Source organism: Sprattus sprattus (assembly GCF_963457725.1).
Source record: "Sprattus sprattus genome assembly, chromosome: 3".
NCBI lineage: Eukaryota > Metazoa > Chordata > Actinopteri > Clupeiformes > Clupeidae > Sprattus > Sprattus sprattus.
Window position 1 is genome coordinate 45,900,945 of NC_137922.1, and position 72,089 is coordinate 45,973,033.

At 41.2% G+C, this 72,089-nt stretch overlaps 5 protein-coding genes across 6 annotated transcripts; all 5 read left to right on the forward strand.

Annotated features, from left to right (window-relative positions):
- Positions 1-6,899: 6,899 nt before the first annotated feature.
- LOC308362807 (interferon-inducible GTPase 5-like) lies at positions 6,900-8,030 on the forward strand (the record flags this gene model as incomplete). Its single annotated transcript, XM_080835531.1, has 1 exon — positions 6,900-8,030. One exon carries the CDS (start codon positions 6,900-6,902, stop codon positions 8,028-8,030), a length of 1,131 nt encoding a protein of 376 aa, XP_080691657.1.
- A 2,658-nt stretch (positions 8,031-10,688) lies between these two features.
- LOC308362808 (interferon-inducible GTPase 5-like) lies at positions 10,689-11,840 on the forward strand (the record flags this gene model as incomplete). The annotated part of the gene is made up of 1 exon (XM_080835532.1): positions 10,689-11,840. One exon carries the CDS (start codon positions 10,689-10,691, stop codon positions 11,838-11,840), a length of 1,152 nt encoding a protein of 383 aa, XP_080691658.1.
- A 6,838-nt stretch (positions 11,841-18,678) lies between these two features.
- Positions 18,679-19,416, forward strand: LOC308362809 (interferon-inducible GTPase 1-like; the record flags this gene model as incomplete). Its single annotated transcript, XM_080835533.1, has 1 exon — positions 18,679-19,416. The coding sequence occupies one exon, from the start codon at positions 18,679-18,681 to the stop codon at positions 19,414-19,416; it is 738 nt and encodes a 245-aa protein (XP_080691659.1).
- Positions 19,417-37,268: 17,852 nt separating this feature from the next.
- LOC308362810 (galactose-specific lectin nattectin-like) lies at positions 37,269-39,206 on the forward strand (the record flags this gene model as incomplete). Its single annotated transcript, XM_080835534.1, has 4 exons — positions 37,269-37,458; positions 37,623-37,705; positions 38,735-38,869; positions 39,057-39,206. The coding sequence occupies 4 exons, from the start codon at positions 37,269-37,271 to the stop codon at positions 39,204-39,206; spliced, it is 558 nt and encodes a 185-aa protein (XP_080691660.1).
- A 5,453-nt stretch (positions 39,207-44,659) lies between these two features.
- Positions 44,660-47,690, forward strand: LOC308361581 (ladderlectin-like). 2 transcript variants are annotated; one of them, XM_080833972.1, is made up of 7 exons: positions 44,660-44,823; positions 45,232-45,317; positions 45,404-45,445; positions 45,623-45,708; positions 45,901-46,035; positions 46,216-46,324; positions 46,597-47,690. In XM_080833972.1, exons 2-7 carry the CDS (start codon positions 45,266-45,268, stop codon positions 46,659-46,661), a joined length of 489 nt encoding a protein of 162 aa, XP_080690098.1. In that variant the 5' UTR covers positions 44,660-44,823; positions 45,232-45,265; the 3' UTR covers positions 46,662-47,690. The 2 variants fall into 2 exon arrangements, with proteins under 2 accessions (XP_080690098.1, XP_080690099.1); XM_080833973.1 differs by having other exon boundaries at positions 45,410-45,445.
- Positions 47,691-72,089: the final 24,399 nt, after the last annotated feature.

Genomic DNA, 72,089 nt, shown 5'->3' on the forward strand with positions numbered 1-72,089 from the left:
TCCGATCAATTAAACAACATCAACACAACTGAACTGAAAGCATGCAGCCGCAGCGGACTGTCTTGATTCCCCATTGCCCTACCTTAAAACTGTATGCGTCGTGTCTTGGCCGCAGCAAATCTTGCGATTATGTCACTGTAATCCACTTGTCTTGCCGTGCGGTTTTCGATGGACAACACAGCCAACCCAGACAGTCTAGTAGTGGATGCGCCAACATCTGTCTCAGGGCCCGTATCCTCTGCCGTTTGTCTACTAGGCCTACTCAGCCAAGATGTATAAATTCGCATTTTCTGCCTCCTTTTTTGTACCTTCGCTCCTCCGTTTACTTTCCTTTCTCTTTAGCGAACCGGATTTGTGTCCCGACATTTTAGCCTACTAAAGGCGGCTGCTTGCTTCAGGTTGGGGTTAATTGTTGCGCAAAAACTCAGTGCAGTTCATGCTCCCAAAGGTTGCGCGTGTTGTCATTTGCTTGGCAGATAGAAAGCTGTTTCCCTAACAGAAAGTCTGAAGCTTGAAGTTCTTTTCAAACCTTTGCTTGGGTAGCACTGTTAAACTGAGCAGACATGCAGACTACATTTTAGTAGTCTCATCACGTAACATTCGTTTTCTAAAAACAATCACATAGTATTGCATGTTTTACTGTGGTAGAAAATACGTTAGCTTAATGCAAACGTATATGGGAAATCCTATAGACACCGTGCTAGGTATAAGCATCAATTAATTCACGTTAATGTTTTTGTATGAGCCTGACATTTGCTCTGCAGATAGATAACAGCTTCCCTAACAGAAAGTCTGAAGCTTGAAGTTCTTTTCAAACCTTTACTTGGGAAGCACTTCTTAAACTGAGTAGACATGCAGAATATTTTAGTAACCTCATCTCGTAACATTCGTTGATAGAATGCAGGCTGCGAGGCTCGCGTCTAACTAACCAGCCTGCGTCGCGATTTTCCCACGGGGGGAGGGGGGTGTGATACATGTGTTTTGATACATTTTAAAAAAAATAAATCGCTAACAGCCAATAGGGAGATTGCGTTGACTTGGGTCAACTTGTGCTGTTAGAGACACACTCGGTATATCAGAAAGGATCAAAGAGAACGGGCCCCCCTCTACACGGGCCCGGGTGCAATTGCTCCCGTTGCTACCCCTTCAGAACCGGGCCTGCCCAAGTGTATTGTCAAATATGGCAAATTGACTTACTCATAGCCAGTTGTTCCCTCAGGAAGTCCCTCTCAAATAGTCATGTCTTTCAGCATCTCCTGCTGCCAGTCCAATTTCTGCCTGGCCATCTCCAGCTCATGGCGCAGTCTAGTTGACGTCAATTGGGCATTAGGAGCGAGTGTGGTCCTAGCTAAACATTTGGGGGAAAGAATACAACTTTTCAATAAAAATGTTCACACCGCTAATTTCCAATAATGAAGGTTAATCATATGCAAATTCAGCGAGAAGGGAAATAGTTTTGTTAGTCTAAGGTTACTAGCTACGTAGTGTAACAGGTGGAACCAACCATAGGAAAAAGTTATATTAAATGAAATGTATTATTTAATTAAAGCTTCAAACAATTATTTCACACTGAAACACTTTCCACCGTGTTCATGACAATATTCTTAACACAGATACCTGTCCTACTCACCGGTGAGTTCTTCTAACTGAAACAAAAGGCACAATAACCAGAACACAAAATATCATTGCCCCGTACCAACATGCACTAAATCCACTGTGTGTTAATAACACTAGCAACATACATTCATAAATGCAATAAACTTATATACATAAATGCAACAAAAGAACGTTTTGTCCATTAAACACATTACACAATCAAAATTCTATGTTTTTCACATTCACTATGCTGTTCGTTGCACTGTTCTGTTCAACGTTTAGTTCAAAATGGTTGAGCCACGGTCATCAAAGTATATGGAAATGTTCCCAAGATGCAGATTACCGTCCCGGACACTTTGCAGCTCAGTGACGATGTGGAGTCACATGTGGGAGGGTATTACTTACCACAACATCAATCAGTAGCGTGGGAGAGGGAGAGAAGGAGAGAGAGAGAGCAAGCGAGCAAGTGTGCTCCACGCACATCAGGCTAATCACACAAGGCTAGCTGTCCTCGTTCGTTGGCGTGGTGTAGTCTCAGATGTTGGCGACGAGCTAGTTTCTAAATATTAAATAATACACTTTGCTAGCTAGCGAGGACATTCCGCCTCACACTACAACGTGCTATACTTCTTAGCAGTAACACCGGGCGATCTTCAGAGCTGGTGATGCAAATTCTTGCTTCCTCCACACGGCCACTCTACCGTAGTTCATCCGTAACACGGACACTAACAGACCTAACAAACTTGGAGTTAAACTTGCAATTAACTGACTTATCCTACCGTCACTCTTTCTCAATCACATGTGAGCTATCCGGGCGCCGCCATCTTCTCTCTTAACATTCTCCGTCTGCCCCTTGTCCCGCCCTCTCCGCTCTCTCCATTGGCCAGTGCACCAACTTTCCAGTCACTGATTGGCTGGACCTATGGTCAAGTTCTGTGGTGCTATTGGGTGTGGAACAGAGATTGATATCCCAAAGTTATCGCAGGGGCCAATGGAGAGAGCGGAGAGGGCGGGACAAGGGGCAAACGGAGAATGTTAAGAGAGAAGATGGCGGCGCCCGGATAGCTCACATGTGATTGAGAAAGAGTGACGGTAGGATAAGTCAGTTAATTGCAAGTTTAGCTCGAAGTTTGTTAGGTCTGTTAGTGTCCGTGTTACGGATGTTACGGATGAACTACGGTAGAGTGGCCGTGTGGAGGAAGCAAGAATTTACATCACCAGCTCTGAAGATCGCCCGGTGTTACTGCTAAGAAGTGTAGCACGTTGTAGTGTGAGGCGGAATGTCCTCGCTAGCTAGCAAAGTGTATTAATATTTAGAAACTAGCTCGTCGCCAACATCTGAGACTACACCACGCCAACGAACGAGGACAGCTAGCCTTGTGTGATTAGCCTGATGTGCGTGGAGCACACTTGCTCGCTTGCTCTCTCTCTCTCCTTCCCTCCCTCTCCCACGCTACTGATTGATGTTGTGGTAAGTAATACCCTCCCACATGTGACTCCACATCGTCACTGAGCTGCAAAGTGTCCGGGACGGTAATATGCATCTTGGGAACATTTCCATACACTTTGATGACCGTGGCTCAACCATTTTGAACTAAACGTTGAACAGAACAGTGCAACGAACAGCATAGTGAATGTGAAAAACATAGAATTTTGATTGTGTAATGTGTTTAATGGACAAAACGTTCTTTTGTTGCATTTATGTATATAAGTTTATTGCATTTATGAATGTATGTTGCTAGTGTTATTAACACACAGTGGATTTAGTGCATGTTGGTACGGGGCAATGATATTTTGTGTTCTGGTTATTGTGCCTTTTGTTTCAGTTAGAAGAACTCACCGGTGAGTAGGACAGGTATCTGTGTTAAGAATATTGTCATGAACACGGTGGAAAGTGTTTCAGTGTGAAATAATTGTTTGAAGCTTTAATTAAATAATACATTTCATTTAATATAACTTTTTCCTATGGTTGGTTCCACCTGTTACACTACGTAGCTAGTAACCTTAGACTAAAAAAACTATTTCCCTTCTCGCTGAATTTGCATATGATTAACCTTCATTATTGGAAATTAGCGGTGTGAACATTTTTATTGAAAAGTTGTATTCTTTCCCCCAAATGTTTAGCTAGGACCACACTCGCTCCTAATGCCCAATTGACGTCAACTAGACTGCGCCATGAGCTGGAGATGGCCAGGCAGAAATTGGACTGGCAGCAGGAGATGCTGAAAGACATGACTATTTGAGAGGGACTTCCTGAGGGAACAACTGGCTATGAGTAAGTCAATTTGCCATATTTGACAATACACTTGGGAACTTGAAACCTTTTCGTGCCAGCCCATACGTGCCCTCATGGTCTAATACCACGTGCTTATAATCTCTAATGCTAAGTACATAAAGTTAACATTGTGTTGCCGTATGCGTTACTGATGATGTAAGTGCATAATGTTATTTTCCTGCTAGCAATGCTCTCTTCGTGTTTTTGTTGATTGACACTAGTGGTTTCATACTAGTCATTTCCTCACGTACGTTTGCATCGACCTGTTCTAGCCTGTCTCCTACACTGTACCACGGAGATCCACGTGTTCGGATCGTGTTGGTAGCTACAGTTTAGACTCCCAGGCAATGCACGTATTTTCCATTTGTGGTCTTAGAGCGCCATTTTGTGGTATATTTATGTAACTGCATTGTAATTATGATATTTTTAATACAGTTATTAATAAAACAAAAAACAGTAACAGGATGATTTTGAACTCAGAAAACTATCTTCCAAAGACCATCACACTTACTAGTGTGCCACCCACATGCCTATATTTTCCACTAATCATCCTCTGTCATTGTCTGTTTGTAGCAGCAAGAAAAAAGGACAAGGGCAGTCCACCAGAGGCGAAGAAAAGTCAGTCGCAGAAAACCGACTCAAGCGATTCATCCAAGTCAGGGCCTGATTCCTCCGACGCGTCATCCGACTCTTCTTCCGACTCTTCCTCCACGGAGGAGCTCTCTAGTTTTACACAGAGGTGTAAGGATGCCATAGAGGGGGACGAAAGCATTGTAACCAAATTAAAAGCATATGAAGAGTCTGGCAAACTTTTGGCAGTAAATAAAAAAAAAACTAGCTGATCCCCTTATTTAAAGTTCCATTGTTGCTGTTGTGTTTGGCATATTAGAATGCATATTTAAATGTGAATTTATTGTTAGTGTAGTTTTTTTAAATAAATGTTTTCCAATTTCACTTCATTCCCTCGATGCTGTGTTGTGTGTTTTTGCCATTGATATGTTTAACAACCTAATGTTTGAGGTCATTTTTGGAGTTGTTGCTGCAGAAGTGTTGACTAATGGTATGTCCCTCAGTAACAGGCCATTTGTAAATGCTTATAAAGTATAGAGAGTCTCAACTTTATATCAACCCATGCATAACACTTTACTAATGATAAGTAAATGGTTTCTATAGTGTATGTTCCTCAGTAACAGGCCTTTTGTAAATGCTTATAAAGTATAGACAGTGCCAACTTTATATTAACCCATGCAAAACACTTTACTAATGGTAAGTCAATGGTTTCTATAGTATGTTCCTCAGTTACTGGCCATTTGTAAATGCTTATAAAGTATAGACAGTGCCAACTTTATATTAACCCATGCAAAACACTTTACTAATGGTAAGTCAATGGTTTCTATAGTATGTTCCTCAGTTACTGGCCATTTGTAAATGCTTATAAAGTATAGACAGTGCCCACTTCATATCAACCCATGCAAAACACGTTACTAATGGTAAGTAAATGGTTTCTAAAAACCTATATTAAGCATAAACTAAGGTGTTACATGTGCTCACATATATTATTTCACGTACGAATTGGACGATAGCTTATGCATGACAAAGATTATTCATGATGACTCATAAATGGTGAGCAGACCATCAGCACATACCTTATAAAGGATATTATGAAGCATTACTAACTCATTGAAACTTGCTTGCTTAATCATTTGTAAATTATTTACAAAATGTGAGCAGACCATTATTATATACCTTATTGATGATCTTATAACTAATTAGAAAATGGTTTGAAAAATGTTCATACACACATGACTACTTGTTTACAAATAGCTTACTAATGTCCTTATAAATGATCTTTTAGATCGTTAGAAAATCATTTGAAACATGTTCATAAATACATCTGTCCTCATTTCAAAACAGCTTACTCATGTCCTTATATATGATATTATAGATCATTAGAAAATCATTTGAAAAATGTTTGTAAATACATTAATACTCATTTATAAATCGCTAACTAATGTCCTTATAAAAAACTCTTATAGATCATTAGAAAACAGGATCATAAATACATTACTACTCATTTACAAATACATTACTAAGGTTTGTAAAAGTTGGGGTAACGATTTGTAAATGATAAACAAACTATGAACAAATGCTTCATAAATGGTTTATTACGGAGGGTTATTATAAAGTGTTACCCATTCACTTGACACCATTGAACATGGAGGTTTTTAAAAATGTCTTCAGAAAAAGTTTGAAAGGAAGGCATTCATTTACAATACTAGCAAAAGGTGTAATTTACATTTTTACTTCCACTCAACACCCATCAACACCTTGACAGAAACACTGTTGAATATTCCACCCCAATTTGAAATCCACCTTTATTGGATTTGTTTAATAACCTGAAACTCAGTTCACTCAGACACTGATACTTCACTCACAGGTGTGTCCAGACATAACTTCTGTACTGAAGACAACTTTCCCTGACAACAAACAGGATTTGCTGAAGTCTTGACCACGTAAGTTTAACCCTGCTTTCAAACCACACTTTCATTATTTTGCATATTAAAATGATGTAAGGTTTAATTGTTTCAAACTGAACTTATGTAAACACAGATTAAACTAGTGTGTGTACATAGTCAGTATGAATAAAATCATTAATTTGGTAACTGGATTTTCAAGATTTCCAAAGTTCAAGTTTTCCAAAATTATTTAAAAAAATAAACACCACACAAACAGTGTTCATGCAATATCAATGTAAACACATATATTTCAGCTACAGCACCCAGATGTTTTTTCAATACAAACTAACTGCAACTTATTTCAAGCTGCTTTAATTAGGCATGAGACTCAGACTCAGAGCTGTAATCATGATAACCTGAGTCATCGACAACATCAGAGATTTCACTGTTAAAAAAAAGAGTAATTATGCTATAGAGATATGCTATATGCTATTATGCTATGAAGAAAGTTTCTTTGCAAAAACAGAACATGAGCTAATATAAGACGTTAACTTCCTTTTTCCTTTTAGATCATGGATAATCAAGAGGAATATCAACAGAATGATTCTGGTGAAATGACCTTGGAATGGGCCAGGGAAGAAGTTGATAGGTTAGATCATGTCACCCTCAACATTGCTGTGACAGGGGAGAGTGGGTCAGGAAAGTCAGCCTTCGTTAATGCCTTCAGAGGTCTTCAAGATACTGATGAAGGAGCTGCAGAAACTGGAGTCACAGAAACCACCATGGAGCCCACCATGTACCCCCACCCAACCATGCCCAATGTGAAGATCTGGGACCTGCCAGGCATAGGGAGCCCAATGTTCAAAGCAGAAACCTACATGAAAGATGTCAAATACCCAAATTATGACTTCTTTATCATTGTAAGTGCATCCAGATTCAAGGAGAATGACGCCATATTGGCAAAGGAAATCATGAAAAAGAAGAAGAATTTCTACTTTGTTCGCACAAAGACTGATACTGATGTATCACAAGAAGAGAGAAAGGGAGTAGGAGAGGAGCAAACACTTCAGAAAATACGGAAAAACTGTCTGGAAAATTTGAGAACATTGGGACCCCCTCCTGTCTTCCTAATTACATCTAATAAACTGGAAAGGTTTGACTTCCCGGAACTGGTAAATACTCTGGAGAGAGACCTTCCATATCACAAGAGAGATGCTCTGGTTATGAGTTTGCCTGTTCATTCCAAGGAGTTTCTTGACAAGAAATACAGTAGATTCAAGAAAACAGCATGGGTTCTGGCCACCGCATCAGCTGGCATAACGGTAATCCCAGTACCAGGTCTGTCACTAGCATTTGATGTTGCCATGGTAGTGTCTTTCTTAACTAAATGCTACTATTCATTTGGTCTAAATGATGGAACCCTTCAAAAGTTATCAGAGAGAGTAAACAAGCCAATACTGGCAAAGGCTAGAGAATCAGCACTTGTCATGGCGATTGCTGAAGAATCATCACTTGCAGCAAAAGCGGCAGCAAGACTTGGGGCAGCAGGTGTTGTTGAGGCGCTGTGCATCCTTGTGCCTGGTCCTGGAAACATTGCAGCAGCTGGGATATCGTTTGCTACCACACAATCTGTGCTCCTTGAAGGGGTAAAGGAACTGTATAGTGTAGCCAAAGGGGTGATTGAAATGGCAGAAGTAAAGTAGAGTATAGCAAACATGTGACCCAGGCTTAATGGTGCAAAGTGGTGACCATGTTTAAGATGTATTCCATGATATGTGGATGACTAGCTATGTTACTATGTTTTACAGCAATATTGGGGATTCATTTAAGTTTTCTTTGTAAGCAAGAAATAGAAGTGTGTCAGGCTAAGTGGGTGTAAAATCAAATGCATCTCATATGCAAATTATTTGTAAATTCATCTGAATCAAAGACTAAGTAATTGACATTGTCTTGAGTTGTCTTTTAAGATGTGATTATTTGCATCAAATTCTGGTAATGTTCTTACCATGATCCATAAAAGATCAACCTCTGCACAATCTGGGCAACTATTTAAAAAGACTTTCCTTCTTTTTGTAAGAATAACCTGTGTGTGTTCACTGGATATCCTTTTGATGTTGATGATGTTTTAGATTACTTTCAAACATCAGTACAACTCTGGAATCATTAGCGTGCAAGAATCAGTAAATATGTGTAGTGTCTGTGTCGGATTGGATTGGAAGTATACTGTGTAGGTGTTGTTGTCTGTAATGGCCTTTTCCAGCAAATAACTTTTGATATTGTACATGGTAACACTGGAAATGTACAAGATGCTTTGTCTATGTGCAAATCTTTGGGCAGCAGTGTAAAATTCCACAGGGGGGGAAAAAAACAGAATAAAAGTGTATTTGAAAAATTGCTGGATTGCTGTGTTTTTATATTGTAATCGACTGTGACAGGATTTGTGCACATTGCTGGTATTATAGCACCATCTACAGTGTAGTTCATCTCCCTGTAGTTAGCACCCCTAGAGGTGTTGGATCAACTGTAGAGTGTAGCCAAAAGCCTGGTGCAAATGGCATTACTAAGAGTAAGGCAGTCAGTTCCTGTGATTCAGGCCTAATGTTTTTAAATGCTTTGATAGGTCTATATTGCTATATTGCAAATGCATTGATTCCTATGGCACGGCGCGTTTACCGTGTGCGCCCCTTCTCCACCACGCGTTGCGTCTTTGAAGCGTTTTTTAGGTGCGCTACTTTCCAGCGCAAGGCAGGGAAGCGCACCGCTTCTGTTTTGGCCGCCACACTTTGCCAAGGCGTTACTGCAGCGTCTGCAGCGTAAACAGTTCATTCAAAATTCTGACGTTGAAAATGGAACTATTTTTCGTATTAAAATGTTAATGTGTTGACTGTAGAATTGTTTTATAAAAGCAATACTCGTGGGAGTGGGGTAGGTAAGGGATAATCCCACTCCCACTCGTGCTATATCGCTTAATCATACCACATCTTCCAGCATCAAAACAGGAAATAAGTGATAAAGTAGTTAAGCCCGCCTGTTGCTTGATCTGATTGGCTGCCTGGGCCGAGTGTGACATTGATGAGCGGTACACATACGCGTTTTTTAAAAACGGGACGCGAGCAAATGCATTGATTCCTATGGTACGGCGCGTTTAGAGTGTGCGCCCCTTCTCCACCACGCGTTGCGTCTTTGAAACGTTTTTTAGGTGCGCTTAAAAGTTGAACTATTCTCAACTTTCCAGCGCAAGGCAGGGAAGCGCACCGCTTCTGTTTTGGCCGCCGCACTTTGCCAAGGCGTTAGTGAAGTGTCTACGCCTGAAAAAAGACGCGCATGTGTATTTGAGCCCTTAGTTAGGCTAGTCTTCTCCCGTTTTAAAAATGTCACCCTTGCTTTGCTTTCATCAGACATTTTTTCTTCCACTCCACAGTGACAAAACCTTTATAGTTGCATGTCTGTCATACCTTTTGTCCTGTGCAGAACATATTGTTAAGCAAAGGCCTTAAGCTGTCTTAATATCTAGATCAAAATTCCTTTCCATTTTTCTTTTGACATAATACATGAAAAACATTGCTATTAGAAAGTACACACAATTCATTTCACATCATACCATTTCCTTGTTTTTGTGATACATTAATGTTGTAATGTATTAGCAGCCCATATACAGTATGTAGCAGAAAATATGCAGTATGGGCAAGAATGTGGAAGTAGTGAAGGGTGGGGGATTACACAACTTCTAATGGTACACCCACATGCTTTTCTGAGAATCAACCGCCCGATTTGAGCTCCAACTTAAGAGTCTTTGGATTTAAAAACTTGAAACTCAGTTCACTCAGACACTGATACTTCTGTCACAGGTGTGTCCAGACATAACTCCTGTACTGAAGACAACTTTCTCTGATAACTAACAGCATTAGTTCCGACGAAAGCTGAAGAAGTAAGTTTAACCACACCATTTCAAACTACCCTAACCCTAACCCTAACCCTATAATCATTAATTTGGTAACTGGATTTTCAAACTTAAAAAAGTTTTCAAAGTAAAAAAAAAAAAAACTATTTGAAAAGATGAAACAACACAAACAGTGTTCATGCTATATTATAATACATACATATTGTTTAGCTACAGAGCCTAGATGTAGCTACAATAGTGCTTTAACGTTCACTTCCAAAAACAATTTCAAAGCAATTTTTTAAATTAGGTATGAGACTCAAGTTAAGTATTTGAGCTGTACATTTGTCGTTGATTCTTTGCAGGCACATTCAGAATTTGTCAACATCAGTTATATCACTGTTGAAAACATGAATTATGTCAGATAGCTTCCTTGCAAAAACAGAACATGACATAATAAAAGACACTTTCCTTTTAGATGATGGCTGATCAACAGGATGATCTCCGAGCTTTACTAATCGATTCTGGTGAACCGACCTGGGAGAGGGACAATGCTAAAACCAGAGAAGAAGTTGATAGGTTAGATAACGTCACCCTCAACATTGCTGTGACAGGGGAGAGTGGGGTAGGGAAGTCCTCCTTCGTTAATGCCATCAGAGGTCTGAAAGATACTGATGAAGGAGCTGCACCCACTGGGGAGGTAGAAAACAGCATGGTGCCCACCATGTACCCCCACCCAACCATGCCAAATGTGAACTTATGGGACCTGCCAGGCATAGGGAGCTCAATGTTTAAAGCAGAAACCTATATGAAAGATGTCAAATACCAAAACTATGACTTCTTTATCATAGTTAGTGCATTAAGATTCAAGGACACTGACATGATGCTGGCAAATGAAATCAAGAAAAAGAAGAAGGATTTCTACTTTGTTCGCACAAAGACTGACCGTGATGTAACACAAGAAGAGAGAAAGGGAGTAAGAGAGGAGGCAACACTTCAGAAAATACGGAACAACTGTCTGGATAATCTCAGAACATTGGGACCCCCTCCTGTCTTCCTCATTACATCCCATAACCTGGAAAGGTTTGACTTCCAGGAACTGGTGAATACTCTGGAGAGAGACCTTCCAGATAACAAGAGAGATGCTCTAGTTTTGAGTTTGCCCGTTTATTCCAAAGAGTGTCTTAAGCAGAAATACAATACATTCAAGAATGCAGTATGGGCTGTGGCCATTACATCAGGTGCCATAGCGACAGCCCCAGTACCAGGTCTTTCACTTGCATGTGATGTTGCCATGATAGTGTCTTTCTTAACCAAATGCTATTATTCATTTGGTTTAGATGATAAAACCCTTGAAAGGTTGTCAGAGAGAGTAAATAAGCCAATACTGGCAATGGTTAGAGAATCCTCACTTGTCATGGCAATTACTGACAAATCATCTCTGGCAACAAAATTTGCAATGAGACTTGGGGTAGCAGGTGTAGTGGAGTCACTGTGCAGATTTGTGCCTGTTGTTGGCAGTGTAGCAGCAGCTGTATTATCGTTTTCTACCACACAATATGTGCTCCTAGAAGAGGTGGAGGAACTGTATAGTGTAGCCAAAAGGGTGCTTGAAATGGCAGAACTAAATTAGAGTAAAGTAAACATGTGACCCAGGCTTAATGGTGTGGAATGCTTACCATGTTTAAGATTTCCTCTATGTTCCTATGCTTCTAAACAAGATATTGAAGTGTACCAGGCTAAGTGGGTGGATAATCAAATGTTTCATATGCAAATGATGTGCACATTGTAAATGTAACTTAATCAAGGGCGAATAATTTACTTTGTAGTGAGTTTTTGATTATTGTGTTGTATTGATGAAATTGTAGTAATGTTCTAACCATGATCCATACAAGAGCATTTAAATCAACTTCTGCACAATCTGGGCAACTATTTAATGCCCAAGGCCTTGCATTTATGTTGTTGTCTGTAATTATATTTTTGATTTTGTACATAGTACAAAATAGTATGTTTTGATATTGTACACAGTAACCACGGACTAGACCCTCACAGCCCCATTCCCCTGCCCCGTCGTCACCATTCCCCTAGGCTCTTAGACTCCCCCCTCTCACTCTTGGAGGACATGAGTAACTGCCACGCCCCCTGCCTAGCTGCCTGCTGCCAAGCCCCCTGCTGGAGGAGACGTGCAACTGCTGGCTCAGACCCCTTGTAGGAGGCACTTGGAACAACCGCTGTGCCACGGACTACGCCCTCACTGCCCATTCCCCTGCCCTCTTGTCACCATCCCCCTTAAGTCTTCTTTTTAATTTTAAATAAACCAGCGTATCTTTTTAAACCTCATTCCTTGAGTCCTGACATCTCTTTGGGGGGAATACGGTTTGCTCCTCAGTAGCAGTAGTAATTTAGATTAAGTGGTGGCGCTAGCACCCCCCCACCTGTGACAACATCTTAAAGTCTGAGGTCATTTTTGGAGACTTTGCTGCATGAGTGTCTACTAATGTTATGTCCCTGAGTAACAGGCTGTTTATAATTGTTTATAAAGTATAGATAGTGCCGGCTTTAGATCAAGCACTGCAAAACACTTTGCTAATGATTATATGTAATACTGGAATAGTGGAATACTCTCTGTGGAAGCGCTGGGATGCATCCTCAGTGATGTATCCTGGGGTCATTGGGTGTTTAGGGTCTGTTCAAACATCAGACACCCTCACCCAGGTGACCCAGCCAGGGGTGACCAGTCGCCGGCTTGCATCAAAGCAGCAGTTGACCACTACATACATCCCTTCCTGCTGTTCAGGCCTGCAACACATTCCAAAAAAAGTTGGGACGAGGGCAATTTAGGGGTAGTAATGAGGTAGAATAATAAATAATGATGTGATTTGAAACAAGTGATATCAACAGGTAATTTTACTCATGATTTGGTACAAAAGCAGCATTCAGGAAAGGAGCAAAGATTGGCAGAGAATTGCCAGTTTGCCAACAAGTGCGTGAGCAAATAATTGAAATGCTTCTCAAAGAAAGATGGTAAGTAATCATTTATCCTCCGCGGTGCATAAGATCATTTCAAGATTCAAGGAATCTGGCGAAATTTCAGTGCGTAAAGGGCAGGGGTGCACGCCTAAGCTGAATAACCGTGATCTCCGATCCCTCAGATGGCACTGCATCAAGAACTGTTGTTCATCTATAAGCGATATAACCACACGGGCTCAGGATTGCTTTTATTTTTGCTTTACAATATGCAGACCTATCCACAAATGCCTGTTAAAACTTTACTGTGCCAAAAGGAACCCTTATGTTAACAACGTCCAGAAGGGCCATCCACTTCTCTGGGCTCGGATGCACCTGGGATGGACTATCACACAGTGAAAACGTGTATTGTGTTCAGACAAATCAATATTTCAGGTCTTTTTTAGGAAGAAATGCACGACCTGTGCTCCAGACCAAAGAAGAAAAGGACTATTCAGACTGTTACCAGCAACAAGTCAAAAAGCCAGGGTCTGTCATTGTATGGGGTTGTGTCAGTGCCCTTGGCAAAGATAACTTACACCTCTGTGATGGCACTATTAATGCCGAATAGTACATATTTTGGAGGAGAATACATTGTGCATACAATTATCAGGCAATTGAGTTTTTGACCATATTTTAATTTAGGCACATTTTCCAACTTCAAGCTGTATAAACTTGAATGCTTATTGAATTTTAGCATATCAGGTGATGTGTATTTGTGTAATGAGGGAGGGTGTGGCCTAATGGGATCAACAACCTCTTTCAAGGTGTGCATAATTATAACACAGCTTATTTTGCTCAGGCAAAATTGCTAAGATATTGGGGCGTGATCACAGAACCATCAAATGTTTCGTTGCAAATAGTCAACAGGGTCGCAAGAAACATGTTGAGAAAAAAGACGCAAATTATCTACCAAAGATTTTGGAAGAAGTCCAAAGTGACTCTTGACGGACCAGATGGATGGGCCTGTGGCTGGATCAGTAATGAGCACAGAGCTCCACTTCAACTCAGAAGCCAGCAAGGTCGAGGTGGGGTTCTGGTATGGGCTTGTATTATTTAAGATGAGCTAGTTGGACCTTTTTCGGGTTGAACATGGACTTGAAATCAACTCCCAACCAAGTTTTTAGAAGACACTTTCTTCAACCAAAAAGTCTGAATCTTTCAAGAAGACCATGATTTTTATGCAGGACAATGCTCCATCCCATGTATCAAAGTACTTCTCTGCATGGCTATCCAGTTAAGGCCTTAAAGATGAAAGAAAAATTACATGGCCGCCTTCCTCACCTTACCTAAACCTTATCGAGAACTTGTGGAGCCTCCTTAAACAGGAGATTTACAATGCAGGAAAACAGTACACCTCTCTCAACAGTGTCTCGGGGGCAGAGGCGCTGCATCCCATTAGGCATACCAGGCAATTGCCTGGGGCCCCGCGCCACTAGGGGGCCCCCCAAAAGCGGGTCTGATCAAAAAAAATTCAAACTACAATGCCAATTTCACATTGTCGGTTGCGGCACGAACCTCACACTCATAGAATTACATGTATCCAAATTTGTATCTATGGTGTAGAATGAATGCAACGATGAGAATAAGCTTTAGAAGAGGAAGACTCTCTGACAAAGAGTGAATGAGAAAGTCTCACGGTGACGGTGTGTACCGTTGTGATCCCTGTGAAAATATCCATGCCATCGATTACGCACGATATAGGTTAGCATGAATTATACATGCATATATTATGCATGTGTATAGTAAAATAATGTATTTGTTATAACACCTTATTTTACTCTCAATGAACAAATTCATTCTCTTAATCGGATGGGTAGAGGGCCAAGCGCAGGGCAGTGTGGGTAAAGACGAGTGCCTATCAAAATTCCGATTGATTGACATTGGCTTTGCCCAGTCAAAATCCAGCCCAGGATAGAACAGGTGGATACAACGTTAGGGAATGTGAGATGTTCGGAACAGAACGAACCTGAGGGAAAATGAAGAGGAACAACTACCCATCTGGTAGTGAGAAGAGGAAGAAGAAAAAAGAAGATGAAGAAAAGAAAAAGAAAGGCCGCGGTAAGTGGAGTGGAGTGGAGTGGATGATTTAGGCTTAGCATAACATTAACAGACGAAAAATGTGGCTAGGCTACTTTGTCCAACTAATAACTTGAATAGCAGCTAGCGTTAAAGCAAACCTATGCAAAAATAGCTAATCGCCAGGAATGCTAACGAACTAGTTAGTGAACAACTTTCATAACACAGTCAAACATTAAGCAAGTGCAACACAACAACACACTTAACCCATTCTGAAGGGTAAAATAGTTGCATAATGTTGCTTTTATCTTGTTAATGCTGTGATAGCAATGAAAGCCATGCTCAAGGAGAAAAATGAAACATCTCTTCCCTATCTCTATTCCCTCCTCAGGATCATAACATAAATTTATGACGAAACGGACAGATAAAGTGCCCCTACCAAACCCTGATGATGAAAACCTTAAGTCCAGTGTTCCACTTGAATTGTTAACTGTAGCTGCTACCTGTTTGATTGCTTATTAATTGTAAAGATTGAACATACACGGCTCTTCTTAATACTGTAGAATGCTCCATTCATTTGAATGGGGCTTCCCAACGTTATGTGGTCAACTATTTTTCGATAATTGACCATTGCTATGTTTACTTTTTACTTTTACTTGAGTAGATTTTTAGATGGGTAATATTACTTGAACTTAAGTACAATTTTATCAAAGTAATTGTACTTTTACTTTAGTACAACATTTCAGTACTTTTTACACCTCTGGATATTTTACCTCAATTGATAACATGTGACATGCTCTGAAAAGATTCTTTAAGATATACCCTGTTTTTTTTTGTTTTTTTTTGCATATCAGGTCTAGCATCATCCACTTCCAGTGAAAAATAAGTGTTTTTCATGTTCTTATATTTTGAATAAAAAAAAGCTTTTATTTCATACATTTCGCGTCGGCGTCAGATTGTTTTGCCTAACATAAGGGTGATGAACACTGGTCGGTAGGGCCCCCTAAGAATTTCTGCCTAGGGCCCCCACACTCCCTAGAATCGCCCCTGCTCGGGGGCTGTGGTTTCTGCTGCTCAAAATGTTGATCGTCAACAGATAAAAAAACTGACAGACTCCATGAATGGAAGGCGAATTACTGTTATTGAAAAGAAGGACACAAAATGCGACAATGAAGACCACGTACTGTTGCACACCTTAAGACTGGCTTGCAGGAAGAATGGGACAGGGTTACATCTGAAACTCTTCCTCACTTCAATTCAATTCAATTCAATTCAATTTTATTTGTATAGCGCCATAACAATACAATTGCCTCTCGGCGCTTAACAGAGCCCAGAGCCTGAACCCCCTTAGTGCATGCACAACGGCAACAGGGGCAAGAAAAAACTCCCTGTTAGGCAGGAAGAAACCTTGAGCAGAACCACGGCACATAAGGGGGGACCCATCTGCTTGAGGTCGGCCGGGTGGAGACAGGAAGGTGGGACATGATACAGACAAGACCAGATTACTGTGGCAATAGGGTTACTGTTACAGGGGTAGGGGATGTAGGGACAGAGAAACATTTCGGTGGAGGCAATAATGTATATTGTACATAAATGCTAGCATAGGGTATTGGGTAGAGTAGGTGTACGGCAATGCAGTGGCAGTGGGTGCGGTTGGCCGAGGGTTTCTCTAGGTAGACCAGGTAGAGAGACTACGTGCAGAGTGGTGGGGGTGGGGAGGGAAAGTTCCACATCCATCAGTGATTGGAACACGCCTGGCTCCGGGGAGGCAGTGGACCTTGCAGGGGCCGCTTGTTGAAGGGGGGGGTGTGGACATCTCGGACCATGGAGCTGCCGATGACCAGGGTGGGGGTCGTCACATCCAGCGGGAGAAGTCGTCAAGGGGATGATGACTGAGTTGAGGGCCCAGGATGGGGAGCAGGGCGGCGTGGGCGATGCTGGTGTTGCTCTGGAGCCGGTCTGCAGGGGCGTTTCGGGGCGGGCTGAGGAGGGGAGTAATCAGGCCCAGGAGGCTCCTCCTGATCCATCTAACAAACAGGAAATGACGAATCAGTCTGCAGGTCTGTTAGTCGGGAATCAGCACGAACAAACACACAGATGAATCATTTCACCAACCAGGGACATGTCATCTGTGTGTCGGTTTGCCTGTTGCATATTGCAATACTTAGATATGTTTAGTTTTTCTGGCATTGAACATTTTGTTTTTTGTTGTGATCTGTTTGCCGGGGCCGTACATGCATCCACTCGGCAAACAGGAAACACATTTGATGTTGCGGTACTAAATTACAAGTAGGAATTTAATTTGTTTTTTGTTGTGATCTGTTTGCCGGGGCCGTACATGCATCCACTCGGCAAACAGGAAACACATTTGATGTTGCGGTACTAAATTACAAGTAGTAATTTAATTTGTTTTTTGTTGTGATCTGTTTGCCGGGGCCGTACATGCATCCACTCGGCAAACAGGAAACACATATGATGTTGCGGTACTAAATTACAAGTAGTAATTTAATTTGTTTTTTGTTGTGATCTGTTTGCCGGGGCCGTACATGCATCCACTCGGCAAACAGTAAACACATTTGATGTTGCGGTACTAAATGCAAGTAATATTTGAATTTGTGTTCGGATATGTCTGGGTGGCTGGTACAGCAGGTGATTGGTTTGTTGGCGCGGTTACTTTTGGCTATATGATGCCTCACTTGATGTCTTGAGTCCCTAAACGTCTTTTAAGTGTTGTGAAAAAGAATGGCAACATTACAAAGTGATGCTTTACTGTGCCAACATTTTTTGAAATATGTTGCAAGGATCAAAACCAGGGACGTGCACAGGAATTTTTAAGGGCAGTTGTTCTGCCCTGGAAAAAAGGGGCAACACATTCATTTTTGTCACCGCCGCTGCCATGCCCCGTCATCTGATCCCAAATTTTGCCAATATAATTTCAAACTCTCTAACCGCCGCTGCCACTTCCCCTGATCGCAAATTTTGCCAATATCGTTTTAAACTCTGCTGCCACGCCCCCGTCCCCTGATGGCAAATATATATATTTCCTTCAGAAGGGCAACTTCAGTCGAGGAGGGCAGACGGGCAGTTGCCCGAGCAACCTAAGCCCACTCCTGTTCAAAACTGAATAAAGTGCTTTTCTTACAATACAATTCATAAGGGTAAAACATCAAATAATGTGCTGTTGTATTAATGTCAATGAAATAAAGGTCAAAGAGAATATACAATTCTCTGTTTTCAATATAATTTTAATTGAACATACGGTCCCAACTTTTTCTGATTGGGGTTGTAGATCATGGCTGATCAATGGTATGAAAAATAAGTTGGTAGGCCATTGAATGCACATTTTGTCAACATCAGAGATTTGACTGTTGAAAAAAACTGTAATTACATGAGCTAGTTTATTTGCATATGATTTAATATAAGACTTTACCTTTTCCTTTTAGATGATGGCTGATCAACAGGATCTCCGTGCTTTACATAATGATTCTGGTAAACCAACCTGTGAGCGGGCCATTGCCAGAGCCAGAGAAGAAGTTGATATGTTAGATCATGTCACTCTCAACATTGCTGTGACAGGGGAGACTGGGGTAGGAAAGTCATCCTTCATTAACGCCATCAGAGGTCTTCAAGATACTGATGAAGGAGCTGCACCCACTGGAGTCACAGAAACCACCATGGAGCCCACCATGTACCCCCACCCAACCATGCCCAATGTGAACTTATGGGACCTGCCAGGCATAGGGAGCCCAATGTTCAAAGCAGAAACCTACATGAAAGATGTCAAATACCCAAATTATGACTTCTTTATCATTGTAAGTGCATCCAGATTCAAGGAGAATGACGCCATGTTGGCAAAGGAAATCATGAAAAAGAAGAAGAATTTCTACTTTGTTCATACAAAGACTGACCTTGATGTAACACAAGAAGAGAGAAGGGGGGTAACAGGGGAGGCAACACTTCAAAAAATACGTACCAACTGTCTGGACAATTTGAGAACATTGGGAACCCCTCCCGTCTTCCTCATTACATCAGAAAACCCGGAAAGGTTTGATTTCTTGGAACTGGTAAAGAATATGGAGAAAGACCTTCCAGATATCAAGAGATATGCTCTTGTAATGCAGAACACCAGTTTTCTCTCCAAGGTGGCTGATTTTTTCAGAGCAATGTTTTTTTCAAGAATCTAAACAAATGTAAACATTACCATCTCAACTAGCATGATAATGTAACACATCTTGGTCTGGCAGCTGCTATTGAGAACACTAGGCATCTTTCTGCTTGCAGCCGGCAATATAGCAGCAGCTGAAGTATCTTTTGCTCCAACAAACATCAATGGGCCTCATTCTCGACAGCAGTTGGGAAGACTTTCCGAAGGATTTCAGAAGTAACTCCAGTTCGGAAACATTTATGAAAACATTTGCATTCTCGTTATTTTTTTCTTCTGTGCTTTCTTCTGAACTTCAGACAACTTTCAGAACTCGAAATAGCAGTCGTAACTCTACCGGAATCTTCTCAAATGGGATTCCACGGGCCATCTTGTGGTTATTTGAGGAATCGCATTGAGGAATGACATTTGAAAAAACTCTGTAGGCCTATTACAGTAAAAGGGTTAACGGGCGAATTTGTGAGAACCCGTTGGTGATTGCGTATACGTCAACTCTACAGACATCCTCGGATTAAAATAATTATGATAATAATAAATACGAGAATATTTGTATCATTAACAATTACGTTTCACATTTATAGTCATAATTATACGAGGTAGTGTTTATTGTTACACTAGGTCTATATGGCTCGTAGCTTGACTGTTCTCTCCCTTGTACGTCACTTTGGACAAAGGCCGCGTCTGCTAAGAGACTGATTGTGAATGACATGAACACTGCAAATGTAAGTGAATAAATAAATAAACACTAAACTCAATCTTTAAGAACTAAGTCATGAATTTATTGCAATTTATACTACTACTGGTGACCAGTCTTCACCCCTATGGTGGCCATTTCGAACGACAGGACGGACTACAATTTACACTCGTACTTGGGACCGGTCTTCACACCTATGGTGCCTATTTTTCGATTAAAAAAAAAAAAAGTGACTACTTAAATGTGTTTTACGGACTTCGGACGTTCAACGTTATACAATATCTCCACCTTATTAATGAACACCTGTTACGAGGTGGATTCGGGAGATTGCGACAGCACACGTTTCTAAAATTGCGTCTCCTAATAAGGAGCTGGCAGGGCGTGTATGTATGCAAATCCACTTTCACGAGAACGCGCATCAATCTAAGAAGCTAATCGGAAGGAACCCAGCTGAGAAGACTTCGGCTGCTTATGAACACATTTTCAAGCGTGCGGGAATGCAGCGGAAGCGTTTCTCTTACGTTGTTTTTGCGAAGTCGTGTAAGAAACATTTCTGAAGAATTACAGAAAAAGGTCGAGAATGAGGCCCAATGTTCTTAGGGGTAGGGATGGGTGCTTAACCGTTACTTTTAGAACGATACAGGTGCCTAAACTATAAATATATTTTAAACAGCACAAAACGACGATTGACGACAGAAAGGCTTTTTAATTGCCAAGGCAAATAAAATTCTTTAAAAAACATTTTACAGAAGTTTTGTTCATTCAGCTGCATGATTTGTTACTCTATTAATGTCAATAGGCTCAGGCACCGAAAGGAAGCCCCGAAATCTGCATGGCATTTTGGTCCGGGTAGGTACCGGTTGTATTGGAACCGGTTCCATATTGGAACCCAACCCTACTTAGGGGCTGCATGAGCTGTATAATGAGATTGGAAGAGCAGGATTAAAATAAAGACATCATCTCATGTTAATCAAGGCTAACTGGTTTGAACAGTTTCTTTTTTTCTCTTTTTAGATTTCCTTTAACTCTTCAGGGACAGAGGCCTGTTTGACTTTTTTAGGAAGTCTAACATGCCTTGATGTTTTTGTATATTTCCCCTAGCTATAAGTATTGATGCACAAGTGGCTTATATGATTATGTTATAGAGGACATCAGCAATAACAACATTAGAGTAAAAGGAATGTAGTAAAATAGGCATGTGAGTGAAGTGCTTCTATAAAACTAATTTAACCACATATCGTTGCTGGGAATTAACTGAAGTTGTCTTTGCATTGTAAATATGGTGTGTGGGTGGGTGACAGTGTTACTGGGTGGGGCTTACTCCTATGTGCTGTTAACATCTGTCATGGACGTTTTCTTTGATTTTCAAAAGACTGCTCAAACAAATGAAGTTGTTGTTGATAGTGCTTTACGCTGTATTTTGTTTTATCTGATTTAACTATCAATATTGGTCACACTTTACATGGATGCCCCCCTACAGACTATCTACCGATGTTCAGATTGTTAACAAACTATCTGTTGAAACGGCTCATATCAGGATAGGGTCCCTTAATGGAACGTCCTAGGCATGGGCGCAGATGCCATCTGGTAGTCGATCCTGGTGCAACTCTACTTATAGTATTATCTTTGTAAATGTTTATAATCTGCAAAATGTTCTAGAGAAAGAAAAGACAGACCAGTCAAATGTGTTTGTAATATCAATGTGGAAAGTAATAAGCAGGATATTTCTTATTGTGGATACTATTGTGATGTGAGTGAACGGTGGGATTTGATTGATTGGTAAACAGCCAAGCCAGGTGCGGCTGATTGGGGTTACCTGAGACGGAACTGTGAAAAGAGGAAGAAGGGAGACAAGACGAGAGAATCTGCGGTGCGGTTTGACACTCCTGGGTGCGGGAGGGTGTCGTTCGCAGTCAATTAGGATTGCCGGCGACGAAGACAGGTAGTCCAGCGGGTTAGTTGCGTCCATCGTTAGGAGGGGAGGTTAGCTGCCTCCTTTATACAGTCAGGGCCAGGGCTTTAGCGGAGTGAGAAGCCGCTGCTATTACCGTCGGGTGTTCCGTGACGTGAGCCACAACATCCCTCCACATTCGGGCATTCTTTGGACTACGCCAGCTCCACGCACTCAGACCCCAGGGGGGGTTTTCGCCGGTCGGCGAGTTAAGTTATCCCTTTTAGTGTGTGTGTTTGTGTGCGTGTGTGTGTCTGTGTGTGTGTGTGTGTGTTTGTTTGCGTGCTCTTAATAGTACATTGCGGGGCCAGAGAACGGGGCATAGTGGGGTAGTGTATGTAAGCTTAAGCTTCTCTTAGCCTATTGGTTGTGGGTTGCCGTGTGTACTTCAGGGGTGGATTGATCCAACAGTTGCAGTGCTCTTGTGTGCGCCAAGTGGCGGTGTGCAATTTAGTGTGTGTGTGCTTCAAGAGTTGGCTTTAATGGGTGCACTTTAATGAAGCTTGTGAACATTACTCGCTGCCCTCTATCCCTGTGATTGAGCCCCTGCACCATTTTAACCCAGATATTATATGTCCCTGATGAATTGAAATAAAGGATTATATATTGCTACCGTTGGTTGTGTTCATTCAGGCTCTGGTATTATTGCCCTTATAGGCAAAATAGAGAAACCCCAATATTTATTAGTGTGCTTGCCCGAAGGGAAGCACAGTATTGTTATCGTCAAGTTTTCTTTATTTATTTATTCTCCCCGTTTTTCTTGCAGCTAACTACTCCTCGCCCGTTTGAGATAGAGATGCCATTCAAACACCGAAATGTCCGGCTCGATCCGGTGCAAGCCGCTATGACTTTTCGTGGCGGTACTCCTTGTCACTCCTTTTTTATTCCTCTTTTTCATCCCCTTTTTTCTCCATAGACTTGCATGGCAGAACTCTGTGCATTATGACATCATAATATGCTCATTAAACTGGCTTGCACCTGTGCTTCTCACTGACACCTCCGCCAAATCCAAGGAACCGCATTTTCTCTGTCCCTCTCAATTCAACTTTGAAAAAGAATAAGAGGAACCGTATTTCTCTGTCCCTCTCAATTCAACTTTGAGAAAGAATAAGAGTAACTACAGTTTGGTCCGTGTATCTTCTGGCCAACCGATTTTCGTTTTAAAACCAGGAAATGGAAAACGGACAACGAGCCGTCTCCCGTCTACCGTCTCGGAGTCGGAAAATGGGAAACGAGGAACGAACCTATTTCCCATTTCCCATTTATTTTCCAAACAGGGAACGGGTCGTTTTCTGTGGTTCGTGTGCGTGGTTATGAATGGAAATTCGGGTAAATAAAATCAGGGGCAATTTTCCATCACTGATTTTGCATTTATATGACCCGGAACTTGATGTCTTTTGTCAGTGTCTGTTAATCATGGCTACCGTTGATGAAGTTATAAGCAACAAGTGTCCGAGAATAGTAGGCTACACCATCAGCGGACTGGCCCCGAGCTGCAAGACCCCTGCCTCCACAGGCACCAGGATGTGAAGATAATGTGTCAGAGGACAGTGCACCATCAGCTGACTGGCCCCGAGCTTCTAGGCCCTTGTTTTCATCCTCCACAGGCACCGGGATGTCAAAAATATGTGTCCGAGGACAGAGCACCATCCACGGACTCTCTACGAGCTTCCAGGCCCTTGTTTTCAACCTCCACAGGCACCGGGATGTTAGAAATATGTGTCCGCCAAAGATGCACCATCAACTGACTCTCTACGAGCGTCTAGGCCCTTGTCACAGAACCAGTCCCGGGTCATATTAATGCAAAATCAGTGATGGAAAATTGCCCCTGTTTTTATTTACCCGAATTTCCATTCATAACCACGCACACGAACCACAGAAAACGTTCGAAACGTTTTGAAAACGGAAATCGGAAATGGGAAATAGGTTCGTTCCTCGTTTCCCATTTTCCGACTCCGAGACGGGAGACGGAAGACGGCTCGTTATCCGTTTTCCATTTCCTGGTTTTAAAACGAAAATCAGTTGGCCAGAAGATACACGGACCCAGTTTCTAACCTAGCTACCGTATTTCCACTTCGTTAAGGTGAGTTGAATGGCAGCATTTTCAGTGTACTGACTGAAATTTTAATGGAAACTGATAGTGTTAGCCGTAGCAGCTAACGTCTCCCATCCATGGGAGTATCCACTGGCAGTTTCAGCTAGCCGTAACAGGGGATAATTTTCCTTAATTCAAGTTGTGAAGTAAACCTTTGAAGTAATTCATGAATTTAGTTGTGTGGATATAGTGGGTTAAGGCTTGTATTCCTACTACGGTAACGTTAGCTATCCTAGCTGTGTTAAGCAGCTGTAATATCTGAGTACGGGGCTAAACGTAAGCTACCTAGACCTATACGTTGTAGATATGCAAAAGTAGCTTATACTGAAAGAATGGTTAACTTGTTAGCTCACCAGTTTATTTTGTTGCTAATGTGGTTGGAGAGGACCGATAGCGTGAGTTAACATTAACCCGTGTCCTGGGAGTAATGATTCGAGAGACCTTGAACCATTAGGTTACCTGAAAAACGTTTGAGGATACCTGGACACAGCGTAGCTATTGTAGTGTGCTCAGTTTTCGAAAACTAGACTTAAACTAAGAAGGATAACTATGACTAAATGTGACTAAAACTAATATGCATTTTTGTCTTAAGACTGAATCTAAAATAGCTGCCAAAATGAACACTGATAGGGGACCCCTTAATCTGCAATTCATGGTTGCTAGATCTAATCAGATGTACTAACTAGGCTTATAAGAGAAGACTAACTTTTTAGGCCAACGAACACACTAGACCCTTTCACAATAAACGAGCAAACATGAGAGAAAAACAGAGCAAGCACACTCTCGCAGTTCGTTCACGAAACGCATTCTAGTTACACTATGTTATTGGAAAGAAAAGGAAAAGATAATGAAGTAAATATTAAATACGAAAGGCTTAGAAGATGGAAAGTAAAGAGGAATAATAAGGTGGAAACAAACAAATGAAAAGGGGGGACTTGGTTAGGGTTAGCAGAGGGGAGAGATTAAGGGGATCTTTAAGTTTATACTTTAAGTGTCAGGGTTGTGAGGCCAGAAAAAGGTAGCAAACTCCGAAGCAGACTCAGGAGGAGATGGATGATTTAGGTGTTCTTTTAATATGAATCAAACAACAAAAACAGTCATGCGAGACACCCAGAAGGCAACGGAAGCAAAAGGGGAACTCAAATAGCAAAAATCACAGCAGAGGTACAGGCAAGGTTCAGGCAAATATCCAAGGTCACTAGTCAGGCAAGGGCCATAACAAAGGCAGACAGAGTTAGGCACCGCAAGGTACAGGCATGTTTCAGGCAGAAATCCAATCCAAAACCATCCAGAGAGATCGGTACACATGTATGCAGAGAAAATACTGGCAGCAGTACAAAGGCGTGGCTTGACTCACGTGACTGAACAGAAAAAGGTTGGCAACAGATAGGCAATACAGAGCAAAGGTTCCCTAAACACTAGGCAAAAATCCAGAACAGCTAAACAGCGAGAAACCAGAAACTATTGTGATAATCTGGAGATGACTTTCAGTCCTAGTTAGGTTTATAAGATGTGGCTGACGAGGAGAGTGGAGGCACCAGTGATTGGATGCCATGCTTGTCAGTCAGCCAGAAGACAGGGCAGAGGGAAAACCTGGCACGGAGCACACAGAACCCCACTGACTAGGCAGGGCGTGTACCAGGCCGGAGTGTGACAATAAGCCTTACCTAAAGGGAGGGATACAGGGAAGTGAAACTATTGATTAACAGTTTTTACACCGAGGTCGTAAGGCTTCTGAATCAGCAACACTGAACAGTCGCCATTACCTTGTACTGTCTGCTCTCCTACTCATACGAATACACTTGCTACATATATATGCACATATCTTTGATTTCATTTAATATTCCCCACCCTGGAAACTGCTGCTAGCCCTTCTTGTATTTCAAACTGTTGTTACCTGTTATATGTTGTATATGTTATAGTGTTATATGTTATTTTTGGTATATGTGATTTTTGATTTATGTTATTTTGCTATCTGTATTCTGTCTACTGCGTAGATGTTGGATGCGCTGAAGTATTTGGTGTATGCGACAATAAACACTTTGACTTTGACTTTGAATTTATTCCCTGAGATGTGACAGGGTGAGGGGAAAATAAATAGTATACAGTATATGCGTATGAAAAGGAGATCTTCAAGTTTTTAATCCATAATAAAACAAAGATTTGGTTAAGGTATGATTTTTTTTAAGAGAAAAAGAGGTGAGGGGAAAAAAAAGGATTATATTTGTGAAAAGAAGATGAGGAACAGAAATGTTTAACTAATTCCAACTCTTATCTAGGAAGGAAGATACACCAGACTGCATTTTGTTTTTGGCCAAAAATGTGAATGAGATATTTTGAGTTTTTGCAAAATTGCAGAAGGCGGGAATCCAGCAGAGGTCTGTCAGTGGAAGGGAGAAAAGGAACCTAAGTGCTGTGGAGGGGAGTGTGACAGTATGGTAAGTCCTGAAGGCATACTGTCAAACGGGAACAGGACAAAGTCAAACTTTAAATGATAAAGTACTAACAAGTAAAATGCTAAAAAGTTAAATACTAAAACGCAAAACACTCAAACACAAAACCTAAAAAAACACACATTTATTTGTGCAGTAAATAGTTTTTGCCACAAGATAGAAGCAGAGAGAATGAATTCTAAAGGCAGAGGTACAGGTTAGGTCTAAAGGCCGCATCGTGTGGATTGTGTCAATCCAAATCTTCTCCGCTCTGTTTCCACATAGCCTTTGTCTCAAGTCCTACAAAGAAGAACTCACTACATCTTTTGGCTGTTAAAGGGAGCATACAGAGGCACAGGAAGGTTAATGTGATGCAGGTGCTCTTTTATTGTGTGTTCTGTTTTCCCATGTAAATCTGGTGGCGGTTTTGGCAAATAATGCATTCTGTGTGTTGGCGGCTATCCCCGGTATAATGCATCTACCTGTTTAACAGTGTCTGTTTAAAAGAAAACTCCCATGCCTAAGGTAAACTACTGTTATGGGTTGATGCATTGTGTACATTTTCAGGGAAGCGTGTAGTAAAATGTCCTTTGAGTGTTAGTTTCTCCTCAGTGCTGTGATGAGGTGAAAGGACTGCAGCTGAGGGCAATAAAGACAGGCCTGCTGGAGGTTCTGTGCCACCATGTTCCTAAGCCTCATCACACTCTGCTAGAGTAAGACATAACCAGGGGGATAAGAGGTGTCTGAGCATCATCCTGTTCATTATATTCAGATTTGGAATATCCACAAGGGCGAAGGGCATTAATAAGCTTGTTTCGGGAGGAGGGGGGCAATCTTTGAAGCAATGTTAGGTATTTTGATTATGTTAATGATAGTCTTAATGCTTTACTTTTTTAGGGCTATCCTTGAGGGCAAACATAGGTAAGAATGATAAGCGGAAAAGTTCAAGCTGGACAAGCCTATTCATACTGGACTAGTCAGAGCATTTTCTTGATTCTAACTAATCAGGGCCTCGTTTCCCGAACGCGCACTTAGCCTAAAAAGCACTTGAAATCGCTCGTAAGAGGAATCCTACGTTGCAGACGGGTTTCCCAACGCCACACTTAGCTTAAGTGTATCTTTCGTTGAGAAGAATTCTATGTGTGGCCAGGACCAGTAGTAACTTCACACTTAGCGATTTAATCCACCAGGGGCGTCGTTCGACCGTCGTTCGGAAGAAAGGGGAATTTAAAAAAAAAAAACATGGCTACTTGAAGCGAGGAATATTTTACATTATTAAAGCTATCTACGCAACTTTTTATATGTTTATAATGACTCGGTTTGATCTGAAATGTGCTACGCGACCAATGCAGAGTATGGAGGTCTTAACTGAAGCTTTCAAACAGTAGTTTTATGGCACAATTAGCGCTTATGCCACCACTCCATTGGCTTATATGGTAGCTTTCTAGCTAGATGGTTTACACAGTTGTATACATATATATTTGCAACCATGTTCTTCATTGAAACTTTTCTTAAATCGCTAGTTTCATAGCTCATTCAGTCACGCATGACGTACGCTTCAACCCCCTCGACACCTTATCCAGGGGCGTCGTTCGGCCTATTATAGAAGAAATCCAAACGATGTTTCTGTGTATAGCACATCATGAGAATGTCATTGTTTCACCTGCCTATTCCCATCAAAATAGAAATAAAGAATATTGAGTATTTGAAAATAAAGATTAGGCTTTACAAAACTAGTGCAGTGCCCGTAGGAATTATGCATTCTGTAGTGTTAGCAGACGTAGAGCTGTTGGGTAGTGTAATGGCAAGACATATTTGCACTCCACATAGGTACAGGTTACACTGAAGTATTATTGTGATGCATGTTTCCTTTTCATTAAGAAATGTGTTAATGGTAGCCTTTTTGGAGAGTTACCAACAAATAAAGTTTGAGATTATGTAGTGGATGCAGTTGAATATACTGTAGATGTCAACGTTGCTGTCTAAACTATAAACTAAATGTCATAAAGAAAGACATTATTTAAAATGAAGTTATGGTTGAAATAGGATCACTTCTTTATTGTAAGGGTAAGTGTAGGGTAAGAATGGTCATGCAGTTGGACTCAAATGTAGGTTAATTTTATTGAATGTATGTAGCCTACTGTAGGCTACTGTATGACTTCGATGATGCTAGCTTTGACAGCCCACTCTCAGACAGATCGTAATAAATGTCCTTACAATGGGAACACAGTTTAAATAGGCTACTCTGCTGGAGATGGCGTTACTATCCCCGCCCCGAATTCAGTGCACATTGCACGTTCGATGCACGCATAGGCTAGCTAATTTCACAGCAATTAACGTAAACAGGTTAACCTGACGTAAACAGCTCCAAAGAGCTACTTAAGAACTCGTGCACGTTGCGCTCGTGCACCTGACTATAAGTTGATGGTTGGGAAACGCACGTAAATACAAAGTGTTACTTAGTGTACGATGTCGCGAAAATCCACGTAGGCCGTTAAGATACGTCGTTATCGGGAAACGAGGCCCAGATCAATCACTTGAAGTAGTTAGACAGAATTTTACAAATGGCATGGCAGGCAGCAGTGGGGAGGATGATTGACTGACCTGGGGAGGGGTGGGAGATAAAAACACCTGTGGATCTCTTTCTTGCTCTCTCTCTCTCTCTCACACACTCTCACTGTCACTCTCACAGACATACCTAGACAAGTTTTCCTTTTCTTTATATTTTGTGTGGCTACAATAAACGTCTAAATTATTTTAGAAATAAAGCTTCATCGTCCGTTCCTTCTTTTATGTTGCGGTCCCCAGAGTCGGCCGTAACCGTTGTGTTGAGTCTGTCCCAACAGTCAAAACAGATGAGTGATATTAAGGTCCCAATCCATTAGAGGTAGTGTCAAGCTAAAAAGGCACCGGATGCCTAAAAGAGCCCGGATGATGTAATGTTGACTTTCGAACGACTCTTGAGTGACAGTTGCTATGCCAACGCCAATACGTCACCCTAACGCGATTTACCTCAGAGCATCTTGCATTGTACTTTGCTACCTGAGACCAGCTTGCTTGTATTTGACCTACAATAAACCAACCAAAACAACCATGTGCTTGATGTTTGACTTTGGTAGGAAAGTGGTTGATTCGCTAGTTGGTTATAGTATCAAAGTAAGCACATTTCATTAGCTAGCTCGTGCTAGTGTAACGAGCTATCTTGTTAGATTGAAGCTATTCATCTGTTGTGCTTAAATTAAGAAAGTCCTTAATGTGTTGTGATTTTAAGACATATCTGACGGCACCCACAATTAAATCTGAACAAAACAGGGCATTGTTTGCACAACATTTTACTAAAGAACAACGGGGGCTTGCTAGCTTTGACATGCTAGCGGACATTGCTAACTTACAGGTTACCAGCAGGCAGGTGTAGCTAAAACTTTTTATTCGCTTAATATTGTGCCTAAACGGATACTATGTACCCCGACACTTTTTGGCTATCAGTCAGAGAGTCTCAAGAGTAGTTCGAAAGCCATCAGCTACGTTTTAGTCGCTTAATATTGTCGCACAAAAGGAGGAATTGCTATTAGCAATATAGATGCTAGCGCGCGAAACCTGTTGATGTGTGCTTACTTACAAAAGACCGGCAGCCAATATTAAGCGTGTAAAAAGTACCTGATGGCTTTCGAACAACTCTTGAGACTCTCTGACTGATAGCTAAAAAGTGTCCGGGTGCGTAGTGTCCGTTAAGGCACAATATTAAGCGACTAAAAAGTAGCTGATGGCTTTCGAACGACTCTGAGACTTAAAGCTAATAAGCGCCCGGCCTACGTGGTGACCGGATTACGTAATGCTAACGTTGGCATAGAAACTGTCACTCAAGAGGCGTTCGAAAGTCAACATTACGTCACCCGGGGTCTTTTTGGCATCCGGTGCCTTTTTAGCTTGACAGTAGCAGTGAGAGAGCAGGAAAGAAACGACTGGCTGAAATAACAAGATTCATTTTTCGGAAGAAAATACTTACAAACATCAGGGAGCATTAGGTTACTTTAGGATAAGAGAATTGTAGGGCAATTTAAGGAAGAGTTAATTTCTTTTTTAAATAATCATCCTGTGATCTCACAACACCAGAGGGAGAGAGAACAGTGGTAGCACAAACTTTAGATCGGACAGATTATACTGTAGATAGAGCCAGACGGGCCGAAAGTGAGTGAGATGAATAGAAACACCCTGAGCTGAAGTGGTGAAAATGTACCTGATAGGGAAGGATAGATAGAACGGTGCCAGAGATGGCACACAGAAACAAACACAATGCCACTCCTTGGCGCCATCAGAGATCCTGATGAAGGAGGATATGCAAAACAGGAAAGGGGGGTATGTTTAGAAGGGGGAATCAAGACGAGGAACTGCTGGCGCCATCAGGGATCCTCATGAAGGAGGATATGCAAAACAGGAAGGGGGTTATGTTTAGAAGGGGGAATCAAGACGAGGAACTGACAGTGTTGGATTTATTTGCCAGAGTAGGAGAGAGAGCTCAGAAAATAATGCCGCCCCCTCCCCTACCCTCCCTTCATGCCAACAGCCCCACAATGCACACTGGTGAAGTTTACTGGTGAAGCAGATGCCTCCCCTTAGGTGACTTGAAGCTGTCATTACCAGCAAAGGCTTTTGTACAAAGTATTAAATAAATATCAGTAAGCGTGTTCAATACTTTTACGCCTCCTGTATGGAAAAACTAGTTGTATGCATTGCTCAGGTGTGATTTTGGCCCATTTCTCCACACAAACAGTCTTCAAATCTTGAAGGTTCCGTGGGCCTCTTCCATGAACTCTGATCTTCAGTTCTTTCCATTTATTTTCAAATGGATTCGAGTCAGGTGACTGGCTTGGCCATTCTAGCAGCTTTATTTTCTTTCTCTGAAACCAAATGAGAGTTCCTTGGCTGTCCATTGTGTTGCTGAAATGTCCACCTTCGTTTCATCTTCATCACTCTGGTAGATGGCAGCAGATTTTTATAAAGAATCTCTCTGTACATTTTTCCATTCATCCTTCCTTCAATTATGTGAAGTTTTGCCAGTATCGAAAGCAGCCCCACACCATGATGTTCCCACCTCCAAACTTCACTGTTGGGATGATGTGCAATGCCATTTGTCCTCCAAACATGGTGTGCATTATGGCATCCAAAGAGTTACATTTTGCTCTCATCTGACCAAACTATATTCTCCCAGTATTTCACAGGCTTGTCCAAATGTTGTGCTGCAAACTTTAACCAAGTTTCAAATAGTTTTTTCTTCAACAATGGAGTCTTATGTGGTGAGCGAGCATACGGGCCATGGCTTATTGTTTTCTTTGAATCAACTGTACCTGCAAATTCTAGGTCTTTCTGAAGCTCTCCACAAGTGGCCCTTGTCGCTTGGACAACTCTCCTGATAATTTTTAGAGACAACTCTCCAGATATCTTGCGAGGAGCACCTGGTCGTGGTCTGTTTATAGTGAAATTATGTTCTTTCCACTTCCGGATTATGGCCCCAACAGTGCTCACTGGAACACTCTGAAGTTTAAAAATGCGACTGTGACCTATGCCCAACCAAAAATGGTGACGTGTTACTTCTTTTACCCACTGTAAAAGCTAAATGGGTATGGATTTCACTGTGAGTGGGGATAAGGTAGCCTATATGTTTTTGTGTGCGTGTGTGTGTGTGTGCACATGTGTGTGAGTGTGTGTGTGTGCGCGTGTGTGTACGCACATGTGAGGAGAGGGTGAAGTATTTTCACATTAGCTTGGGAAAACTATGACTCATTTTGGATGAGGGAGAAAGACTAGAGATGGTGCAGGGTGGGGGATTACCCCTCCTAAGGCTACACCCACATGCTTTCCTAAAACACCTATCAACACCTTGACAAAAGCACTGCTGAATATTCAACAGACAGACAGTTAGAATCACCACCCCAATTTGAGCTCCACCTTTAGAGTCATTGGATTTGTTTATAAATCTGATTCTCAGTTCACTTAGACACTGATACTTCATTCACAGGTGTTTCAAGACATACATACTGTACTGAAGAAAACTTTCCCTGACTACTAACAGCATTAGTTTTGACAAATCTGAGGACTTTGACTACGTAAGTTTAACCACGTTTTCAAACCACACTTCATTATTTTGCAAACTATCTTAAAAATAGTTATTAACTGAATTAACCTAAAATACTATAAACAAAGATCACACTAGTGTGTGTAAATAGTCATTTCATTTGGTAACTGGATTTTCAAGGTTAAAAAAGTTACTAAAAACAAAAAATTCATTCTTTTGCCTAAACCTCTGTACACGTGGATCATACTAGTGTGTGTAAATAGTCAGTATGAATATAATCATTCATTTGGTAACTCGATTTTAAAGGTTAAAAAGTTTCCAAAACTAAAAAAAGAAAAAGTGTTAAAAAGTTAAAACAACACAAACACCATTCATGTTAAATTATAGCATGTGCATGTAGTTTACAATAGTGCTTAAAACCTCACTTACTTAAAAATAATTTAAAAGAAGAGTGGATGTCTCACTTCAGGATAGGTTCCCTCAATGGAACGTCCCGGCGATGGGCACAGATGCCATCTGGTGGCCTCTCCTTGTATGAGAATGTATAAGATTTTAACGATTCCGATTCCATTCCGATTCCTGGTTTTCGATTCCATTCCTTATCCTATATTCTTGTATCGATTATTTTTGGGCAAGGAAAAAAAAGAGTACAAACAGGTTTATTTACATGAATTTTCTTTTGTATAATATTCTCTTAATAGATGATGCACACAGTATGTATGTACATTTACATGTTTTAATTAACCAAAAACAAACCTTAGAATAGGTCAACAAACTCTCAAAGTGGTGTCCAGAGACCCATAGCCTAGGAATCTTTTTCCTCGATGGGGGCCAGGGGGTCCCAAAAAAAAAGAATTGATTAGTCTTGACTATGATTCCAACCATAAGTAACAGAATGTATGACTGATTTGGTAATTACAGTGCATGGAATGCCCTGTATTGTTATTCCTAGGCTGCTTCTTCTTCTTCTTCTTCTTCTTCTTCTTATTCTTGTTACCTTTTTCTGCGATTAATTCAGCCCGAACCGCTTAACGTAGAAACTTCATTCAAACTTTGTCGCGTAGGTCTTGTAAAGGACACTTACTGTATGCTATGTATTTTTCACTTTTCTAAACGTTATACTTTTTAAGATATTAAATAAAAACGAATCGAAATTTTCCCATTGACTTACATTGGGCCATTATGACATCATAATAGGGTCTTTAAACTGGCTTGCACCTGTGCTTCACTGACAGCTGCGCCAAATCAAAGGAACCTCTTCTCTGTCCCTCTCAATTTAACTGTAACTAGGAACATTAAGACACCTTCCATTCTCTACTTTTTTTCTCTCCATCTCTCCATCTTTCTCTCTATCCCTCTCAGTCTACTTTCTCTCACACTCAATCTCTCTTCTTCACTCCATTTTTATCTCCTTTTTTCAATATTTTCACTCTCTTTTTCTCTTTCACTCTTCTTTCCTTCTTACACTCATCTTTCCTTCTTACACTCTTCTTTCCTTCTTTCACTTTTCTTTCCTTTCTTCACTCTCCTTTCTTCTTTCCTTCTTTCACTCTTCTTTCCTTTTCTTCTTTCCTTCTTCAACTATTATTTTCTTCTTTCACTCTTCTTTCCTTTCTTCACTCTTCTTTCCTTCATCCTCTCTTCTCTCCTTTCTTCACTCTTCTATCCTTTCTTCTTTCCTTCTTCCACTCTTCTTTCCTTTCTTCTTTCCTTCTTTCACTCTTCTTTCTTTTTTTGTTCCTTTCCTAACTTTTGCATTTCATGCACTGGTATTTCCTTCAGGAAATGCATTTTCTAGTTGGTTTCATGCAATTTGTGTAATAAAACATCTAATCTCAAAAATGTCATCAGTCCCTCCTTGGTCTAATTGGTGGCTGTTTAGGGGTCCTTGATCCGCTGTGCTAAATAAATTCTGAACATGCCAATTACAGTGCTGTTTAGAAAAAAAGGTGTGTTCCTTGAACTGTAAATAAAACTAACATAAACAAATAGTGAAAGCTTTACACAATGAAACAAATGGCGTCTACACAATAGACTGTTCGATATTAGCTGATAAAGCGCTAACGTTAGCCGCTCTGCTATTGCTTGGTTGAGATTCATTAATGTTATCGTCACTCCGTAGCGCGACATTCCTGCAGTTTTTCCCCCCTTTGATGAAATACACAAGAACCAGTTCTTGATTCCCATCCCTACTCCTGGTACGACTCTTCTTATAGTGATATCTCTGCATATGTTTGTAATCTGTACAATGTTCTAGAGAAAGAAAAAAAAGCAAAAGATGAGTAAAATGTGTTTAATATGGATGTGGATTGTATTAAGCAGGATATTCCTTATTCTGGATCATATCCTGTTACTGGAGAGAAAAGAGAAACATAATAAAGTAAAAAAAAAAAACACTGTGGGTCTTGAAGTAGACTATCAATATGTGCCAGCAAAGAAATATCAGCTGTGTGAGGACAGACTAGTATTGTAGAGTAATTGCTGAACATTTTTCTTAAGCAATCTATTTTTTTTTAACCTCCATTTCCAAGTGCATCATATGAATGACAAAAGTTGGAGAAATGACAAGACAAATGTGTAGCAAAACCTGTTTCGTGATCAGCAAATATAATTTTTTACCAAATGTGTGTGTTATGCAGGTCCAGTGGCAATTTTAGCCGAAATGTCTTCTTATAATACAGCAACAAAGTAAATAAAAGAGATTGTATCGATCTAATCTTTGGATTTTATTGCATAGTTCAAATAACTTGCATGCTATATCAAGCTTGTGGCACACGCATACAACATGAAGCGAAAGGCACAACTGAATCAAATAAAAGCAACAAATTATGCTGCTAAATGAACAAAACTTACATCAAATGTTGTCTTATAAACAGAAATTATTTCAGGCTGCAAATTGAAACAAAACAGTAGAAAACTAGCGATAGCTAACGAGCAGTGAGGTTAATGGCGTAGATCTGTCTGACTACAATCTTTATAAATTATTTTTTCTTGGTCACAGGTTGTTAGGCAGATTCCGTGGAACACATTTAAAACTGCCCCATCTCCCAATGTAAACTTTGGCCTGTGTCACTCACGCTCATTGGTGTTTCCATAGCAACAGTCTTGTGTTTGCAGCGCTGCCGCAGAAAGGGAGGGACAGCGGAGAGCAGGCAGCATTCCACAGAGCAAGCACAAACACAGAAACACACACAAATGAAATGACTCCAAAACAGTACTATATTCCTTGTGAGTCTAGTTACTTTGCATATTAAACTTTGCATATTAAATAAAATATGATTTATTTTGCCACCAAGCACAGCTGTATTGAGCTTTCTGCACCACAGCACAATCTGGATCTGGTGGGTCAGTGCCCCATGTGCCCCTAATGTAGAAACGCCACTGTGAAGGTCACTACTCTGTACTATCAGACACTGAAAAATGCAAGAACAGTGAAAAATAGAAACCATTGCTGTTCCGTAAGACAAAACCAACTGCTTTTTAAAATTATATCTGGCCCATCACCATCTTGATCTTTTAGCATACATTTCACTGTGAAATTGGCAGCTGTTTTAAATTAATGTAATGAGCTTCTGGGACAATAGAAAGTTTACCACCAATATTAATTTCATATTTGAAATTTTCACAACTTATCTTTTCAAATGCAAATTAAAATGCAGGTTTCAAATGCAACCTATATCTGTCATAACAACAACAATCAAGATTTAACGGGCCACTGTTCATTCCTTACCTTCAATATTTGAGCTTCCCCACACCTTTCAATATTGTTATATATTAGACATTTAGTTTAACCAATATAAGCATTGAAGTACAGTAGTCTTAAAAGCCTCTGTACTGAGACAAATATGAAATTAATATCTTAGGTAAACTTTCTATCGTCCCAGAAGCTCATTACATGAATTTAAAACATCTGCAAATAGACAGTTACCTGGGCTAACATGCAGACTATCTCATACAGAAACATTAGCAAAGGCATGGAATACTATGCATGTGTTCACTTTAAGATATTCATAAGATTGCTAAGGTATGAAGTTCAACTTATCCCAAAGACAATGATGGAAGTTAAAGTCTCAGCATATCTGCTGCTGAATAGCATATTCATGGAAGCCATAAGCACCTTACATGTCTGGTAGATTGTTGCCTCATCTACAGTCAAGAGCATGCTTTCAGAACTGGCATCTTATGTCTCTATCTCAAAACTATTTATCGATTGGGACCCTTAAGTTTCACTTTACAGGTAGAACTTCTGTGCATTAGCAGCAGTGATATAATACACATTGCATTTGATGTTAATGGGGGCTTTTGCAGTTACATGTGTTGTTTCTTGTGAATTTAGATCAGTACAGAGTCAACTTCATAAAAGAGGGGCTTGTGTTTTGCTTAATTGCTGTATTCTGGATACTGCGTATTTTCTGCTTTATGTATGGACTGCTAAAACATTAAAACATTAATGTATTACAAAAAAAAACAAGAAAATGGTTTAAAGTGAAATGATTTTGTATACTTACTACAATAGATGTTTTTCACGCATGTTTATGGGGGCTTTTCAGCTATGTGGGTTCGGTATCATTTTCTATTTTCAATGTATTTGAAGGTTACCTACTATAGTCTCTTGCTTTGGCCAGCAACATGATCAACAAAGCCAGCTTTCTTCTCCTCTCTGCTCTCCTCATCTACTGTCGAGACACAGGTATGCAACCTCATCAGTTACAAATAAACACAAATACATGGCATTTTATAGATGACTTAAATCTACATCTAACATTTGGTTTTGGAGGTACAGAGGGCTTAGAGCAGAAGGCTGAAGTGCACTGTCTTCGTAAGTATATTTTCTTTGGTGCCACAGAAAATTTGGTATTTTTACCGGCCTTTCCTTGTAATCCTACACATTGGTTGAGCAAAGCAAAACTAAATTCAGGAGAATTAAAATATGCTGTGTATCTATGCATTGCTGTGACATCTGTATCCAAAACATGCTCACAGAGACTTGCTCTCAGTACTGGACTCCTTATGGTACCCGCTGTTTCCAGTTTGTCTCCAAAGCAAGATCTTGGGCTGAATCTGAGGTGTGTCCTATTTCTATCACATTAACACTCTAAGGTCCAAGGCCTTTTAGACTTTTCTAAGTTGTCTGACATGCCTTGATGTTTTTGTACATTTTGCTTAACTTAAAACATTGATGCACAAATGGAATATATGATTCTATTCTAGACGACCTCAGCAATAATATCATGTAAGTAAAAGGAATGTAGTAAAAAAAAGTTTAATTTAAATCAAATGTAAACATACCCTTGGAAAATCCTTGTTTCAGAGGTGCTCAGACTTTGTACATAAACACATTGTAAAGATTTATTCACAAGACTTTTTATTTCTGAGCCTTGTAAACATAGGTGTTGGCTAAACACATGTTAGTTTAGCATTCAGAAAGTATGTCTTGTTTCACTACCACATATTTATAATTTCAGAGTGTCCTGTACCATTCCTAAATCTGTGCCCCTACAAATGCATATTGATGAGTTGGTGTGAACAAACCTGTGACACCTCTCGCAAAGAACAAAGGCCATATCCTAATGGCCCTAGAATGTCTTTGTGGCCCAAACCCCCCGGAGTGAATCTTGCCACATCATGACCCAATGGAGATCACTGAATCACCATCTCCTTATCATATGAATAGCTGTCATTTGCTAATGGGTGGGTCCTTAGCAGCAGAAACCCCACTCAGATACTAGAAAGTGCAACACATCAGTTCTATTCCCCTGACAAAGTGCTTATTTATTTAAAAATTTTGAACTGTATATATTATAAAAGAAAAGGGTTCAATGTTTCCGTGGTTGTTCTTTTTATGTCTCTAAGACGAAAACTCGCGGAGCTTTACATTTTTTTGACAAAAAAATAAAAATATCCCGTACGAGGGATATAGACCTTAGACAGTTAAGGACATTCTGGTCATTAACTTGTAATCCCCTTTCAGTACCACATTCATTGATTATTAACCAGAAGACTGATATATACATATCTACAAGGATGTTTCTGATATTTTGTCCACCTGTTGTTTATCATGTCATATCAACTTCAACTGAAACTTGTTCTTGCAGAGTCACTGTGTTGGGATGGGAGGGAACCTGGCTTCGGTGCACAGCATAACTGAGTACAGCTTCATCCAGGAACTGATCCGCAAACAAACTCGAGGCGCACCTCGTACTTGGATCGGAGGATATGATGCTGCTCAGGTATGACAGCTGCAATGTATTCATCAGTCATCTTTCTTTCCCAACATGGATGTGTTGAATACCACAACGGCAAAACATGATACAATACACAATATGATGACACATACCAATGCATGCTCAGTTTAGAGCAATATTCTGTTCAAAAGCAGATAACTGTATAGGTTGACATTTTGTCTCTTTTTGTCAGGAGGGTCTGTGGTTTTGGAGTGATGGGTCCAGGTTTGATTACACTAACTGGGCTCCTGGTCAGCCTGATAATATTGGAGGAGAGCATTGTGTGAAAATGAATTTTCCAGGTACAGTCACCACTATTCAAATAATATTTCTGCTGCAATGAAAATCTTAAATCCCTTGAAATGAATGACATATACATAAAAAAATCAAGTCATAATCATGGTATGTTAATGATGGTAATTATGGTATCACCACCATCAGTTTTGTGTTGCAATAGTGTACCACAGCACCAACTGCAGCCCAATGGAGATAGGAAGGACTTTAAAAGAACTATTGTATTTAAATCTTTTTTTTCTTAGCTCCACTGGTCTGGAATGATGCCCCATGTAAGCGTCTGTTTCCATCCGTGTGTGCTGTTCGGCGTATGTGAAACTGGAGAAGCTAACAAGAAATCCTTCAATTTAAAGCTCAAAAGTAAAATCCCACTGCCCTAAACACAGAATGGGATGGTGGTAGTACAAGCTTCAAATAATCATCAAGTTTAATAAATTGCTTTGCATGCAGCGTAAAGCAGCATGCAGCGTTATTCTGTGTTTTTGTACATGTGTGATAAGTGAAAATTCACCCTAGTTACCTCAGGACTCCGGAGCTGCATGAAAGTATATTTATTAGACAGACAACAACAACAATTGCAATTGGGCTCACTTCCCAGCACAAGGCTGAAAGTGAAGGCAATGATAAACCCTTTGCACAAGGTTTATATAGACAAAAGTTTAGCTTTCAGCAGGGATAACCACGTGGTGGATTTCTCACGTCCGAGGCTCCCTGTCTTGCAATGATGGCAGTTTTGCACAAGGTCGGAAGAAGCACAGTTCCTTTCTTATCTCCTCTGGTCTAAACATGCTGTTGTTCATATGCAGACTTAGTGGCACCTATTATTCTAGTTACACACACAGAGAGAAAAGCCATGCTCCTGCTTTCATAAGCACATGATTCATACAAGGAATATATTAAAAGAAGGCACTTGACTATTATATTCTTAAGTCATTAACAATGTTTGTAAATAATCTCTGTCTTTATTTTCATACCACCATTATGGGCGTTTCTAGACTCTTTCTTGGACTGGCTGTCTTTCAACTCAGCCCCCCACAAAACTATCAAGAAAATGACTTCTCAAAACAAACAAAATAATGAATTTGCAATAGTAGCCTACACATTCCTTTGAGGTGTTAACCCTAATAGGGAAAAAACGAAAGGTAAGTTAACATTTACAGGTCGCGCACCACCAAAAATGTTTTGCCATTATTCCAGCAAACTAAACCTTAAAGCACAATTATATAAAATGTATTGTATCATAAAATGGCAGAATGAGTAATCAGAGATTAAGGAAACGTGCAAAACTGAAATACTGGCTTCTCCAACAACAACAACAACAACAACAACAACAACGCTACAGCCAGTATATTCTCCTTTTATAATGTCTGCTCTGCAGCGGAACATCTGTTTGTGTTTTGGCCTGTGTGATTCCGCCCGCTGCACATTTCTCCAGTAACATTTAAACACCCCTGGTTGCCAGATAGGAACGCAAACACAACATGCGACTACCATGGAAGTAAGCAAACCATTGGACCATTAGATATAATGTTTGATTCTACCTTACCAAAATAACCTCTGCATCCTTCTAAAAACTGTGCCTGACCAGAGACATAGTAAAATACGCTTCAATATTGGTCATGCATTTGAAAGATGGATAGTTTATCACGGCTACCAGGGAGAGGCATTTTAAGTCATTTCAACATTTCAGTACTTGCATTCATACCCTGTGGTAGGTTTGCAGCTGGGTTATCAAGGCATATGTGTATGATTGTGAAATATATGCTTAATCTAATTAAATACATTGGTTGTAGACCAAAATTTACAAATGCACAGATTTAAAACATTGTACGTTTTAAAGACATTTTCACTCCTAACGTGAACAGAAGATGGCAGTATTGCACTGTTGTGACTGGTGAGTAGATGTTCGACAGGAAAAGTGAATATCTTGTGAGACATATCTTTGACTTTCCTGTATTCTGTCCTTTTTTCGCTTCGTCTCCATGTTCTATGTGCGATTCACACAGACTGGAACATAAAAGATACAAAATGAACACATAGGCCTACCCTTTTCTGCCAAAAAAATAAAAGGAAATGCAGTCTGCTGTATCTTCCTTAGATGAGAGTAGGATTCAGTTATTTTCCTCATCTCCTTTTCATATGCATCTAATTTCTGAATAACTCAAAACCCGTAATAGCACAACCGATCATTTCTACGGGTCAAACCAGCACCAACGAACAGCAGTGCTATTTTGATATTTTGAATGACACGGGGGCCAGATTCACTCACGCTCATGGGAGCCATGAGTAGGCCTACCTACATGTCTTATAGATTGTTGCCTTATCTAGTCAAGAGCGTGCTTTCAGTTCTGGCATGTCACTGGCATCTTATATTCCCTGTTTCACAGAGAAAATTAGCCAATATTTTAGAGCAGACATCCTAGACTAAGGTCTCGATGTAGCCAACATGGAGGTGGGACTGTACACGGTAACCAGTAACGACGCACTTCTAACTTTCGTTTTCCAAACGTCATAGCCTACGATACAACTTCCGTGCTTGGTAGTGGAGTACAGAACACGTGCGGAAAATTTGTGTTTTAGGAAAATATCCTACAAAACGATACATCTTTACAATACTTGAGGTCCTCGGCAGTGGCGGCCCCAGAGATTTTTTTTCTGCAGGTGCTATGGGGGTGCTCGGCATTTTACAGAGGGTGCTATGAAATTAAGGTGATACTGTGTCACATGGTTCTCTACTACAACACCTACCCACCATATCGTCACATCTGTTTACATGTTTGCTTTCCCAAGCGTCTTTGTGGTCCATCTCAGCCCTTTGGCGTGAGTGAATAGTGCTTCGATTGGTCCCATGACTACTTCATGTCCCATCTGTTATATCGCAGTCCAACTGCGATAGGGAACGCACACACACACACATACACAATAACACACACAAAAACACACACACAAAGTACACACTCTCCTTCTCTCCTTCTCTCGCTTTCTCCTTCACTGATACACACACATGTAGAAATACTCACTCACACACCAGCATACAAACACATGCTATCTGCCCCCAAATCTCTCTCTCCCTCTCACTGTCTTTCTTTCTCTCTCTCTGGCTCACACACAAACAAACATACACACACACACGCTCACACACCAGCATACAAACTCAGGCTATCAGCACTACCAATCGCCCTCCATCTCTCTCCATCTCTCTCCTTCTCTCTCTCTCTCTCTCTCCCTCTTTCTCCCTCTCTCTCTATCTCTCTCGCACACACACACACACACACACACACACACACACTGGTTGAAGGGGCGATTATAGATGAAACAATCCCTTTGAGGCAGCAGAGATTTGAGGTGAGAAGTGGGGAGCAGAGCTGTGCCTCAGACCCTCTTTCTCTCACACACACACACACACACACTCACAGACATGCAAGCGTATCACACACACACACACACACACACACACACACACACACACTGGTTGAAGGGGCGATTATAGATGAAACAATCCCTTTGAGGCAGCAGAGATTTGAGGTGAGAAGTGGGGAGCAGAGCTGTGCCTCAGACCCTCTTTCTCTCACACACACACACACACACACTCACAGACATGCAAGCGTATCACACACACATACACACACACGCGCGCGCGCGTTCACAGAAATGCAAACGCAAACGCAACACACAGACACACACACACACACAAACACACACACACAAACACAAACATACACACACACACACACACACATGCTCAAAGACATGCACACGCAACACACACACACAGAACGCAACACAACACAACATTCAATAACACAATTCATGAATTCATATGCAGATAATGCAGTTCAACTCATATTGGCATACTCACATGTTGTGCACTGCAAACACAATACAGAACCAATATAACCCTGACAGATATCTTATAATAAGGTGTGTGAATGTGTGTTAAATTACCAAATTACTTGTGTGTCTTCTTACCTACTAACAACAACAACAACTGCCCTTCCATCTACACGCTTGACCTCTCACCTTTCACATTTCACCACTGAGATTGCACTATCCGGATCCACATGCTTCAGTGCCCAGTCCTCTCCCCCCAAACAGACATGTTCCAGGACAGACATGTTCCAGGATTTCACAAGTGGTGCAAGAGTTGCAAAAGATGAAGCAGATTTGCAAGATCAGCCTGGGAGAGAGAGGGGGAATGTGTGTGTGTGTGTGTGTGTGTGTGTGTGTGTGTGTGTGTGTGAGAGAGAGAGAGAGAGAAAGAGAGAGAGAGAGAGAGTTGTCATACACTTTTATTGAATCAAATTCTCACAACGCAGTTATATGACATAACTCTACTTGTTATGTACTAAGTAACTGGACTTTTAATGATATTATAATACACTGAGTAATTAAATAATAGCCATAAGGCTCCCTTTTGCCAGTTTTAAACGTTTTTAGGACATCCAGTAGCTCATACAACTTGTGCAACACACAGACACAGACACGACATGCACAAATCACATACACATAGGGAGAACACTTTCAAAAGGAGTGGGGTGGTAACAGATACAAGAATGGTAGGGAGTGACGGTGTAGGTGTAGGTGTCCAGTAGGAAAGTGTTCTTGTGCTTGGGTGGATAGTACAAAGAGAGAGTGCAGAATAAACAGTAAAAGTCTGTGCAAGGGGCTAGTTTAGCCAGTTAAGGGATGGACATTGGGTTGGTATAGTAAATTGGGGATCTTGCCAAATAGTTAGCCCGCATTTATCTATGAAAACTGTGTTTTAACTTGTGTATTAATGATCTTTAAAGTGTTTAATTAATAAACCTCTTTTCCAATACTTACAGTGCAGTTCAAAATGTTTGGCACTAGTAGAAAAGATAGCAACTCAATGAGGTATCTTTAGGAACTGGCCACAGGCCTCAAACAGGAATCCTCCAGTTAAGTTGCAGACCACCCTGATGGATTTTCAGCATCCCCCCTTTCCCTTCCACAACACCTTAATTCAGTTGTTGCCAGGGGATATATTAACAATTTTACTTTAACATTTAACATCCATAACGCAAAATACTGGTTTGGATCTGCAATGTGAGTGGTTATGTAGCCTGTGTGTGTGTGTGTGTGTGTGTGTGTGTGTGTGTGTGTGTGTGTGTGTGTGTGCGTGTGTGTGTATGTGTGTGTGTGTGTGTTTATGCCTGTGTGTGTGTGTGTGTGTGTGTGTGTGTGTGTGTGTGTGTGTGTGTGTGTTTATGCCTGTGTGTGTGTGTGTGTGTGTGTGTGTGTGTGTGTGTGTGTATGTGTCTGTGCACGTGTGTGTACGCACATGCGAGGAGAGGGTAATATTTTTGCATTTGCTTGGGAAAATTATGACATTTAGAATGAGGGGAAAGTGGAGATGGTGAAGGGTGGGAGATTACACCACTCCTAAGGCTACACCCACATGTTTTTCGAAAACACCCTTAAACACCTTGACAAAAGCACTGCTGAATATTAAACACACAGCAGATAGAATCACCACCCCAATTTGAGCTCCATCTTTGTCATTGGATTTGTTTAAAAATCGGAAGCTCAGTTCACTCAGACACTGATAATTCATTCACAGGTGTGTCCAGACATAACTTCTGTACTGAACACTTTCCCTGACTGCTATCGGCATTAGTTTTGACAAATCCGAGGACTTTGACCACGTAAGTTTAACCACGCTTTCAAACCACACTTTCATTCTTTTGCTGATCAAGTTAAAATTCTGTATAGCTATTAACTGAATTATCTGCCTAGACACCATGTTGTTTGCAGTCTAAACAAAACAAAGCTGCATAAGGTGATGTCATTGCGCATGTGCAAATGGCACCTACATAGATAGCAGAATCGTAAAGGACTTTGGCTAACGATTCCAAGGAATCTGTCTACTTCGACCCTGTCTGTATAGACTGCTAATACATGAGAACATTAATGTATTACAAAAGAAACAACAAAATGGTTTAAAGTTGAATGATTTTGTATACACACTACAATAGATGTTTGTCACACATTTGTATGGGGTCTTTTCAGCTATGTGGGTTCGGTATCATTTTCTATTTTCAATGTATTTGAAGGTTATCTACTATAGTCTGTTGCTTTGGCCGCAACATGATCAACAAAGCCAGCTTTCTTCTCCTCTCTGCTCTCCTCATCTACTCCGGTATGTAACCTCATCAGTTACAAATATAACAAAAACATGGCATTTTATAGATTACTTAAATCTACATCTAACATTTGGTTTTGGAGGTACAGAGGGCTTAGAGCAGAAGACTGAAGAGCACTGTCTTCGTAAGTATTTTGTTTTTGGTGCCACAGAAAATGTTACTTTTCTTGTAATCTTACACAACGGTTGAGCAAAGCAAAACTAAATTCAGGAGAAGTAAAAGACAGCATTTTAAATAACTTGTGTTTTGCTGTGTATCTGTATGCATTGCTGTGACATCTTTATCCAAAAAATGCTCACAGAGACTTGCCCTCTACTGAACTGGACTCCTTATGGTACCCGCTGTTTCCAGTTTGTCTCCAAAGCAAGAACTTGGGCCGAATCTGAGGTGTGTCTTATTTCTTTCACATTAAGGACATTCTGGTTTGTCATTAACTTGTAATCCTCCTTTCACTACCACATTAATTGATTATCAATCAGAAGACTGAACTGACCCTTTATATCTTATGGGATGTTTCTGATATTTTGTCCACCTGTATCATGTCATCAACAAAACTTCAACAGAAACTTGTTCTTGCAGAGTCACTGTGTTGGGATGGGAGGGAACCTGGCTTCGGTGCACAGCATAGCTGAGTACAGCTTCATCCAAGAACTGATTCGCAAACAAACTCAAGGCGCACCTCGTACTTGGATCGGAGGATATGATGCTGCTCAGGTATGACAGCTGCAATGTATTGATCATAATCATCTTTCTTTCCCACCATGGGCATGTTGAATACTACAACGGCAACACATGACAACACAATATGACGACACATACCAATGCATGCTCAGTTTAAAACAATACTGTTCAGAAGCAAATATCTGTGGTTGACATTTTGTCTCTTTTTGTCAGGAGGATCTGTGGTTTTGGAGTGATGGGTCCAGGTTTGACTACACTAACTGGGCTCCTCGTCAGCCTGATAATATTGGAGGAGAGCATTGTGTGGAAATGAACTTTCCAGGTACAGTCACCACTATTCAAATTATATTTGTGCTGCAATGAAAATCTTGAATCCCTGAAAATGAATTCATAATTATATATACATAAACAAATCTAGTCATAATCATGGTATGGTAATTATGGTACCACCACCTTGTTTGTTCTTGTCAGCTCATAGTGTAGTAGACCATCAGTTTTGCATTGCATTACTGTTCCACAGTGCCAACTGCAACCCAATGGAGACAGAAGACTTCAAAATGACATATTTTATTAAAATCAACCTTTTTTTCTTAGTGCTCTGGAATGATGCCCCATGTCAGGATCTGTTCCCATCTGTGTGTGCTATCCGGCGTTTGTGAAACTGGAGAATCTAACAAGAAATCCTTCAATTTAAAGCTCAATAGCAAAATCCTACTGACCTAAACACAGAATGGGATGGTGGTAGTACAAGCTTCAAATAATCATCAAGTTAATAAATTGCTTTGCATGCAGCATAAAGGTGATGTTATTCTGTGTTTGTGTACATGTGTCTTTCATTTTCATATCACCATTATGGGCGTTTCTAGACTCTTTCTTGGACTGGCTTCAACCCACCTGTCTTTCAACTCAGCCCCCCACAAAACTGCCAAGCAAATTACTTCTCAAAGCAAACTAAATAATGAATTTGCAATAGTAGCCTACAAATTCCTTTGAGGCGTTAACCCTAATAGGGAAATAACAGAAGGTAAGTGAACATTTACAGGTTGCGCACCACCTGTTGTCTTTTGTTTAATAAAAAAATGTTTTGCCATTATTCCAGCAAATGAAACCTTAAAGCACAATTATATAAAATGTATTGTATTAAATCATAACATGGAAGAATGAGTAATCAGAGATAAATGAAACATGCAAAACTGAAATACTGGCTTCTCCAACTAAAACAACAACGCTACAGCCAGTATATTCTCCTTTTATAATGTCTGCTCTGCAGCGGAACATCTGTTTGTGTTTTGGCCAGTGTGATTCTGCCCTTGGACCATTAGATATAATGTTTGATTCTTCCTTACCAAAAAAACCTCTGCATCCTTCTCAAAAATGTGCCTGACCAGAGACATAGTAAAATACACTCCTAACGTGAACAGAAGATGGCAGTATTGCACTGTTGTGACTAGTGAGTAGATGTTCGACAGGGAAAGTGAATATCTTGTGAGACATATCTTTGACTTACCTGTATTCTGTCCTTTTTTCGCTTCATCTCCATGTTCTATGTGCGATTCACACAGACTGGAACATAAAAAAAAAACACAAAATGAACACAAAAGGAAATGCAGTCTGTTGTATCTTCCTTAGATGAGAGTAGGATTTAGTTATTTTCCTCATTTCCTTTTCATATACATCTTATTTCATTTTTTTCCCTCAACCCGTAACATCCCAGGGTATAGCTTAACTTCCTTTTGCTCCCCCCCCCCCCCCCCCCCACATAAATCACAGTTTTTTTTTATCTTAAAATGTACGTAATATATTTTAAAAGCTTCACCAAACTCATCAAAAGGACAAGGGTAGCACAACAAAGTGTGTTTTGTTGTTGTCTAACATTTTGTTTTTATTCTTAATGATATAATATGTGACCAGTACCTACAAAAACCCATGTCCGAAAGCAGGTCCGGCACACTGCAATGCTTTAAAAAGTCTGAAAAGTGATATAAAATTGAACTTTATCTATATCATATGTAAATAACATAGTATTTATTTCACAAACATAAAAAAAAAATTTAAACATTTTGAATGTACTTTCTGGTCAGTTGAACATGTGTCCAGAGTTTTCGTCAACACCATCAGACTTTTTTAAATTGGGGAAAAAATCAGGAATAATTTAGGGCAGCTTTAACTCAAAGGACCCCTTTCATTCCTCCTTGTTCTTCCTGGTGACATGAGAACATTTGAGCTATGGTAAGTTTTTAATAATACTTTGTTTTACATATCTATTTACTAATATGCACATGTCACAACCATAGCGTATCAACTCCAAAATGGCTAAAGAGTCAACATTAGAGTAAAATGTTCTGCAATCTAGTGTTTATTTATATAGATTGGCTGGACCATGATCAACAGATGATAAACAAGATGGCTCCTGTGAGAATCTTGTGTGATATAAGGAGAAATGTACTTTTTTTGTCGACACCATCAGACGTCGACACCATCAAAACACCATCAAAATTTGTGTCTGATGGTGTCGACTTTCTCTGATGGTGTTGACTAAGGCCATTTTTAGTGTCCATTTTAATCATTTTAAAAATATCACTTCCCATGCATTTTTATTGCTATTTCAGTTTCATGTGTCGAATTAAATCTAGTTTAGATATAGAGTGTCAACTCCCTCAGATATATTTGTTATAGTTTTTTTTTAAATGGTATCTGTTTCATTCCTTGAAGGATATTTGTTCAAAGACTAACACATGTCCAATGTAGATGTGTATTTTTAATGCTTAAAAATGTCTCTGTTAAATCTGAAGGTTAAAGACAAATGTAATTCGTGATATGATTTCAATTCTACTCATTAAACATTGACTTCTTTGGCTCTAAACTTTTGTTTTTAATGATTTAAAGACCTGTGTAAAAGGGGAACTGGGAAAACTAATGAGTGAAAATATTTCTGATAAGATCATTTAAAATAATTTCCATAAGTATATTTATGTTTATGATGGTGTTGACAAAAATCAAGTGCTGACCCAGCAAACATTCAATTAACATAAAAAAAATCTACAACTGGGAGGTTGAACCAAAACATGTTTGGATAGACAAAACTTCATTTGACATAAATGTAATCATATATTTTGGAAGTTATCCAAATATTTTTTGGACAATCAAAACCTGTTTTGTCCCTTATCTCAAGAATCACTGACATATTACCAGTGTTGTATAGTAACAAAGTAGAAATACTTCGTTACTGTACTTAAGTAGTTTTTTTGGATATCTGTTCTTTACTTTACTACTTATATTTCTGATGACTTTTACTTTTACTTCGCTACATTTTGCAAAGAAAACTGATACTTTTACTCCGATACATTTCCCCTGAAACCTTCGTTACTCGTTACAAAATCGAATCATCTTTAGAAAAAATAATAATCATGAGACCAAAGTCGGGGACTGTGGTAGAACAGACTCCAAGCAGGTTTGGCGAATCAGCTGTCCTAGCGCACGTTAATGCGATTTTTCCGTTCACAAAAGCCCCCTAGAGGGGATATTTTACCGCGCAAGGGGGGGTTATGTATCTTACGTGCTTACGTCTCTGCGTCTAAAACGACCATAACAGCATAACGAACATAATCAGCCTTTAGTTACCGTTGCTACGTCAGCTAAAACTCCGAGGACTGTACCCAAAAGCATGGCTACGACGAGGACAAGCCGCGCTATATCTGTCAGTGTCAGTGATTCTTTTTGGAGTAATATATCCGCGATATCCTCCAGATCAAGGCAAAATGGACTGCAATATGCAGTGGAAGAACATATCAAAAACATTAAGATCAACAACGAAGGGGACACAACAATAATCAAAGCAATAGCATACAGGTGTCAATCAGCTCGGCGTGCAATTTCAGACGGTAACATTAACATTTTGACGTCAACATTTTGATTTTAACATTAACACATTTGTTGAAGAGAGTGTTAATAATACCAATTGACATTAACCATAACTGTTTGTGGATGTTATCTTAACTAGATAGTTAGTTACCACCTAGCAAAAGTGTAGATCGCTATCTAGATATATTATGTAAGCAGCTTCATTTGCAGACATACAGTAGCCTATGTGTTTGTCTTTGTCAATGTATTGAGTAGGGAGTGGGGTTCAAATCAGCCCATGTTTATAAGTTTGCTCGTTTTAGTCTGAATAAACTTCATTATTCTCAAAATTCTGACCCTTTGCTTTTTTATTAACAGCATCTACTTTTTACTTTTACTTTAAATAGCCTACTTAAGTACATTTAATATCAGAAAATTACCTTTGATAGCCTACTTACAGTACAGTGCAGTAACGATCAGATACTTTAATACTTTTACTTAAGTAATATTCTAAAAGGTGACTTTTACTTTTACTTGAGTAATTTTCCAGTAACGTATCTGTACTTTTACTCAAGTATGGCTTTTGAGTACTTTATATAACACTGCATATTACACACACATTTTACTCATCTTTTGTTTTTTACTTCCAAAAACAGGATAGGCCAAATATGTATTTTAACAGCACAAACCAGCACAAACGTAACACAAACGTAGCACAAACGACTGAGACTATTTTGATGAGATTTGACGTCTCAGGCCAGAAAATGTTATTCTGGATAACTAAAAACCCGTAATATCACAACCGATCATTTCTACGGGTCAAACCAGCACAAATTTAACACACACGAACAACAGTCAAACAGTGCTATTTTCATATTTTGAATAACACGGGGGACCAGCTTCACTCACGACCATGAGAGCCATGAGTAGCCTACATGTCTCATAGATTGTTGCCTTATCTACAGTCAAGAGCGTGCTTTCAGTTCTGACATCTTATGTCTCTTTCTCAAATAAATGTTCCTTTGCGATACATTCCCTGAGTTTCACTGTTTCACAGAGAAAATTAGCCAATCTTTTCAAGCAGGCATATTCATCCTAGACTAAGGTCTCGATGTAGCCAACATGGAGGTGGGACTGTAGGCTACACGGTAACCAGTAATAACGCACTTTTAACTTTCGTTTTCCAAACGTCATAGCCTTCTATACAACTTCCGTGTTTGGTAGTGGAGTACAGAACACACGCGGAAAATTTGTGTTTTAGGAAAATATCCTACAAAACGTCACGTCTGTACAAGACTTGAGGTCCTCGGGAGTAGGATAGAGGTATGCAGTTAATGGTATATTTTCGGTACGTTTGTGTAGGATGCGGTTTGGGTGGGCGCACTCACTTCTATAAAAGCGACAGACAATTAAGCAGGAGATACGGACGTGAGCACAAGCCATGCCCATGAAAGATTCAGATTACTATTGCTTGAAGGTTTTCTTCTTATTTAATACATTTTGTTGTCTTGCGTGGTTTAAGGTAGCCTTTTTGAAAGAGATCAAAACTGTCTTTATTGTTGACTTCCTTTAGCGACAATGGACAAATTAGATTTTCGTAAGGCAGAAATACACTTCTGCATCCTTCGGAGCCGAACACACCAGGGCGCGTTTGTACAGGCGCAGACGCTTCAAAAACGCCTTGGCATAGTGCGGCGCCCAAAACAGCCTGGTGCACCTGTGAAGCGGGGCTGCGTGTGCAACCAGGCGATCAAACGTAATACAAACTATTGGTGTTTGAATAATTGTTGGTTTCGAATTGTATAGTTCCTCGTAGTTTACCGCTTAAATTAAGGTTTCATCTACATTTGCCATCGCCGTTTTCGTTGGTAAAATACCTTTCATACCACATCTACCAGCATCAAAACAGGAAAGAAGTGTTAAAGTAGTTAAGCCCGCCTGTTGCTTGAACTGATTGGCTGCCTGGGCCGAGTGTGACATTGATGAGCGGTGCCCCTCCCTCACATTTTCTTTACGGTCTATTGGCCCAAGGGCTGCAAAATGCCATGAATGTAACCACATTACTAAAATGATTGGAGCACTCCACAAATGCTCATTGTTTTTAGAACAGATTGCATTGACTGACACCAATGTTTGGAATGGCACACTTTTTAAAACTTCCATACTGGCAAGCTGACCTGTATTTTTTATGTTTTAAATGACAATGTCTTCCTTCCTAACTGCACTCATCTTCTCACTTGTGTTCCACGCCACTTATGTTGTTGAACTGCATGTGGAAGGGGCAACTGACCCATACAACTGAGAAATGATTGGTTGCCTTTCTGATGAATTTGCATTTGCCCAGCCAAACCTATCAGAACTTTTATGTATCCAATTTGTTGCTGTTGGGGAATATGTAACGCCATTGTTTTACCACCCATGCCTACTTTGACTTATTATACCCTGTGATTGGCAAGCATCAGGGCACTCGTCAGTGGAACCGAGGCCCATTTGGTTGGAGAAGGTGAGAGAGAACCTGGAGGGTCGCTACCGTCTGGTGGGAGAGTTCATCTCAGACGTGCGGCTCATCTTCAAGAACTGTGCCATCTACAACAGAGTAAGTATGTGAGGTTAGGGTGCAAAATGTCTTTTTAAACTGTTAACTTCTTCACAATATTCTTCATGCATGCCTATCAAAGACATTTGCAGGTATAACGGATAAATGTAGTTATTTATTGAAAAATGTACTGTTTACGCTCATTGACATAGTAGTTTTTATCAGATTGAGTTGAAATTATTAGTAATGCTTTTTATTTGCTTTCATGAATGCATCAATATTCTTAATGTATCTTAACGTGTGTTTGTTTGTGTATGTGTGTGTGTGTTTTGTATAGAACAACTTGAAGTTTAAAGAACTCGGAATGTGACTGAGTGACAAGTTTGAGAAAGAGTTCCGCTGCACCTTCAACATAGAAGAGAGAAGTAGGGAAAACAGAATGAAGGGAATGATGAAGAAGAAGGAAAAGGAAAACACTGGAGTTCTCCACAGCACAAGCAATCTGCCCACCCTTCTACCTGCAAGGTGACAGAGAAAGTGGAGGGCTGGAAACAAACTTAGGGAGAGAGAGAAAGAGAGAGGGAGGGAGAGAGAGAGGGAGGGAGATACTGGGAGGGAATGTTGGATTTTAAGAAGCATGTGAAACAATAAATAAGGACATTTTGCTGGTCAGCAGTATTTTACAGAATGAAATAGAACTCTGAATAAATCTGCATCTGACTGTAATGACTGTACAAATGTTACTGTTTACTTTACATGACTGCAGAATTCAGCCATTATGACATATGCATAACTAGTTTAAAGAATTGAATAGTTATAGTAGCTTACATGTTAACCATGAGGATAAGGCCTTCACATACTACTGGTAAGTCTCATCATGTTTCTCTGATGTATGTATTTTGAAGGGCGCCTCTTCAGAGTAATAGTGCACAGAGAAGCTGCGAAGCCTGTACTGAAGTTCCTGATACCAGCCACTGGGTCCTGGTGGACCCTGATGTCTCCACAGAGAAGGGGGATTCAACCTGCAGCCTGAGCTCTCCTGCAGGGAGGTATGAGTGCTCAGAGTCTGGTCTGCGCTGGTCGTGTGCTGGTCAAGTCACCCTGCAGTACTGCTTCGCGGACTGGCATCTTTTGGCTGGAGAGCTGCCTAACATGCATTACAGACCAGCTGGTCCTTCGATGGACATCAAGCTCATCTCAGGAGAGCTGGAAGAGATCCACCTGCCACATTTCCTCTGTTTGGGAGGAAGTCAGTCCTGTCTGAAGGATGCTGTGAAGGTTCTGCACAAGCAGGACAGTGGAGTGTGTTTGGAGAAGTTTGAGCTGAGTCGCTTCCATGCCAGGCTGGTGAACCCCTCCTTTTCTCTTCTTGGACCTTTCTACTCTTTGATGTCATTCATACTCCCTGGGACAGAGGAGAGGGAGCACATGAATATCCATGCTGATGTTCAGGTCTATCGGAGCAGCACCTCCCCCCTTATCTTCCGCTTGTACCTCCTGCCAGAGGATGCCCATCTCAGAAAGTTATTGACGGACGAAGAGGAATATTTCCGAGGCTTCAGACTCCCTAGGCCCCGACCTGTGAGACCTCTTCAGATGCATGAGTTCTATGGTTTTCATACAACTCCAGAATCCATCAGAATTTATCCACCAGAGCTAGACCTCAGAGTCAGCAATATTGGCCCTAACTTCGCAGAGGTTCGTATAGGTGAGGCTCGTGACTTTAAAATTAAGCTGCTCAGCTCTGCAGACCAACAGACAGTTTGGGAAGCAGACATCACGAGAAGTGAATGCTCTTGGACCGATCCCCACCAGAGTAGTGACAACATATCAGCTGCAGAGTAAATCTTGTTCAGAAGGTGAAGAATGTGATAGCGTTAGCAGATAAGCTGCTCTCAGAAGTACACATCAGTGCTGACAATTATGCAGATATCCGCATAGAACGCACTGACCAGGACAAGATGAGATGTGTGTGGTCCTGGAGACATGTGGGGATAGAGGGAAACGCGTGTTCATCACAAACCTTCAAGATCAACACTCTGACCTGCTGGAGGAGTTGGGCATGCCTCCTGGATGGGAATATGGAAACCCCATTTAGCTCTTTTCATTTGTAATTCTTTAACTTTCTCTGTACTCATGTTCAGAATGCCAGTGAGTCAAACGGTTGCAACGCAAAAAGCAACAATGCGCTATAACGCTTGCTAGCTTCCAGCTCCTTGCCCTGCTATGAAAGCTTTTTTTCCCCGATCCGGACACAGAACTGCTTAGTTTAAAGCATAGACGGCTAGTTGGAACGACAGGTGTGTTTACCTGTCCTTCAGATTATCACATGGCAGCATACCATGAAAATGAATTAGAGGATGATACCAGTACCAGTTGCTTACAACCTGTTGCCTATTTTCTTATTAAGAATAAGTAATGATCAAAAACTTTGACTCAGCCTGGCACAACCAAATAAAAAAAGTATACTTTACATTTGTCTATCTTTATGCTGTTAAATTGCATTTTGTGTTTGGTGCAAATGCAAATTGTGTTTTCTTTTTTTCAAAATACTGTTATTGATACATTTGATGATTATGATAGGGGAAGATATTAGGTAAGGTAATGATGTTTGGATTTGCAATAAATATAGCAAGAAATCTGGAAGTGGAGTCTAAAAGTATAAAAGTATAAGTATAAAATATTAGATTATGCCTACTTGAAACACCAAAAGGGTCATACTCCAAGACCTAGGGGGATGTTTGAAATCTGTTTATATTTTGATTATTATGATTCTTAAGATTAGTGTCTTTCATTAAAATATATTTGTTAAATCCTGAAATGCATATGTAATCATCTTTTCTTATAATTATTAGGATGTTAAAGATTGTTATTACTATGATAGATGTTTTTCATTATAATGGGCTATTCTTATATTGTTGTGAAATTATAAAACTAATTGTGTTATAGTACTGCGTTGACTGTTTATTTTGTTACAACCGGCTCGTAAGATCGTAACATAAAAAGGAGGCAGACAACGAGGTCAATAGTTATGTAAATAAGTGTATTGAGTCATTAGGTAGATTTAACCAAAAATGTCTAGAGGCTTTAGAGATGAATGGGTGAAACGAGTATGTTATGTTCGTGAGTAGGAGTGTTTACAAAAAGTAAATACGAGAGGAGCGGAAGATGAAGAGCCGCTCAGAAAACCTCACGGTGTTTTTATGTCCACACTGGCACCAGGTTTGGGTTATTATCACTGCTAATCGGCAGTGGTGGGTAGTAACGCGTTACAAGGAACGCAAATGAGTAAAAAAGTACATTTTTCGGGTAATGAGTACTTTTTGCGTTCCTTTATAAAGTCTGCACTTTTACTCCTACTCGAGTAAATATTTGAACTAGAATTCTACTCTTTACTCCGTTACATTTACATTGTGCTTTCATTAAAATGAGTATTGTGATAAAAGTACACATTTGTTTACTGGAATACAAGCGCACGGCAACCAGAGGGTAAAAACGGAGAGGTCAGTTAGCTATGCGTTATCGACGCGCCCTCCACAGGTCGCAGCCTTGTTGTCATTTCATAGCGTTCAAAAACTCCACATCGAACCTTCCCAAACATGTTCAGGTAAGTTGCATTTGTTTTATCTGTACTGCAGCTAGTCCTGGAGATAAATGTTACATCCTTTACCATTTTACAAACTCACATCCTATGCACAAGGCGCAGTGCAAACTCTTGCACATAAAACCAAAGAGTATTAGGGGTGTAAAAAAGAATCGTTTAGCATCGATGCATCAATCCAACAGCCGATGATACGATGCATCGACACGTCCGCAAGAGTATCGATTTAAAACATTTTTTTTTTATTTATTTTTTTTAACTTTTTGTTGCCAGTGCACTTTGATGTGTATTTTTATTTTATAGTGAATGAAGTAGGCCTACAGGGGTATTTTTTATTACCATTTGCTGCTACTAGTGCACATTTGCACTCATTGCAATGATTTTGTGGAGCATTGTCATTTTAAATTGAATTAACTACAGGCCTATTTTTTGTTACCGTTTGCTGCTAGTGCACTTTTGCACTGATTTTGTTGAGTATTGTTATTCTATAGTGAATGTGGTATAGGCCTATTGTTACTTAACACTTTGTACTTTGTACAGTACTTTTTGATGCAAGGCCTTTCAGAATCTATAACAGGGGCATTATTATTTTTTCAGTGAATGAGGTTGTCAAAGGCCTAGGTGGAGTACAACTTTTCTACTTCTGTTATTGGCTGTTGTTTCTCAAATAAAATGCGTAACGATATAACAGCTTTCATTGATTTATTTCAAATCTGAAACATTGTCTAGCCTGTAAGGTAAAAAAAAGAAAAAATTAATCGAATCGAATCGTATCGTGGTGTATTCATGAGTATCGAAAATAATCGAATCGTTGGGTCAGGAAATCGATACTGAATCGAATCGCCATGATGGGTGTGATTTACACCCCTAAAGAGTATAGAGGTACTTCTATACTCTTTGATAAAACTCTATACTGCTAAGACGTTTCCATTTAACGTTAGGCTACATTGGCTGCAGTAGTCACGTTAGAACGTTAGCAGCTAGCGTAACGACTAGATGGCCACCGTTAAAGTTAGCAGTTTGTTTGACTGACTGACATAGTTGCCAGCTAACGTCCGAATGCACGTTTGCTATAATATGCAAGGGCACAAGCAAGTAGGCTATACCTAGGCTACAGTATGTTAAAATTATTTATCACATCAATAGCGCTGGTATGGTTAATAAAAAACGGTCTGCGTGTGTGTGTATACATCTCTGGAGTTGATCTGATATCAGAGTATGTAGTCTAGTCTTGTCTGGTTGGCTCAACTTTAAGTGTGCGTGTAATAAGGTTTAATGAAAATAAAAGTAATGTATGTGTGATCTATGAGACGTGTAATGAAAAAAAAAAATACATGATACAATGAAGCAACTTGTGAAGACATGTTTCAAGAGTGCATTTCTTCCTGAATACTCATGTTATGTTTTGCATTGATCCAAACACTCCAACACAAAAAAGTAACTTGTAATTTGAGTAACTTTTAAACAGAGTACTTTTTTACTCTTACTCGAGTAACTTTTCCAATTGGAATATTTACTTTTACTCAAGTCGATTTTGAAGGAGGTAATTGTACTTTTACTTGAGTACTAATTTTCAGTACTCTACCCACCACTGCTAATCGGTTTCCCGCTGCAGGCCCACAACCTGCTGTCTATGTATGCATTTACATTTAGTAATTTAGCAGAAGCTTTTGTCCAAAGCGACGTACAAGGGAGAGAACAGTCAAGCTACGAACAATATTACCTTGTGTAACAATACATGTAGACCTATGCATTTACATTTAGTCATTTAGCAGAAGTTTTGTCCAAAGCGACGCACAAGGGAGGGAACAGTCAAGCTATGACCAATATAACCTCCTTGTGTAACAATACATGTACATGTATCATACGTATGGTCTGTAGGCTATTGGACTGCAGGGCAGCGGGGTGTACAGGGGGTCGTAACAATGTTCATTTAGCTGCTATGGTACACTGAAATAGCACCAGTAGTTGAAATAGGCTAGTTGAAGACTGGCTCACAGGTACAGAGGCACTCCGTAGAATATTGACTGAGGTTTCCGTGTCCCCTAGAAAACAGAATATTTGGCAGTACAACGGCTGTGCATAATTATATCACAGCTTTCCTACCAGTGAACGACAGTTAAACTACTTGAGCAACATTAGCTACAATATATATGTTTTGTAATTTACTTTGGATAAAATCGTCTGCTAAATAGCTAATTTACGCTTTTAACTTATATGACGTTGAATTGATTGCCGCTGCAATATGTGGGCAGGCTCGTCATAATAGATACTACGCTGAGAACGTAACAATGTCTGAAAAGACAAGAATAAGAATCACAAACATTTTTTTTGCATCCGCGAAGGTAAGCAACAAATGAGTTCCCCTAAAATATAAGTTATTTGATATTTAACTGAGAATTTAAAGCTAAAATCACAAAGATGTTGAAGGATTATTTTGTTAATACCTTAACCTACCTTATGAAACGGTTAAAATTGCGAATTTCATCTATAAATTGTATTAAACTGCTCCATGATAGCTTTCAATTTGATATGCCTTATGGTGGTTAAACTCAACATCTTAAATCCATTATAAACGACCTGTATTTTTGTTTATATCTTGGAAGTTTGATTGGCTCTATGTCTAGGTTATAGGACCCTACTACGGTACATTATTTCTTCAACAGCAGGCTTTCACTTTACCTTTATTATAGATGAGAGATGTGACCAGACCCAGTGTCATTTGGGAACGTTGATATGTTATCTTAATATATAACCTTAATAACTTAAACCTTCATAACCTCAGTCAGTCAAGGCCTCAGTCAAGGCCTCAGTCCGTACTGTTGCTCTGGAGCTTCAGTAACGTAACCACGTGTGTGTGTCTTTCTCTCCAGCCATGTCCCGGCGAAGTATGAGATTACTGACGAGCGATTATTATCGCACTGATGGTGAAAGCTCTCACCAGGTGTCTTACAAAGAGTGCCCTGTCAGGTGTGTGTACATGTGTGTATCATAGTGTATGTGTTTGTTAATGTGTATGCCTGTATGATGTCGGCTAACCATCTTCTTTCATCTAACAAACACACACACAGGGTGTTTAAAAGGAGGACCGTCTCTCAGAGTCAGACTCTGTCCCGTAACGGGTCACAGGTGTCCACCTCCTCCCTCTCCCGTACCGCATCTCACACGGCAGCACCCTGCCTCTCCTTCAGCTCTCTGACCACTGATGCGTCTTTGAGAGGTGAGACACACACACACACACACACACACATACACACACGCGCACACACACACATTGTTGGTTCCGCCCCTTGGAGACTCTAATGATGATGGCGTGATGATGGTGCCTGAGTGTCAGACGGAGGATGGTTACGAGCTGTGTGTCTGGTATGCATACGTGTGTGTGTGTTCGTGTGTGTGTGTGTGCATAGAGAGGCAAGGAATGAATGAGCACGTATTCTGTTTGAAGACTGCCATTGATGATTTTAAACATGAATCTTCCCGTTTTTATGCAGTGTTTCTTGACTTTCGCAACGCTTTTGGTTCCCTGCCCCATTGGGTAATGCTGCATTCCCTAGAGGAAATACATCTGCCGGAACAGTATATTCAGATTGTGAAGGATGTGTATGAAAAATCTTTTCTTCAAGTGATATGTGGACATCAGTTAACTAAACCGGTCAAACTTGAGGTTGGGATTAAAACAGGATGCCCGTGGAGCGCTGTGAATATAGTGGCTCTAAACCATTGGCTGAAATGGCTATGCCTCCTTGCCCCGCCCGGCAGTACATCTCCGAACCCTGTTCAGGCCTTTGCCGATGACGTCCTCCTCGTATCAAGAAGAGAGGACTTAATTCCAAACATGCTGTCATACACCTACCGCTTCCTGCAATGGTCTGAACTTGAGGTTAAGCACAGCAAATGCGCAGTTTTCTACGAACGGCGCAGCGGTGGCAACAGGTGGTATAGGGCCAAGCATGACCACCCTCCCTCATTCACCATAGCTGGCAGTGAGATTCGAGTCCATGCAAGGCACGACACTAACAGCTATCTTGGACATACGTTTAATGTGGCAGGTGAATGGCAGGAACAGGTGAGAGATATCTGCAATGAATATTCTGCCAGATTGGACCTGATAGACCAATGCCCCCTGCCGACCTGTATGAAACTTCAGGCAGTTCGGGACATAGCCCTCTCCAAAATCCAACACCTGTTTGCCAATGTGCACATTGCCAAAAAAACGTTGAAGGAACTGAACAATTAAACAGTGCAGCTGGTGAGGAAATGGCTAAATCTCAACACACATACAACAAGAAGTATTATCTTCATGAACAAATCAGAGGGAAGGGGCTTGGGGTCCCTAACATTGAATGGATCTATACAGCCACCAGGATAAGCCACCTATTGCGTATGATAAACAACGACGACCCGACAGTCCGAACGATGGCCCGGGGTTCATTGCTACTGGACCTGAACAAACGAAAGATCCCCCTTGCCCTTCATGGAGAACCAAGTTTCCTGGGCTTCAGAAAGAAACCTAGCGGGAAGCTGGACACCAGGGCCACAGGATTTGGAGTGCAATCAGACTGGCCTGATTTGAACGACCTGTGCAACAGCAATAACATTCAGCTAAATTGGATAAACACAACAAGCCAAGAACAGGTAAGCGTCAGTGAGGAGCTCATTATGGACTTAAAATGTCCATGCTGATGCGACTCTACACCATGACGAATCCAGCAAAAAGCTGAACAGCCGGACATGCAGGTATGAAATCCTACAACATTTACACACACAACAGCGCCATTACTGGGTTAACCTGCGCCTCCAGGGTAAACTTGCAGCATGCCTATAGTGCGCGGACCCGGTTGTGTCACACTCGGCGCTACATAATCCAGCCATCAATGCAGGCATCCTAAAATTTGTCGTCAAAGCTAGGCTGCAAGCACTCCCCACTCAATATAATCTGTCTACATGGTTTCCAAAACGCCATGAACCATTCTGCTTGTTGCATAATGACAAACAATTTGAATCAACAGCGCACATACTGAACGGATGCCCCACATTCAAAGGACTACATTGCCCGTCACGATCGCATTGTTGACATTACAGCGATTGAATTACGCAAAACATATGGACAATGCGCAATACACACACACAAAAAATACAACTGAACTGGTTCACACATTTAATCGATAACTCGTTACAAACTGTTCTTAGAGACTATCCAAATACTCCTGACATTGTTGTTGTTGATGATCTTTTAAAAACTATTGTGATTCTGGAAGTGGGCTGTTGTTTTGATATGTATATGGACCTGTGTTTCTCTGAAAAAATGTAAAAATACCAGGCATTAATTCATGCTCTGTCAGTAGGTGGTTATCATACATAACTAGTTGTACTACTCTATGGTAGCCTTGGACATGTACATCGACTCTGTGTTAGAGGTTTGCAAGTTGATGGAGTTAATAAGAAGAAGAAATAGCCAAATACTGCTCTGTGTCAGCAATCATAGGCAGCCTGCATGTATGGAGAAGGCGCTGCCATCTCTACCCCTGATATGACTTTTTATTCATCTACTGATTCACTTGGTTGCAAATACTTGCACAGTGTTTGTGTTGTTGTGTGAAACATAATGAGGCTCTTTACTAATATTTGGATGCTGTGGTGACAGGGGCGGTTTTAGCAAATTGGAGGCCCTTGGCAAAGAACAATGACTGTTAATGTTATGTGGAACTGACATTTATTGTGAGTATATGACTTTAACAATTAAACAGTTACAACAATTAAACAATTATTTGAATTATGAGGTTTTGAGTGCAGTGTTTTAATTCAATTCAATTCAATTTTATTTGTATAGCGCCATAACAATACAATTGCCTCTAGGCGCTTCAAGTTCAAGTTCAAGTGTTTTTATTTGTCACATACAATACATTGAAGTGAAATGTTAAAGGGTCAATGCTCCACACTGTGCAAAAATAAATAAATAAAAATATAAAATAAAATAAATTAGTTAATTTATTTAGAAAAATAAAGAAAAAAGAAAAAAAGAAAAAAAATGTAAATAAAATCAAATGAATTAAAAATTGAATTCAAGTGTCTCACTGCCTGTGGATAAAAACTTCTCTTAAGTCTCTCAGTCCTAGAGTTAAGGCTTCGTAGGCGTCTACCCGACGGCAGCAGGGTGAAGAGGCTGGCATTGGGGTGTGTGTCATCCCTCCTGATGTTTTTTGCCCTCGACTCCACCCTCTTGTGGTAGATGTCCTTCACGTTGGGTAGGGACGCTCTGATAGTCCGCTCAGCTGAGCGCACCACCCTCTGTAGGTTGGCCTGGTCTTGAGCGGTACAGCTTCCGTACCAGACGGAGATGCATCCTGTGAGGACGCTCTCCACGGCTGAGGAGTAGAAGGTCTTCAGGATGGAAGGGGAGACCTTGAATTTCCTCAGCCTCCGGAGGAAGTACAGTCGCTGCCTTGATGACTTTGTCACATGCTGTGTGTGGAGGGTCCAGGTTAGGTCTTCAGTGATGTGCACACCCAGGTACTTAAAACTAGGAACCCTCTCCACAGGCTCCCCGTTGATGATGAGGGGGGTGAACCCGCCGTCCTGCTTCCGCCGGAAGTCCACCACCATTTCCTTTGTCTTTTAACAGCGCTTAACAGAGCCCAGAGCCTAACCCCCCTTAGTGCATGCACAACGGCAACAGGGGCAAGGAAAAACTCCCTGTTAGGCAGGAAGAAACCTTAAGCAGAACCACGGCACATAAGTAGTGTAACTGTTTTATTACTTAATCAAAACAATGTTACTTGTTACATTTGATTAATGCTTTATAGTTCTGTTTCTGAATGTTTTCAACTGAAACTTCCAAATTTGTACAGGTCCTGTTTTAACCATTTCAATTCTCTCTCTATATGTTAATTTGTCAAGCCATAGGGGTCTTCACTAATCACTACCACCATTGATGTTACTCACATTGTTGACATCACTGCTGTCGTTATCAGCCAGCTGTGCTTGAGCTGTGTTCATGACCATGGCAGTATCATGCGTGTCGTCAGTGCGGGTGTGACAGTGTCTTGGATATGGGCAGCTTTGGTACATGATGGCTCACCATTTGTAGAAGCAAAGCAGGCAGAGCTAGTTGGTGTCACTACAAGCTGTTTGTCTGCTGCTGCTGCTATCAATCACTAAACTTGGCTTAGCCGCACTTGAAACATTATCAGATGAACTCGACACATTATCAGATATTTCTTCCACTTCCACGGACGAAATCCTTGATTGGAAATTGTGTGTTGCCTTAGGTCATTTCTCCCTGAACTTCTCATCCTGCCCTTTCCTCTTTCTTTTCTCACTATCACTTAAAACACGTCACCACACGAATAATAGTCAGTGACAGAAAAGTCACGTGACCTGGAATAATTTGTTCCATGATGGAATTAAGATACATTTTAAGCTGATACTGAAAAGAAAATAATCGTTTTTCATGCTTATTAAGAATTGTCATTATTTTGCTATAGAAAGTGATTTATTTTAATTAGCAAAAAAAAAAATCGGAAATCGGACGAGGCCCCCCTGGTTGCCAAAGGCCCTGGGCAACTGCCCGGTCTGCCCGTCCGTCCGGTCCACCCCTGTGTGGTGTTGTATCAGTATTGGTCATTCCAAATAAATGAATCAAATGTGTGTGTGTGTGTTCTCCAGGTCGTGTTATAGTTCTCACGGGGCGTACGCCCAGAGTAAGCTGTCTCTGGTGATGTTCACGTACTCCCTGCACGAGCAGCTGGTGGCGGGGGCGGTCCCGGTCAGCATCAGTGCGGTGGACCCTGGCATGGTTGACACGGACCTTTACCAGAACCTCTGTAGCCCAGCCCAGCTGCTCCAGAGACCAGTGGCCAAGCTCCTCTTCAGGGTATACACACACACACACACACACACACACACACACACACACAGGCATACAGACACACACACACACACACACACATACATACAGACACAAGCATACACACACACACACACACACACACACACACACACACACACACACACACACACACAAGCATACACATACACACACACACAGACAAGCATATACACACACACACACACAGGCATACAGACACACACACACACAGGCATACAGACACACACACACATACACACAAGCTTACAAGCATACACACACACACACACACACACACACACACACACACACACACGTATGAACTGCAGCTCATAGCCGTCCTCCGGCTGACACTCCATCATCACACCAGCTAAACACACACACACACAAACACGCACACACACACACATTTATCATTTACACACACACACGAAGACTGGAATGGAAAAACACATGTATAAATGGAAAGTAAGTAGTGCTGTGTAAGTAGATGGAAAAGCACCTTTGGAGATGGTTGCATATCTGTTGATCATGGTCCGGGATCATTTTGAGTCATATTTCTTGTTTCATATTTCCTCGGAGACCTCCTACGACCGGGAGCTGCAGGCCGCGCTGTGGAAGCAGAGCTGCCACCTGGTGGGCATGTAGGGGAGGGCAGCCTTTGTCTGCCTCTCTTACCCCTGTGTGTGTGTGTGTGTGTGTGTGTGTGTGTGTGTGTGTGTGTGGGTGTGTGTGTGAGTGTGTCTGTGTGCGTGTGTGTGTGTGCGTGTAGGGGGGGGCTGGCTCCGTATGCCTCTCTTACCCCTGTGTGTGTGTGTGTGCGTGCATGTAGGGGGGGGAGGGCAGCCTCTGTCTGCCTCTCTTACCCCTGTGTGTGTGTGTGTGTGTGTGTGTGTGTGTGTGTGTGTGTGTGTGTGCGTGCATGTAGGGGGGGGAGGGCAGCCTCTGTCTGCCTCTCTTACCCCTGTGTGTGTGTGTGTGTGTGTGTGTGTGTGTGTGTGTGTGTGTGTGTGCGTGCATGTAGGGGGGGGGGCAGCCTCTGTCTGCCTCTCTTACCCCTGCTGCCTCTGATACCCCTGATGCCACACGTATCAGCTCTGCATAAGCAGGTTAAAGACTCGCCTCATCCGATGGACACACACACACACCGCCTCTCTGACTGTGCTACAGTGTTTCTCTTATCAATGAGTGTGTGTGAGCGTGTGTGTGTGTGTGTGTGTGTGTGTGTGTGTGTGTGTGAGCGTGTGTGTGTGTGTGTGTGTGTGTGTGTGTGTGTGTGTGTGTGTGTGTGTGTGTGTGTGTGTGTGAGTGTGTGAGTGTGTGCCCAGGCTATCCAGACCTCTTTAGCCCTGTCAGTGCCAGGTTACTGTAGCTGTTGATGAACTGGGCTGTGATTGGCCTGAAGTGTGTGTGTGTGTGTGGTGCTCCCACTTCAGCTAAGAATCATACCAATACCAGTTGTCCCACGTGTGTGTGTGTGTGTGTGTGTGTTCCTATTGTCTGTACTGTGTGTGTGTTCAATTCAAATTAAGTCATATTAAATAGTTATGGACAGTGCAGTTAGCAGAATGCACACGCATGATGACAAGTTTGTGCATCCAACGGGAATGACACTTTGCACGTTAAGAGAAATAGAGCGATCAATATAAAATATGGCAATTGCATGTAATCAAGGCAGTAATAATTAAAGCACCCAGCAAACTGTTAGGCTATTATATTTCCAGCCCTTGACCACTTCAAATATCAGCACACACGGCCCTTCAAGCCCTCCAATCTTAACACTCTAAGGTCAGCTGCCTTTTAGACTTTTCTAAGTTGTCTGACATGCCTTGATGTTTTTGTACATTTCCCTAAACTAAAAACATTGATGCACAAATGGAACATATGATTATATTGTAGAAGACATCAGCAATAATAACATGTGAGTAAAAGGAATGTAGTAATTCATTTTTTATTTTTAAATCTAATGTAAACATACCCTTAGAAAAACCTAATTTTAGAGGTGCTCAGATTTAGTAAAAAAAACACATTGTGCAAATTTATTCACAAGGCTTTTTATTTCTGAACCTTGAAAACATATGTGTTAGCTATGTATATGTTAGTTTAGCATTTAGAAAGTGTCTGTGGTTTCTCTTCTATACATTTATAATTTCAGAGTGACCTTTCCCTGCCCAATAATTCTTTCCCTGCCCAATGAATATTGATGAGTTAGATTTGACAGGCCGGTGATTGCCCCTCCCCCCTGTCACTGTCACCTGTCAAAGAGGATGGCCAATAGATAACAACCCTGAAATGTCTCTCAGTTTTGAAAGTGCATAATTAGTTAGTGGATATAACTAAGTCAGTAAACAAGTAAGTGGATATATATTAGAAAAAAAGTGCATGATTAGCAAATGCATGCAAGTAAGTGGATATAACTAAGTAAGTAAGTGGATATAATAAGAATCAGAATCAGAATCAGTAACAGATTTATTGTCATGCAGGTTTACACCAAGAAATTGCTCTGGTGTATGGGTACAGTAAACATATAAACAAACCCAACACAATAAGTACTACACATAACATAAGACATAGAAACACACTAAGTACTACACATAACATAAGTACTACAGATAGACCACAGTATGAATACAGATATATAAATAGAGTGTATATAAAAAGTTAACTAAACAAGTAAGTGAATATATATAAAAAAGAGTGTATATAAAAAAATCCACTAAACGAAGAGGGGATGTGGACATCTCGGACCATGGAGCTGCCGATGAATCAGCACAAACGAACACACAGATGAAACATTTCACCAACCAGGGACATGTCACCTGTGTGTCGGTTTGCCTGTTGCCTGTTGCATGTTGCCAAACTAAGCAAGTAAGTGGATATACTGTACAAAAGAAGTATAATCATATCCCCCCAGCATGCCAAGCCTCAAAACAATTCCTCTCTGGGATAAGGCAAAGGTGGATACGACACGCTTTGCACTTCCAGAGGGTTTTTGTTTGCTTTCCCCTATACTTTCTGCAAAATGCACATGTCTTGCGATTATCGCGAGTAGCAACCTCACAAACTGGCATACAAACATTGCTGGCATTCAATTTAGGGTCTGTTTGTGGCTGAGTTTTTAATGGAACGCCAAACAGCTGAGCAGTGAGCTCCTCCATGAAACGCTTGTGGGACAAGCTGTCCTTGTTCAAGCTTTGCCTGAGTTCTCTGTGTAGAATGTATGCATTTGTTGCGGCTATGTCTATGAAGTGATACAAGAGCTTCTTGTACCACTTCATAGTTCTGTGTTGTGCAGTGTAATATTGTATTAACTGGTCAGAGAGATCCACACCTCCCATGAACCTGTTATATTCTGTCACAGGTGAAGGGCATGGAACAGCCAGAGAAGACCAGACACCCTGCTTGGACTTCACTCTTCTCTTAGCTAAGTCCCCAGTGTAGGCTGTGTGGATGGTGGAACAGACAGACACCTCTCGTGTATCCATCCACTTCACAAACACCAGAGGACCTTGCCTTATCCAGCGTATTGTTCCTCTGGGGGACTTCTTGTTCAGTGCATTGATAGCACTGCGTGGGCACTCCTTTCGAAAGTCTCGGTATGTGCCACACGCGCCAAACTTAGCAGCAAACAAGTCCTTTAGAAACGTTGGGCTCGTATAGAAATTGTCCATATACACATGATATCCAGACCCCAAGTACTGTTTGTCAATCAGTGACATGACACTGTCATACGAGAGGCCTTGGCCAGTGGGGAAATGGTTCTTTCCGGTGTATGCGGAAAAGTCCAAAGTGAAACCATTGCTGGAGTCAGCAAGCACAAACAATTTAAAACCCCACTTGGTCGGTTTGTCCTTCATGTACTGACGCAAGAAGTGTCCTTTGGAAGGCACCATGCGCTCATCCACAGCAATGTTCCTGCGAGGCTGATAGAATGCTTTACAGGCATCCTTGATAGTGTTCATGACGGGTTTGAGCCGGAACAGTTTGTCGTGTTCTGAGGTCCCCCTCTTGGCATCGTTCACGCTGTCCTCATCTGGGTCGCTCATGTGCACATTCCAGGATATTGTGCGGTACCTGTCTCTTGGCATCACCTCTGCTGGGAATGGGACAGTGAAGATGTGGCCTTTCCTCCAGTATTCTCGTACATCATTCAGCTTGACCATGCCCATGAGGAATATCAGTCCAATGTATCTGTAGAATTCCCCCACACCTACATCCACCCATGTATACTTCACTCCTCTGGCTATGGACCTAGCAGCCTGCTTGTTGGTGTGTTTGCAGAGAGTTTCCACGGCATCACGTGAAAAAAACAATTTGAACAGGTCCAGAGGACTGTAGTTGTCCGCTGCACTCAGCTGCACACCAGGCTCCCTTGCAGGAAGAAATCGCAGTGTTGCTGGAGCAACATCAATGTCCTTTTCTGACTCCCATGTCAACGGCTCCTGCTGGGGCAGACGCTGTGACAATGGCTCCTGTTGGAGATGACGCTGTGACAACGTCTTCGTCTTCTTTTTGGGCAGAGGTCGTGCTCTTTTGCGGGGTGATGTAGGTGCTATGTTCTCCTCGTTGTTTTCCACGTTGTTCTCCACGTTTCTGTAATAGAGTAAATAAAAACAATGATCAGTTGCTTGTTCAGGGATTTTTGCAACATAGAATCCCAGAGCTGCAATTCACACTTTACAGCAGTTTCGGCCATTCACACCTGGCCTGGCCGGTTTCGATTCACACCTATCAGACGTGTTTGAATAGCCTACACTAATGACTAACCCAAGGGGAACAACATACTTTTAGCGTTAGTATTTGTACTTATTTTGGGGCAGACAACAAAACCGCAAACATCGACGTATATAGCGAGATAAAGTTATGTATATGATTCATAATCGCCATATAGACGGTAGTCCTCTTTGCGCACACAATAAACCCCAAACATCGACAACAAAATGTCGGCCTACGTAGCAACATAAAGTTATTTACCTATATTATTCAAAACCGCTATACATACGGTAGTTACGTGTTTTATTTATTTTAGCATAGACAGCAAACTGCAAACATCGACGACTGTAGTGACATAAAGTTATGTATGATTCAAATCGCCATATAGACGGTAGTCGCCTGGTTTACTCAGCTTTGCGCACACAACAAACTCCAAACAATATAAAGTAATTTATAGTATTCAAATTCGCCATACAGTCGTAGCGTGTTCTACTAATTTTTGCACACACAACAAACTAGACGCCAACGGCATAATAAGCATACTATGCCATGAGTTTTACTCCCTATAAGTAAATCAACACCATGCAAGAGCCAGTCAAGTGAATATAAATTACTTACTCATCAGGAATATCCTGAACTGGGTCAAGACGAAGCACGAAGTGGTTATGTTCGTCCTCACTGTCTTCACTACTTTCATCGGATTCGTGGTTGTCCTCCTCGCTCTCCAGGTCAAGTTCCTCCTGAATTTGTCGTAGAGCATCAGCAGCAGAGATGGGAAGTGGCATGTTGTCTTGTTCTCAGTCGAAATGTAAACAAACATACGACCATGTGGACTGGCTTAAATGGGTGAAAAGGGCGATTACTGAGTGTTCCTCGCCACGGCATGACCCAATAGCGTTCGCCGAATTACCATTTCTTACCATATGAATAGCCACCAAGTGCTAATGGGTGGCGCATTAGGAGCTGAATTCTGGCTCAGACAGTGAAATGTGCAAGTTTTTGTTCAAATTCTCCTGACAAAGTGCATATTTATTTTTTAGTTTTGAACTTTATATATTTTAAAAGAAAAGGGTTAAATGATTATGTGGGTGTTCTTTGTATGTCTGTAGGTCAAAAACTCGCGGAGCTTTAAACATTTTTTGACAAAAAAAAAAACTATCCCTGACAAGGGATATCGACCTTAGATCGTTAATTGCCATAAAGCACAACACTGCGTGTCACACATTGCCCCCGTGGGAGAAGCAATAAAGTCATGTATGTTTTTCATTCCCCTTCAACACATCCACCACGGCAGCCCTGTCCCACCGGGTCCTTGCCGCGTGTGAGGGCTGCACAGGTCTCGCCCTGAGCGCTTTTCATTGAAGGAGAGGGAAGTGGTCTCAACCACCAAAAAGGACTGACCGCCACGCACATGAAACCTTCATGTCAGGCAAAGTCTCATAAGCATAAACCTCACATGTCACAAACATAATTTATGCTTGGGTAAGTTTTCCCCTCAATACACCCATGGTGCTCTTACATAAACGAGATGTAGTGTGTGCCAAGGTCTTTTGCCCCCCTCGGGAGCGGGCACAGTCTCATAAGCATAAACCTCACATGTCACAAACATAAGTTATGCTTGGGTAAGTTTCCCCTCAATACACCCATGGTGCCCTTACATAGACAAGATGTAGTGTGTGCCCAGGTCTTTTGCCCCCCTCGGGAGCGGGCACAGTCTCATAAGCATAAACCTCAGATGTCACAAACATAAGTTATGCTTGGGTAAGTTTCCCCTCAGTACACCCATGGTGCCCTTACATAAACAAAATGTAGTGTGTGCCCAGGTCTTTTGCCCCCCTCGGGAGCGGGCAAAGTCTCATAAGCATAAACCTCACATGTCACTAACATAAGTTATGCTTGGGTAAGTTTACCCTCAGTACACCCATGATGCCCTTACATAAACAAGATGTAGTGTGGGCCCAGATCTTTGTCCCCCCTCGGGAGCGGGCACAGATCTATAAGGGCAGAGCGGGGTTTTTCTCCCAACAACATTTCAGCTCAAAGCCGGCCAAGAGGCTGTGCGTAGAACTGGCACGCATACACTGCTTTGCCAGGGGTGTACAAGTAAACTATAACGGTGGTTACACACTGCAGTTGCCCGGCCAGTGTGCCCCCACCTTCCTCCGAGAGGGTGGGTGGTCTGGTCAGTGGTGCTTCAGGGGCGGTTCATCTCCTACAACAGGAGATAAACCCCCTGATCACAAAGAGGGCCATAAGTCAGTGCCGTCAGAGGAGGCAAACCAGGGCCACTGCAGCAGATTATTTCTCGTCCCTAAAAGGACGGGAATTATCTGCCTGTATTAAATCTACGTATATTGAACAGTGCACTGATGCCGTGGGAGTTCAACATGTGAACTCCATGCTGTCTAGTTCAGTTCATACAACCAGGCGGCTGGTTTAATCAGTAGATTTAAAGGGCACTTCCCACGTACCGATTCATTCGAGATTGCAGTCGGGGAAGCAGCGCAACGATGCCACACACAAGTGTGAAAAGGCAACCATCGCCCCATTGCTGAGGCAAGCAGGGGGACTGGGTTATGCGCTCGCTCAGAGGCAGAGGCGGTGCAAGAGTGCCATCTAGTGGTGGTACACCTGTACTGCCTCGGATTCATCCAAAACATGTGTGCAACAGTTCAGACTGGGGCAAAAGTCGCATCTTTTCGCTATCAAAAGCTGTTGGGGTTGATGGCGGCCGCAGCAATTGCACTCCTACTAGGGAGGCTGCATGCGCGGCCATTTCAGGCATGATATCTGTCTTTAAGCTCAGCTCCACCAGGGACAAGTTTCACTTGATCACGGTGGATCTCGGATGCTGGCAGGCCTTGGCCATGTGGCAAGCCCCGCACTTCCTCTCGGCAGCGGCTCCACTGGGCACAGTGACGCCCCGTGTTATCGTCACCACACACGCCTCAATGGAAGGCTGGGGTGCGATATGCGAAGGATATTCTGTGAACGGGCGTTGGTCATCAACACAAGCCGCGTCACATATAAATGTGTTGGAACTGCGAGCGATTTTTCTAGCGCTTCGGCATTTCATTCACATTCTAAGCGGGCGTCATGTTCTCGTCAGAACAGACAACATGTCGGCCATGGTCTACATAAATCGCCAAGGAGGGGTGCGCTCCCCTGCGCTTTATCATTGGGTGAGCCGACTGCTCCTGTGGGCAGAGAAGCGCATTCGCTCTCTCAGAGCAGTGCATATACCAGGTCATCTCAATTACGGAGCCGACCTTCTGTCGAGGGGCAACCCTCAAGCAGCAGACTGGTGCCTTCACCGTCAGGTGATCGACCAGATTTGGCTTCGGTTTTACAAGGCACAGGTGGATCTGTTCGCGAACAGGGAAAACGCCTGCTGCCCTCTGTGGTTTTCGCTGGGAGGCGACAACCCTCCGTTAGGCGTAGACGCGCTGAGCCAGCAATGGCCCAACATGCGTCTTTACGCATTCCCTCCGATTCCTCTGCTACATCAAGTAATCCGCAGAGTGGAA

What these genes read in the sequence shown, in the direction of transcription:
- LOC308361581 (XM_080833972.1), top strand. Translation starts at nt 45,266, where the DNA reads ATGATCAACAAAGCCAGCTTTCTTCTCCTCTCTGCTCTCCTCATCTAC. An exon ending in GACTGAAGAGCACTGTCTTC is followed by an intron (nt 45,446 to 45,622) that starts GTAAGTATTTTG and finishes AAATGCTCACAG; the next exon opens with AGACTTGCCCTCTACTGAAC. An exon ending in GAACTTGGGCCGAATCTGAG is followed by an intron (nt 45,709 to 45,900) that starts GTGTGTCTTATT and finishes TTGTTCTTGCAG; the next exon opens with AGTCACTGTGTTGGGATGGG.